Source organism: Cimex lectularius, unplaced genomic scaffold, assembly GCF_000648675.2.
Source record: "Cimex lectularius strain Harlan isolate CLEC.00 unplaced genomic scaffold, Clec_2.1 scaffold46, whole genome shotgun sequence".
Lineage (NCBI taxonomy): Eukaryota > Metazoa > Arthropoda > Insecta > Hemiptera > Cimicidae > Cimex > Cimex lectularius.
Genome location: NW_019392654.1, coordinates 158,135 through 222,489, shown reverse-complemented (window position 1 = coordinate 222,489; position 64,355 = coordinate 158,135). Strand labels below are relative to the sequence as shown.

General features: G+C 36.9%; 2 protein-coding genes across 5 annotated transcripts; one reads left to right on the top strand and one right to left on the bottom strand.

Annotated features, from left to right (window-relative positions):
- Positions 1-4,402: 4,402 nt before the first annotated feature.
- On the top strand, positions 4,403-14,784 carry LOC106672896 (oxysterol-binding protein-related protein 6-like). 4 transcript variants are annotated; one of them, XM_014404690.2, is made up of 11 exons: positions 4,403-4,805; positions 10,649-10,727; positions 10,789-10,934; positions 10,994-11,297; positions 11,405-11,565; positions 11,624-12,064; positions 12,109-12,349; positions 12,456-12,640; positions 12,708-13,208; positions 13,270-13,547; positions 13,609-14,784. In XM_014404690.2, the coding sequence occupies exons 1-11, from the start codon at positions 4,728-4,730 to the stop codon at positions 13,838-13,840; spliced, it is 2,646 nt and encodes an 881-aa protein (XP_014260176.1). In that variant the 5' UTR covers positions 4,403-4,727; the 3' UTR covers positions 13,841-14,784. The 4 variants fall into 4 exon arrangements, with proteins under 4 accessions (XP_014260176.1, XP_014260178.1, XP_014260175.1 ...); XM_014404692.2 differs by having other exon boundaries at positions 10,628-10,727; positions 12,130-12,349; XM_014404689.2 differs by having other exon boundaries at positions 10,628-10,727.
- A 1,346-nt stretch (positions 14,785-16,130) lies between these two features.
- LOC106672924 (transcription factor AP-2-alpha) lies at positions 16,131-47,746 on the bottom strand. The gene is made up of 6 exons (XM_024224599.1): positions 47,308-47,746; positions 31,692-31,919; positions 30,844-30,984; positions 28,403-28,451; positions 16,817-17,151; positions 16,131-16,484 (listed from the first exon to the last, which is right to left on the bottom strand). Exons 1-6 carry the CDS (start codon positions 47,413-47,415, stop codon positions 16,377-16,379), a joined length of 969 nt encoding a protein of 322 aa, XP_024080367.1. The 5' UTR covers positions 47,416-47,746; the 3' UTR covers positions 16,131-16,376.
- Positions 47,747-64,355: the final 16,609 nt, after the last annotated feature.

Below are 64,355 nucleotides of genomic sequence, written 5' to 3'. Positions count from 1 at the left end.
TTTTCTTAATAAATCGACCTCTCTCTCTTACATATCTATATACAAGAGAGTGTCAACAGACTCTGAGACACTAGGAAATCAAACCAGATCTAAGAAGGAGCCACCACAAAATTCTAAAAAGAATTAAAGTAAATGAGATGGCTTGACAAAATGAGAGAAAAGCTCAACTTGACAGGCCCTTCCAAGTGAACATAGACCCATAGACAATAGAGACATTTGGACGAAGGGGGCCCCACAAGAAGGCGCCCTAATATGGTGGTACACAGATGGATTGAAGTTGGAACGTTGAGTAGGCGTAGGGGTATAAGGGCTGAACTCCACCCTAGCTAAGACCCTTGAGCTAACCCAAACAATTTTCCAAGCTCGTCCATGCAATACAACACTGTGCAAAGGAGTTAATAAAGAAAAAATATAAAGGTGCAAATATACATCCTCTCAGACAGCCATAAAGGTTCCAAAATGTGTATACTTTTTTTAAACTCCTTTGGGAATGCTTATGGTATGTAAATAGGAAAGAATTTATCTCAGCGTGAGAGGGAGTATGAATGAAAGATTAATTTCAGTGGGGGTGAAATGAGCTAGCTGTTGATAGCTTCACACGCCCAACCTCAGTGGCTGAAGGGGTAAGATCGTGATCTGAACCAGGAGTGCCAACACCCAGGTTGAGGGATTCTCAAAGCTAATAATTTATTGTAAATTACAAAAACTGGATTTGTCAGTGACTGCGAGAAGTGATAGGTTCAACTTTGTACACATGTGTACATGCATGTACAAATTTGATCTTATATAAATTAGTAAATCAATTTCTGAATATATTAAAAAAATCTATCATTTGCAACAAAAATGAATGAACAAGCAAAATATGTAGTATTTTATAAAAGTTTTAAAATGAAAAAATAAAATATTTACATAAACATTTTTTAAGCATTTATGTATCTACAAAACTCTATTTAATGATGGACCATATTGGAATATTTATTATAGAAAGTAATGAAAGTGTTAAGAAAAGTTTTATTCCAACTTTACCAGGCTTAAAATTCAGAACAACTTCAAATTTTGCTCTATTTCTAAATAGAATAACAGTTCTAAAAATTCCATGACAATTCTTCAACATTTATCTCAGATTGGATTAAACAATGTTTCTTGTTTTTGCCTTATTTTGGACTTTTATCAAATTAGTCACACATTGATAAAGAACAAAGTTGTTGGTGTCACAGTTGCAGTTTAATGATCAGGGAAAAATCCTTAATTTTCCTTAGAATGTGCAAATTAGAAAAAAAAATATTTATGCTAAAGCTACAAAGGTATCACTGAAGACAATAATTTTTTTAAAAAGTGTATGGTGTGTGTAATTAAGGATGCTGTACATTTGAATTATCTGTGTTGTTATAGTTTAACTTAGTATAAAGCCTTTATTCCATAAAAGCATATTTCATTTCGTTTGTTATTTTGTGGTAATGGTAATTTATAATAGGGAGTTGCCATATATAAATCTTTTTATGATAAATGAAGTCTGTTGATATACAATCGCTTGTTGCTATGTACAAAAATAAACAATATTACACCACAAAACCTAGGCATGCTCTCTTTTGGAGTTTAGTTAAACTAATTTAAACTTATATCATTAATTGAAAATCTTTTTTAATTTCATTAAAAGGATTTTCATAGGTATCTATTAACGTAATTTGTCAGGAAGAGGAGGATATTGAATTACATGATATAGTTTGAAGGTCTCTCAAGGTTATGATTTATCTATCAACCAAATGGATGTTGCACCTATGGGTTCTCAAAAGACTGCAAAACTACAAAACCTCATTGAAGTTACCATCTTGCAGGAAAGATATTGCCTTATTGTTTATAAACTGCTTAAAAAGTGGGTTGTGATTTGTTTCCATAATTTTAATCCTAGGAATAAGTACAGGAAGGAAAATGCATGACTACAACTTCATTCTTTTCCAGAATTTTAGTTTAGACTCCTTGGCTGAAAAGTGTTAATACACTGACTCAAAAGCATTTGACAAAGTTAATCGCCCACTTCTTGTAGCCAAATTAGCTACTCATGGTTCCATGGAACTCTTTTAAGTTGGTTCTCTTTCTGCCGGAAAACAGCATGAGGGCACTTAGATATGGGCATTTCATATATGTTTGTAGGTATAATGAGTTCTTTCTATGCCTCAGGCGCATCCAAGGTTTGAACCTCAGAGGGAATTTCTACATTAAACAAAGGGGCTGGAGTAAGAAGAGTGTGTGCTTAGTCCTATGTTATTTGCTCTTTTTGTGGATAATATCATAGGTTTGCTAGAGGGAGGAATTTCTGTTGGTAATACTAAAATAAAGATACTATTATATGCCAATGACATAGTCCTTATGCTAAGAGTGTGACAAGTTGATAAATAATATAAGAATTTTTGACGAGATAAGATGATGATCGACTGCCTAAAATCGTTGCTTTACAAATTATACAACTAACCTAATTCGTCTCGAATCACCCCCAAGAACTGCGGAAACGCTACAGTGTGGACACAGTCTCGCGATACATGGCATATGCCACACCCTCATCGATCTTACCTCCGTCTGTGAAGATGAGCTGAAAAGCAGCTTTCCTCAATTTCTAAGTGCTAAGAATTTAGCTCAGTAAAGGTAGGTGGATTAGACAATTTGGCTACAACAAGACTGTCCCGGACAAATACTGCTGGAAGGACCCAGGGCGAAGTCGGCCGGGTGCTCAGTTCAGTACCGTTCCCAGTGTTTTCCCTGCTCTGCTGAAGGTTTTGCCAAAGCATATTCCCAGGGGTCGCATTCAGGCTAGCTGTAACTCGTATATATAAGGAATCCTGCAGCTGAGGGTGAGCTGCTACCTCTGAAGTTCGGGTGGCAACACTCAGCTTTGAGGCTGAGAAGTTTGGCAGCTCAGACTGACCAAAGAGCTTATTCTAAACACACCGGAAACTGCTTGAAGGCTCTGAATAGAGTGCTGTCTTTCGAGCTGAAGAATAGGCCATGCAGCCATAATACAAGGTCGAGCACAGTGAATCAAACATTTTCAAGAGGTTGTCCCTCCAAAATAATACATACACACCTATATACATTGTATTCATTCTATTTAGTAGATGGAGTACTCAATATTCCTCCATTAACCTCTATACAATAACAAACTAATCTAATTGGGGTACTTTCATAAATATTCTGCCATCGGCCCGTCATGTACACAGCTCGAGGGGAGATGGGGATGCTATTTCACCATCAGCCCACCCCCATTCACTCTAATAAAACTCCCTCATACAAAACATATATTTTGGTGGCTGGATACAATAAAAAATTCCAAATTATCCTAAAAAGCGGAACAGGGGAGCCTTAAAACTGGCTTACACATCCGAGAACCATTCTTAAATTCGGCCTCTATTATGTGGGACACATCGAGCAACCTTTCTCTCATAACTGGCACCTGCACAGGCCTTGGTCCAAAAGCAGGTGCCGGTGTCAACCAAGTGTGGCCAAACCTCTATTGAGTGAGGACGATCTCCTGCTCAGGTTCTCTAAGGGTCGCAAGAGCTTTCCGCCCTCTGACGCTGTCATCTTTCTTTTAACGTTTTTCACTGCGTTCGTAGCGTCAGAGGGCATGATCGCGATGGTCTGGAGGGTGTGACGTCCTCACGTTCGTTCCCTCCAGGCCGACGTGTCGGGAACCCAGACAACCACCGTTTTTCCGAGAGGCTCCAGCTCCGCGTATTTCTCTAGCAAGAGCACGACGAGAGGGACCACAGAGAACCTGTCTCGTATAGCTCAGAGCCCCAGACAGCGTTCAGAGAGTCGGTACTTCGGTAGTCGGCGTGCCAAATCGCATATAACTCTGCCATGTATACGCTGCAATGAGGAGGTAGCGACCGGAAGGTCCTCGCTAAACACGGCACACGCCACACCATCGCCTTTACCAGACGAAAATCGGCGTATCTATTTCTAAGTTCAAGGAACTTAGCCTTGTATTGGTATGGCGGGGGTATACGTTTTTTAAAGGTTTTTATCGGGTTCGAATGCAGGGCCGCTGGATTTTACTTTACAGTGATGAGCGCCGTGTCAACGCCTAAACCGTTGCGACTACCGACGCCCTTATTCGTACATTTAAAATAAATAAATGGTTATTATATCTCCACGTCGTATCATACGCTTATATGTTTTATTATTTTAAGAAGTTTATAAAACTAAATTTATTTCTAAAATGTGGACATGTGTGGGGCTTAAAGCCCTATTTGTACCTTTAAAATAAATAAATAAAATGAATAGCTTTGTACAAGTTGAATACAATTTTGAAAGGTAGTCGATGATCGATTAAACGTATCGCGGGCTCCGGGTATCGATTATTTTGTCGATTAGCACTGCGGAAGAAATACGGCTGATCAACCCCCCCCCGTATTTATGGGTTAGCAGAAGCGAAGACTCCCCAGATCCCGTCGATGGTAAATTAAATTCTAGACGAAATGTCAAATCATCCTGGGCCGTCGGTCGTGATCGGTTCGCTGTCCGTGCTGAGTTCCTAGTCGGATTCGGCTGGTTTTTTCCATGATTTTCTACCGTCGGCGGCCCTCTGGAAAATCCGACTGACGACCGCCTCTCTGGAACGCCAGGGGCCGATTTTCCCCTTTTCCACGTCGTCCCGTTTTCACGTTTTCCGAGGGAAGAGGGACGCCCGTGAAACTGTGGCTTCCATCCTCTACGCCCTGTTTAGGAAGATGTCGAAAGGTTCGGAGGAGGCAAAGAAGGGCCAGGCGACGGACAACAAGAAGCCCGGAGGCTATCATTCAGATTCGGTGAGTGAATTGAATTTATTTACCGATAAACATTTCAGAAAATCCGTCCGGTCTATTCATCGGGTTTTCAACTGGGAATGGAATGATGCCTGCATCTGCATTGATATCGACGTTGACAGTAACTAGGTTTGAAAAAGAAAAAAAAAAAAATCCCACCGATAATCTGTTTTATTTTTATCAGGATGGACGTTTTTCGTCCTTGAAGAACACCGCTGGAAAGGATTTTGCAAGGTTTGCACAACGTATGTAGAATGAGGTCGACTCTCTGATTCAAAAATATATCTTTTTATAGTTTTTAAAACAAAAAGGCCAACGTGTTTTATGAATGCGCTATTGCATCGATAAAAACATCGCTGTCATCAACTTTAGAAAATTTCTCAATGAGAAAAAAAAAGGTTTAGTTATTGATAATGCATGTGAATATAAAACAGATATGACTGGAAAATCGATGTGACCGTTTTGTAAATATGCGTCTTCATGTATTTCTCCATTTGACGACTTCTTGCAGATTGATGAATAAATAAAAAAAAACTTCTTGAGCGTGAGATGAACGTAAACAACCAGGCTGTTGACAGTATTTAATTGACGAAGCGAATTTCGTTCTATTAATACTTCAGCTTTCATTAGTATGTGATGTTTTTTGCAATTATTTTAAGCGTGGAATATGCTTGACCTCGAAATTCCAGGTTGGTTTTATCAGCAGTACACTTTAGACCACGACGCCCACTTGAAGTCGGACGTCAAGGCGGGCGTCCTGCGTTCCAAGGATTGCTTGACGCAAATTCAAAAATTCGCGTTTTCAGTTGTTTTGTTAAAAGGATTTTCTGCACAGTAAAGAATATTAACGAAAAGTACTATTTTTATTCTACCGTTAAAAGGCTCCTCTGAATTTACATCAATCAATCCATTAAAATATCTCCATTCAGGGATAGTCAATATACAAATTGTATGAACATAGTCAAAAATAATTCAAGATACTTTGGATTTCGGTATAGTCTAGATACAAATCAAATTCTGTTGTTATCTGCGTAGCTTTCGACTTAGGTCATCAAAACAATCTAGAAGATGTAGAAAAATTGACATAATTAGCTTTAATAGATGGTTTCAAATTTCTTTGAAGACCAACTCAGCCCTAAACATTGCCAAGTACTGTATTACTATTCAATATCTAAATAGTAGTAACACTAATCGTGTTACAGACTTTGGCAATGTTGAGTCTGAGTCTATCTTCAAAGAAATTTGAAATCATCTATTAAAAACTTAATTATGTCAATTCGTAATACCATTTTTTAAAATTGTTTTGCCCTGATGGATGATATTAAAAAAGATCGAAAGCTTGGCAGATAACAATTGAATTCGTTTTTTTTATCAAGACCTACCGAGATCGACAGTATTGGCGAGTAAAAAAGTGGTTGATCATCTAACACTTTAATCAAAAATAATTACAGAAAAATACAAAATAGATAAAGTACGCACAGAATAATAAACATAAATAATCTTTAAAAAATAAATAAACAAATATACTTCAGAAAAGTCATAGATGTGGGGTGTGTATTATACTGCTCTTTATGAGCTATTGTATCCCTCTCTGTGCTTAAAGCAACCGGTGAGTCCTAGTTAATCAAGGAGCTTGATTAGTAGGCCGGGTTTCAGTGATTGAATCTCTCTTCTACGTTTACGTTGTATGTCCCAAAACACTTCCTCCGGTGGGCAAGTGTAGCACTACAGTTTTCTAGTATGTGTGGTCGTGTTTCCTCTGGTTTTTTTGCAGAATCTGCACGTGCCCTGTTGGGTTAGCCTATCTTCTTCAGTCCATTTAGTTTGCAGTGTCCTGTTAAGGATCCTGTTAGGATGTTACTTGTTACCGCTTTCCTTCCGAGTTTGTTAGGAGGTTGTTGGACTGTTTGTGTCCAATGAGCGAGTACAATTGTTCCCTCATTTTCTTTTTATACTTCAGTGTGAGATGCTCATTGATAGTGTGCCTTCCTATGCCACAGAAGGGCTGGGATCCTATCAGCGGTATAGCAGCCTCTCTTTGTGCAAAGGCATCCGCTTTCTCGTTGCTTTCTACTCCCACGTATCTTAGGACCTAAAGGTCACGTTAAGAAAAATTAATTTTCAACTAGAAATTTCAATGAATTTCCTCTAAAATTCTTCACTTCAAATGAAACAATATTTTTCATTATATTAATTATTTACCATATTTTTATTATTCTTTAATGTCTGTGATTCTATAACTAGCTGTCGATCTCAAGATTTCAATATTTTCTCTAAAGTAGTACAGTCCAAGCTAGGAGCTCCATAATAGAGAATCTGTGTTTGAAGAAAACTTCGTTTAGTTCCAGCACTGTTGCTCAGGTATTTGCAGCACCAACAGTGCTGGAACTAAAAGAAGTTTTCTTCAAACACGGATCTCAAGATTTATAAAATTATTTCTAGCTCAGGTGATTATAAAATCTTGGCCTTTTCTGAAAGGTGAATCGTAATCATCTTAAGCTAAACTTGGACAAATGTGTTATAATTCACTTTTCTCGCAAACAAAGTAGATCAAATTTATACTTACTCTATTGACCTCTATTAACCGTGAAGTGACACAGATCAGCGTCTTAGGAGTGATCTTTAACAGCACATGTACATTTGAAACCACTATATTGATGTCACTAAAAAAGCTTCAAGAAATTTAGGCTTTCTAAAAAGATTGAACTCCGATTTTCCTAATGTTTTTGCTATAACAATTTTATACCAATCCCTTGACCCTAGTATATTGGAATTCGCTTCTATAGTCTAGGCTCCTTAGTATGACAAGGATAGGGCTTCTTATTGAGAGGGGCCAATCGTAGGCACTTCTAAATTTCTATTTCTTTTCCCGGCATCGAATATGAGGTCTCCTCTCGGTCTTTCAGTTGGTGTCTCTCACCCATTGAGGGAGGTGCTCTGCGCCAAAAACTGGGGATTAAAACCCAAAATGTCCCATGGCTATACACCTGCGACTTAAGAGCAATGTCCAAAATCTGGTAGAACAATACCACAGACATTAGGCACGCGAAGAGATTCATAGAAGGGCCATCCGCAAAACTTACAAAGGAATTACTGAAAGGAAACCGCAACCGAACCAGGGTTCTAGTTTGACTCCTGACAGGGCACTGCCACTTAAGAAAGCACATACAGAAGAGGGGGCCGCGATAGCCGAGTGGTTAAGGAGTCAGACTCTCGGCTTGTAGATCCCGCGGTCGTGGGCCCAGGTTGCCAGTGAAGAGTTACAATTCCGCTGACAATCATGTCCTTCATTCTGATGGACTATACGGAAAATACTGTTGATTTCTTGCGCCATACAGGTATGCAAAGAGAAGTAAAAGAAGTAAGAAAAGGTGTGGGTATGTGGTTAGAAGGGAGAAAATTATTTTTTGATATTTTTTTTTAGATATTCATGGGCAAATCAATATGCAAATTACTGTGCTGATGAATACAAGCTCCATTACAGTCTGAAGAAATTTCTAATTAGAAGTATGCGCGTATGCGGTTTTTCCCCCCAGGTAAACAATGTTTCTTGTACGCTGTACCGAAGTTCATTGTTTCCTATTGTTTAGACTGAACCAAACTGAACCAAATCCATCATGACCTGTTAGAATATGGGCAGGAACCGGTGTAATTTGTAAACCGTCTCGTCTTACTCTTGTTCATCAGTTTTGAAAATATTAGTTTGACTGTATCCTGATGAAACTAGAAGACTAACCAATGATTGGTTATCTAGCGATGATATGCATTTAATTTTATAGCTTGTGCTCTCTAGTAATTTAAAAGTTATATCAACTGCCATCTAACTAGACTATTCGTGATTGACCCAATTGTTTGTCATTTCATTTAGAAACTAGAACGCTCCCTTCTTATGTGCCACTTTTCAGGTGCAATTGAAAAACGGTAAAACCTACATGGGAACCACTCAGTACAAAATTAGACCTAGCCCACGACTATTTGCTGTGAAAGACCGAAAATCTTACGAACATCAATGTTTATTTGGGTGACATTGTCGGAACCGAACTCGCTCGTTTTGAGTACTCAGGTCCTCTAAATTTAAGTGTGCTGAGTGATTAATAAAATCACACCTGTTGTACTCGAAAGCATTTTAAGAGATGGATTCGCTTGACTTTGCTTCTACTCAATTCCATTTTCAGCATATTCAATTTTGGTGTGGCCCGATAGGTTAGAGTACGGCGTCTTGTTTTACCAGTCCGTTGCTTAAATTCCTACTTGATTACTGATACTTTTATATGTGAACATAAATCGTTAATGCTGTCTGATGCTATCATATGTTTGTGCACGTTACGTTTTAACTCATGCGTACAGAGTCAAGTGCAAGGATGGACCTCGACTTTGATATGTCGAGATAGGTGTCCATCCTCTGTACCCCCTCCAATGTAATAGTTAACAGCCAAAATTATTTATCCTATGAATACTCGTTCGGGTTGATCTAAATGCTTTAAATTCTTTCACCCGTTCAAGGTAGACAAAGATGATGATGATAATGATGAAGTATACTAGGAAGTCGGGGTGTTTTGTTCCCAAGCTCTGCAATCTTGTGGCTTATTGTACTTTCTTAGTTCTGCCTATCGATTCGATCCTTATTTTAAGGAGGTCATTGACTGTTGTTGCTGAAATTCCTTTCCCTGGGTTTTCTTTGTAATCCAGTTTGTATCTCTATTGAGCAGTTGCTTTTCATTCGAAGATGTTATGGGTAGCTATTTCTTCCTCATCATTTTCACATCATTCATCGTTAGTTCCTCAGTTCGGTCTGACGATTCGACCTTCTTTTAAGGAGTACTAGGACATCGTCTGTCGTTGGTGAAATTCCTTTCCTTGTGTTTTCTTTGTATCCCAAGTTGTACCTCTATTGGGTAGTTGCTTCTCATTCGAAGACGATAAGGGTAGCTGTTTCTTTCTCATCATTGTCACTCATATCAGATCTGATGCGGTCGTTATTGAATATGCCCATGCTGTGTAGGTGTTTTCTCAGATGCCAGTGACCGGTTAATAGTTCTATCACTCTTCTGAGTGGTAGACAAATAGTTGTAGCATTTTTTGTTTTGATAGGTCATTGCGAGGGCGATAACGGCTCGAACAGTTGCAGGCTAATTAATTCTAGACCGCGGGATAAAAATCTTGCTCTCACAGAACTGCCAAATAAAATTGAAACTCTGCCAAAATTCCGTTGCTTCCTTGCCCGTTTTCGCACTGCGTCTCTGAGCCTCGCCTCGCCTCTATTTACGTTAACGGAGCGATATCGGCCGGAGGCTGGTTTGCCGTACTTAGTGATGTGAAAAAGAAAATGTGACATGTCCTTTGCACCGCCGTCCTCCGAGGAGGATTCTCCCAGGGCACGCTTCCGGGCCATTTGGGCCAAATTCAGGAAGGTGATGCCGTTCGTTTGCACGAGTGCAATGTGCTTTAACAACGGACAGAACATGTACGGTTGTGACTAAACATGGCTTGCATGATTGGACTCTGTGTTGTTCGTTTATTTTTATTTCACTGTCAAGCCACTCGTTGGCAGGAGAATAATTAAAAAAAAAAAAGAAAAAAAAAGATCTCCCATCCCTCTAAAAAATATTATACCATTGATTCATTTTTGGGTTTTATGTTAAGTCATCCAATAACAAAAGCATGCTTTTCACCCTTTTAAGTCAACACAAAGAACTAATTTTGCTTAACAAACTTTTTGGATAATCCCTTAAGGCAGTATCACAATTTTTTGTTTTTCGCGGTTTTTTGGGCGGGGGGAGGGTTGAAAAGTTTTAATCGTTGAATAAATAAAATTTGAGTTTTAGTCTTGTTCTCCTATGTTGCAGGACGCTAGTGGGGAGAGCCTGAGCCTGTCGCAAGAGTCTACAACCGAAGTTGTCACAACAAGGCAAAACCTCCCCACCAGTAAGTCTTTTTTTACAACAGCCTTTGTACATAATTGTATATTTTCACTTTCTTTCTAAAGGCAATCAGAAGAGAGTGAATAGAAGGAGCTCGGAATGGGAGATAATCGAGGGTTTGAGAGATGGACAGAGGTACGAGACGAAACCTGATGTCTTCACCGGTTACCTGCACAAGAAGCGAAAATGGCCCCTTAAAGGTTGGCACAAGGTGAGAATCTGGAGCTGTCCGAACCCAACAAAAATGAAAATCATTTCTTTTATTCACAGAGGTATTTTGTCTTGGATACGGGTTTATTGAAATATGGGAAAAGCCCTAATGATGTTTCGAGGGGAAAGATACACGGGTCAGTGGACATAGCACTCTCGGTTATATCGACTAAATCGAAACGTAAACGTATTGACATCGATGCGGAAGAGTTCATTTATCATCTGAAAGCCAAGCAGTACGACATATTTGAAGACTGGGTCGAACAACTAAAAAGACATCGGCTTTATCGGCAACACTTGCTTAACTTTGGGGCTAGCGTGCCCTCAAAGGACGTCGGCCCCAATAAGCTTCCTCTCTCTCGCAGTGAGTTTAAGTTACTTTTCTGAACTAATAATTCATTGAAAATTTACATGACAAAAAACATGATTGACATCTTACAAAAAAATCTTAATGTTCATATTTTCTTAAAGAGCTCGCTTCTGATGGTGGTTCTCCCCCTCTCCGTCTGCAATGGGTCATGGATAGCGGCCCACTGCAAGTCGCAGTCACTGAGCTCAATCACACTCAGCAAGCACTCAGTCAACTTGGTCGCATACTGGAACAGCTGGAACTTTCAAGCACAGAACCTGAGGTAGGAAAAAATACCAAGTATTCGCGAACAGAATTTTTAATAAATTGCTATTTTATAGAATGCAAATGACGGTTTTTCACCAAATGTGAAAAAGGACAGGAAGAAGTTCGGCTTAAGAAAGAAGAAGTCAAACAAGGGCAGTTCTGTCGATTTGACGGTGACGACGAAAGATGTTGAAAATAACCTCACTGCTCAAATTATGAGCTCGCCTACTCCTATCCGGCCATCATCGCTCACGACTGAGCATCATATTCCTTACTCCTCAAGTGGACTTCTAGACATAAACCTCGCATCGGACTTTGTCGTCCTTGCAAAGGACGTTTACACTTCGCTCAAGTCTATAACATATACTATTCACACCGAAAAAGATCGGTTTAAAGGTTCGCCTGACGATAGGATAAAATCTGCTCTTGCCGTAGCACTCAAACAGAACAATGAACTCCGAACACGACTGGGCAGCATCAGCAGGACTTCTGACATAGCAGATCTTCCAGAACCAGTTTGTTTTTCCATATGATTATCGTGTCTAGTCGTATGATCTAGTTTACTTTAAACCATTTTCAGGAGGTATGGGACTTTCAGACAAGAATTCTGCATTCTTCACTTTCAAGGAACTCGTGCGCTTCAGAGTTCTACGATGCTGAAGAAGGTGATGCATCTGATCTTCCTGAGACTGGAGCGACATCCGACGCATCTTCCATTGCAGGTTCATCTGAAGAAGGTGGTTCTGAATCCTCTGAAGTGTCTGACATGGCTGACTCAGAATATAACATCACACAAGACAGTATGTATTTATATCAAATTTTACATTAATTATATTGTTTTCAGTCGGCCAGTCTGTTTTTCATAATAGGCTCAACAAAATCTTAATGAGAAATTTATATTCCCAGCACAAGATAGTTCAGGCTACAGGTCGAACAACACAAATCTTACTGGAAGGCGCAACAAGTTGCCGGCACCGTCTCCAGACTCACAAGGGCTTTCACTCTGGCAGCTCCTATCTAAGAACATAGGAAAGGATCTCTCTCAAGTCTCGATGCCTGTTGGGTTGAGTCATCCACTCAGTGTGCTTCAGGTACATTTGATATTATTAATACTGCTTTGTATTTTGGCAAAGAGAGTCAAAGGAGAATCTTTTTCAGAGGTTATGTGAAGATCTCGAGTACTCGGAACTTCTCGATAAAGCGGCATCCCTTTCTGACCCAGTGGAGAGAATGGTACACGTAGCTGCTTTTGCAATATCGTCATACTCGTCTTCATACCTACGCGCGTCAAAACCTTTCAACCCGCTTCTCGGTGAAACGTATGAGGCCGTAAGAGAAGATCGCGGTTTTCGTTTTATATCCGAACAGGTCAGCCACCATCCTCCAATCAGTGTGTGCCACGCCGAGTCGAAGAACTACACCTTCTGGCAGGAATTCAGGATTAAAACCAAGTTTTGGGGGAAGTCAATGGAATTCCAGCCTTCGGGCATCCTCTGCCTCGAATTAGAACGTCCCGATGGCGGAAAGAGAGATTCTTACAAGTGGAATAAAGTCACTGCTTGCGTCCACAACCTCTTTTCCGATAATCGTTGGGTCGAACAATACGGAACAATGACGATTGAAAACAAAAATCATAACTGCATAGTTGAGTTCATCAGGGTGAGAATTCTCTTCGATTGTTTAGAATGATTTTGTCTTACGTGTTTCATTTGATTTTCAGGCTAGTTATTTTTCACCCCAGCGATACGAGCTTCATGCAAAAATTATAGAAAACGCACAGAAAAAAGAAGTGCAGAAATTATTCGGAAGGTGGAACGAGGCGCTTTATGTGGGTGAGAATGTACCTAGTGCCAGGTGTGTCTGGCGTCCGGGTACAATGCCACCTGACTACAATCTCTACTACGGTTTTACAAGATTTGCGATAGAGCTCAACGAACTTCAACCCGATATGATCAACGTTCTTCCTTGCACCGATACCAGGTTTAGGCCGGATCAAAGGTGAGCACAAGTTTGACGCTCAATCGAACTGTGAAATATATCTTTGCGATTTGTATTTCAGACTACTCGAAGAAGGAAAGATAGAGGATGCCGAACGTGTGAAACTACAGCTCGAACAGTCTCAACGAGAGCGTCGAAAGAAATTGGAAAGCGAAGGGCAGGTTTATGAGCCACGTTGGTTTCGGAAGACGACAAACGAAGACAAGGAGGAAATATGGCAATATAAGGGAAATTACTGGGATCTCAGAAAGAACCCAGGCTTTGTTAATCTCAAAATTGAGCCAATCTGGTAATATTAATACATTACACAAAAACAAAAAAAGCAAAAAATATATAAACTTACAAAAAAAATCGTAAACGTTTGATAAAGCTCTTTCATTTTTTTTCTTTGCGCTCTCTATTTCAAGCTCTCACTCTCTCTCTCATTGATATTATTGTTATAATTCCCTAAACATTTATTAATCCATAAACTTTATTTATTTATAGAACATTCGGGCTTCTGCTAGTAATCTCTTGATATTAATTTTCTCACCCGCTTCCCCTTATTAAGTTGTTATCGGGTCTGGGCTTAAGAGTCCTTTTAGAGAATTTAAAGTATTTACAACCTTTAAATAAACAATGACTTAATTTTTCATACAAAACGAACACTCATAGATATGATCAATTATGCTTTAATTAAATTTTTAAACTAATTTTTTTATAGTAGTAACAACGAGTTACACATGTATAACAGAACAAGTAAAGTTGTAAATGTTGCCCATTGTCCCAAGGCACTACTGGTAAGGCATTTAAAAAAATTATGAATTTTTTATGGTACATGTATACTTCTTATGATATAGCATACTTTTTATTTAATTACACTTGCAGCTTCAAGCCATCAGAAATTAGAATATTAATTGTTAATTTTATTATTTTAAGTATAAAAAAGTGTTTACCCTTCATGCATTTTGCTGCAATGTTTTTGAAATAATGCAAACTGTGCGTCTTCCTTTGCCACTTTATGCCTGGGCCCATTGTATTTTTTTTGTAAAATAATTTTTATACATTAATTAATTTTTAAATTTTAGTTTATTAGCATTTTATGCAATTCGTCGCCGTTTTTTGCTCCATGTCCCACCTGCCAAAAAAAAATCTTCCAAAGATAAAAAAGAAAAAAAAAATCATGCAGTTGAAGGCAAATTAAAAATAAAACAATAGGGGCAACAATGAATTAACTTAAAATGCACTTAGATAAGAAGGAAAATAATGTGATTTTTATTATTTTAAAAAACATTCGAATAAAAAATAATAATAATAAACAAGAAGAAAAAAGAAAAATGTGATAAAAGAAAAGAAATTTGCTAGTGATTCGCTTATCTGTTTCAATTATTAAATGTTAATAATAGTAATAATAATAATAATATTATATTAAAAGAACAAAAAAGGAAAACTTTTCTTTCTATTATGTTTGTTGAGTTTTTATTTGTAGATAACTATAAATGGATATATATTAAAAAAAGTGCTTTGTTATCTGAAACAAAAATATATGAACTATTAAACAATTTATTTAATTAATTTTTGTTTACCTGATGATATCCTTTAATTTTTTTATATACTTACAGATTCGGCTGACTTTTTTTCATGATGGAGTTCATGAAAAGGCTGTGATTTGTAAAAAAAACAATCAATTGACCATTATAGATTTATTTTATCATTGTTTTTTAGACTTTCCAGATAGAAACTATTTACAATATTCCTCAATTATATACCATTATATCGTAAAATCAAATTTTTGCAAGTCATTTTGAGCGTTGGCACAATTTTTTGACACTTTGTTACATTTGAACAATTTACAAAAGAATTTTCTCTCTCTCTCTCTCTCTTTTGAGGAATAGAAAATAAGAGACGATAATAAATTAATATAATATACAACAATTATTTTAAAAAGGAAAGTATATACAAAAATTATAGACATTTATTTCATTATTATTACTCTTTTTATGAAGATACACGTTGAAAATAAGCTATTTACAACAACAGAGTTAATTACATCGTTCAATAATTTTAACAACTAAAAACAATGGCACAATTCTGTCTTGATGTTAATTTTTTAAAATATAAACTATGCATGTTGTAGTGCAAACACTCAACATGCATAACATGTATTCAAGCGATCATTTTATCAGTCTAGAACAAAATTATGCATAGTTATTTTACAAATTTGAAAAGGATATTTTTTTTCTTTAGGAGCACACATTTTAAGAAGTGTGTGTATTGTGAACACATGCTAATGTAAAAGAAGCATTAATGTTTATGAGAACGAGTCTTGGGCATACATGTGCTTATTAACTTTTGCATATGTACAGACGTTACGTTATTTTATTGGTATAATGTCTATATGCGATAGTATCTTGCATAAGTTGACCCTGTTTTAAATTTATTCTATATGTGTTTTAGTTTGGCATTTTTTTTCAATGAGCCCTAATATTTAAAAAATTAATGTTTTTGTTAGAATAATTATTAGTTGAATAACTGCCTTTTTAAAGTTATTATGAAAGCCTGGAATTTTATTAAAAAGTCATGAAAAGTGTTTTTCTTTTTTTTTTTTTACCTCTTGCTATGAAATAAAAATGCACCGAATCATTTACTAGAATGTTTTTTTTTTTAAATTTAGAAAAAACCCTATATTAATGGCTGTATCCAATTGGCCATCAAGGGCTCGATCGTCATAATCATGGCTATCATCGCCTTTATTAATTAAAAGTGAATTTAAGAAACCGTTCAGTTCTCCTCATACGGCCAGGAATGTTTGAGGGTGAGGTGAGGGTGAACTGACGGTTTCTCTGATTGTCATTGTTTCTTCATATCGTCTTTCTTGCCAGACTGATCGTGGGCTCCAAGCTGCGCCGACGACGGGCACACCTTATCCAGTTGTTTCAACGATTCAGAGAGAAAATTCTAAAAAACAAATCATCCCATGAGCAAAATTAATCACTGTTGATTATTGGTAGTAATTACCAAATATTTGTACTAAATATAAATCATTCATTTTAAGTTCCATTATTAAGAATGGTAATTTTGAATGAATAAAGACACAAGTAGTTCGATCGTCCCTGATCACCAAGGCCTATTCTTACTAGTTCTGTCTGTTAAATTCACCATCTTCAATGATTGCACAGAACAAGAATAGTCCGGAATAATCAAGGACTTAATTCCTTAACGAACTTACCACTTATGAATGGTTTGAGATCATAAAAACTTAACTACATTTTTACAGTTGTTAGCCTTACTTGAATAGCTGTTAAGGCAGCTACGATGGCAGGGCTCCCGAAGCCGTGACTTATGAGGCTGAAGTGGGTCAGATGCCGCTGTATGCTCGGGTCGAGGATATGCTGCGGCCTTGTGTTGCACAAGGGGCTTCTGTCCTGGTTCAGGAGCTCCATGAGCTCTTTGATCACTTGCTTTGTCGCATGTATGTTCTCCTTCCTTCTGTAGTTTTCACTCGGGTCTGTCGCATGGACCCTTGTCAGGTACTCGGCCACCTGCCTTGCAGGAAACTCCGTCTCACAGACGTATCCAAAATCTCTTGCCAAATGTATCGCTTCCCCTGTAATTGAAATAATAAATCAATGTATAAAGGATTCTTTTGACATATGTGAAGATATATTTATTACAATTAATTAAGGTTTTTAGTTGAGATAAAAAAGTCAATGGCACGAGCAAGATTCGAACCCACGATCTTCGGCTTGATACACCGCTGCTCTACCACTTGAGCTATTGTGACCTCAATCCACTTGGACACCAACTTCCTATCTCAACCCCACCTTTTGTGTTTTCCCTCCTTTTTGCCATTTTATCCGAGGTGTAGTCAAGCGGACCTAAACCTGAGCTCAGTATTTTTTTTTTTTTTTGCCAGGCTCACATTGACACATCAGGTTTTCAGCAAGACAATAATTAACTTATACTACACATGTATATTTATTGTTAGGGCCTGAATGCCCAATTTTTTTTCTTGTTACTTTATTCAGTTCCTTTTCTAACTATTACTAATGTACTAATAAAAATGTGCAACTTTGATCCAAATGTTTTAGTCTATCCAGTTATAAACCAAGTATTCAAGTATTAGTAATACACAAGTATTGAATTATAATGAAAATACTCAAACAACAATAAATTTGAGTAAAAATTGATTATTAATTTTTCTTTAAATGAAAACATGGTTTTAAGTTGAGAAGACCTCGCCGTTACATATCCAAATTCTTGGGTATGCCATGCTCTACCATCCATGATGGCCTACAGTGGTTCAGGGCCACTGGAAGTCTCGATCGAAGAGAAGGCAGTGGTCGAATGTGATGTGCAATGGCTAGAAACAGCTCTTACCATCAGTTAAAGGCTCCTTTGCTAGGTAGTCAACTTCAAATGGTATGTAATGCAAGGGTGAGCTCTAAACTATTCATCAGAAAGCTTCATGACAATGGCCTAATCTCTATAGTCCAGCATCAGGTTCTCTCTTACGGGAGAGCATCGACTATCTAAGCTACTGAGCATCTTGGACAGTTAAACAATGGGAGCTGTTTACTTCACAGATGGGTGCCGGTTTGGTTTGTGGCAATCAGATGAGGTGACCTTGTATGGAGAAAAGTGGAAAACGCTTTGCTTCGAGTACCATGCTGGCTTTTTCAAAGAGTCGGTTATGGTATGGATATCAATGTCCTTTGATAATGGATTGTATACTTTGGGAATGTATCTAAGGTAGTTCATGTGAGCCTATAGAACACTTATGGGACATGATAAAGAGACATTGCACACGCCTCCAACAAACGTTGACCAACTTCAAACCACTCTTGTTAAAGGAAGAGATTCTGTTCTGACGAAGTTCGATCTCTTATTTGCTCATGCCTAGGAGACTTAAGGCCCTCTGCAAGGGGTTTACATTAACATAATTTGCCATTGATATAACATTAAAAATATATATAGTTTGAAATAACAAAATTTGAGTGTCCAGTTTTGTCTTGTGTATTTTAGGCTTTTTTTTTAAAAAGGGAGGAGTTTAAACATGAAATTGCATTTATTTGGTCATGTTTCGGCATCTGTGTGCCATCCTAAACAAATTATAATTTCATCAACAAAAAGAATATATTATATCCCAATCAATCAGGTTGCAGAATAGGACACAGTACACAGACAGCCACTATAAAAAAACTTAGATTATACTAGAAAAAATGTTGATTGCAACAAAGTATTGTTTGTCTTATTGAACTTAGCCATGCTTTTTACAGTGTTCATCACTGACTGCTTCTATCTTCATGCAAAATATGAATTTCTCTGAAGCGATAATAGAATGGTTTCTGTCATATTTAAAAAACAGGTCACAATTCATTTAAACCATAGATGGAAATATATCGGTTTGGACTGCGATTGAAAGAGGAGTCCCTCAAGGTTCTACATTGTCTGTATTATTATTTTCCATATATGTAAACCTAATATCGAAATGGATAAAGCGCTGTAATCTCTCAATGTATGCAGATGATTTAGGTATCCACATCAAAACTGAAATTAAAAATATTAATACTAACATTTGTTAAAATTAATGATGACTTTAAATGTTTATCTAACTTGGGAATTTCACATCATATAAAAATTAACCCCTCAAAGTGCAAGGCCGTATAATTGGTCACTCTCAGCTCATCAACAGAATAAATACAAATATCTCAAGGGTTACTATTGACGGTATAGACCTTCATTTTGAAAACAATGTTGATTATCTTGGTTTCATTATAAATATTATTTAATATTATAACTAGTATTTGCCATGGTGTATAATGTTAATTTACTTTGTTTTGTATATATTTCTTTTTGTTGTTAAATAAACATTATTATTACGTAACGATGAATGAATCATTATTACTCTATCATGGGAACCCCAAATTGATAAAATACTTATCCAAAATGTACTCAAATATGTACTCTATAAAAAAGAATTATTACCCAAAAAAAACCTGATATCACCTTAAAACTAATTCATTCTGCATGACATATATTCATTCATTACAACGTAGTCGTCATAAATGATCTCAACTATACTTTACAAAATAAACTTCAAAAAGCGCAAAATACGTGCATCCGATATATCCTTAAACTAAAATATGATTCTAGAATATATGATAAATTTTTGATATTAAAAATCAAGACTTACAAATCTATTCAATAGCAACCTTTTTGTACAAAATACGACAAACTAAAAATTCTTCCTACATGTTTCATAATTTTAAATTTCAATGCACTATCCATAACATTAATACCAGAACAGCTAAAATTACTTAATTCATCTACTAAAACACAGAACAAAAATAGCAATTCATTTAAAATAAAAGCTTCAAAAATCTTTAACTCAATACCGAAACGTACAGAGTTTCGGCTACTCTTGTTACAATTTCCAGTAGATTCTACATTCAAAATGGAGCGAAAAAGTCCTAATTAACTATGATCCGAATCTCAACAGTTTTGAAGTTATTCCATTTTTTATTTTTATTTTTATTTTTAAGATTTCATGACCTTACTTCAAATAAACAATGATAACTCCAAAACTAAAAGGTTTTGGACAAATCCGCTGATACCACTGAAAACAACGTGAAATTTCCAATAAGATGTGATCAATAGTAAACTTGTAAAACGTTGGTGAAATAAGCGTTTTAGTAGCCAGAACTTTGAAAAATATTTTTTTTTTCGAAGTTGAAAAAATCCCCGTTGTGATTCTAAACTACTATTTCCAAACCTAGAGACCAGCAAATTTCACCAGCAAACATACTCCATTTAATATCTTTTTTAGTGGTGTTACTTATTTTTTTCAAAGAAAGTTAAAAACCGTGGTTGGTAAGGTGGAAAGATTAAATAATAAAAAATGAAAAAAAAAAACTTAAGGAAATTTTGAATGATTGACTATAAACGGTTCAAATCTTAAAGCTCTTTTTTTCCGGGAATTAATAATTCAATAATATAATAATCCTTTAATCAAAGTTGCATTCGTGGTCGTAAATAAGTAAACAATTGCACTATTCCAGTTTCGAATCCAAATTAAAAAAAGTTTAATAAATTCATTCAAAATTTCTTTAAGTTTTCATTTTTTTTTTGTTAATCACCTTACCAATCCTTCAACCACGGTTTTTACTTTTCCTTCATCAATTTCTTCATCTTTGAAAAAAGTAATTACACAACTAAAAAGGATATTAAATGGAGTACGCTTTCTGAAATTTGCTGGTCTCTAGGTTTGGAAATAGTAGTTTAGAATCATCACGGGAATTTTTTCAACTTCGAAAAAAAAATATTTTTCTATGTTCTGGCTACTAAAACACTTATTTCATCAACGTTTACAGGTTTAGTATTGATCACATCTTATTAGAAATTTAACGTAGTTTTCAATGGTATCAACGGATTTGTCCAAAACCTTTTAGTTTTGGATTTATCATTGTTCATATGAAGCAAGGTCGTGAAATCTTGAAAATGGAATATCTCCGAAACTGTTGAGATTCGGAACATAGCTGATTAGGACTTTTTGGTTCCATTTTGAATGAAGAATCTACTGGCAAAGATCAGTAATATGCTCTGTATAAAAATATAACTTATAAGTTCAACTTTATACATTTACTCCAATGTTGATTTTACAATAATTTTTTAATTTCTATTTTATGTCTGTTGTGACTATAAATAAATATTATAGTTGTAATTAGACGTTAAGTGTAAGAAAAAGACCTAACTTTTGTGTATATTTTAATAAATAAATCGTTAAACAATCAATCAATCCTACTAGGACATTCTAATTTATATTGTATATTATTGGGTTGTCCGGAAAATAATGCAGGATTTTAAGTTTTCATTAAAAAAAATCTATATAAAATATTCTGTTTACGTTTACAGGATTACTCATTTGTATGAATGTCAACACTTATTAATCCTCTTCCAAATGATATTGTTTGTTTACCTCTGTAGCATTCCGCTACTTGGAAATAATTCAGTCATCCTTATAATGTCAAAGCGAGAATTTCGTACGATTTTCTTTTACGAGTTTAAACTCGGCCGAAGCGGAGCCCAAACGGCTAGAAACATTAACCAAGTCTGGGGCGAGGGTTGTGTTAATGAGTGCACTGTGCAAAGGTGGTTTAAAAAATTTCGGGAGGGAGATTTCAGCCTTGAAGATGAAGAAGGTCGTGGAAGGCCTTCCTCTCTTAATGATGATGTTCTGCGATCAGTGGTGGAAGAAAACCCCAAAACAACTGTTCGAGAACTTGCAGAGCAACTCAAAGTCAGTAAAACGACCGTCGCTGACCACCTCAAGGCGATTGGAAAAGTGAAAAAACTCGAAAATTGGGTTCCACACTCATTAAACGATCGCCAAAAAATCAGCGCTTTGATGTTTGTGCATCACTTCTTTGTCGAAACAAAAATGACCCATTTCTGGCCAGAATTGTTACATGTGACGAAAAGTGGATTCTCTACGATAACACTAGACGTTCTGGACAGTGGCTCGACAAAGGAGAAGCTCCAAAGCCCCCAACTCATCAAAAAAAGGTAATGGTTACGGTATGGTGGGCTTCATTTGGTTTAATACACTACAGCTTCTTAAATCCTGGCGAAACCATCAATGCTGAATCATACTGTAACCAAATTAATACCATGCATCAGAAATTGGCAGTAATGAAGCCCTCTTTGGTCAATCGGAAAGGGCCCATTTTGTTGCATGACAACGCTCGACCACATGTGTCACGTGTAACGTCACAAAAATTATTGGAGCTTGGCTATGAAACTTTGCCTCACCCACCCTACTCTCCGGACCTCTCGCCTACTGACTACCATTTTTTTAGACACCTGGACCACTACTTACAACACATAATATTCAAAAATCAAACGGAACTGGAAAATGCATTTATTGACTTTATCAATTCTAAAAATTCTGAATTCTACTCAGACGGAATTAATAAGTTACCAACACGTTGGGAGAAATGTATTGAGAGTATGGGAAATTATTTTGATTAAAGAACATTGCTTTAAAGTAACTAGTTTCTTTTTTTTTGCTTAATACCAAAATCCTGCATTATTTTCCGGACAACCCAATATTTTCTTATGCGACTGTAAAATGTATGTAATAATGTCAATGTTTTTAAATTGTTGTTCACTATCGTTCGTACAGTTATAATATACATTAGCTTAATTTGTTACAAAATTGAAACCAGGTGGAAAAATGAACTTTGTTTCTCAGCTTTTATGCCTTGGTGCATACGAGTAACTTTGAAGCTCTAAGTCTTAGGAGAAAGATAATGCCTCTAAAACCATTAAAAAAATATTTTAAACAGAAATGCTAATTCATGAAAATGCAATTGACAAGTCATTGTTATTGATCAAATACCTAGTCCATCTGGCCTATCTGTGATTATGGTACATCGATTTTTTGAGCCCAAATTAATCGAGGTTCCCAAGGGATAAACATTTTAACGTCTGGTTGGTAAGAAGAAAATGTGCTATGAGACAATTTTTTCAAAGCATCCTGCTTCCATGTTTAGGGGTTTTTATTTTGCACTGGATTTGGAATCAGTATCCTCTAATTTTTGTATGTACATGGATTTTTGTTGTATGGATAATTTGTTGAGTTTAAAGAAATGTCCAATTGTGTCCAGATGTCCAATTCTGTACGATTATTTCACTAGTGACTATTGACAATGCTAACGTTTATTTCTACAGAGTAAAAACCATTAATAGCATATGTAAACAAGAACGATTTCTTGGCGATTGAGATGTGACGGTTAGATTTTTTATTTTTCTAATTTTTCGACTTAGGTCCACTAAATTGCTTATAAACGTCACAATTACTGACTGAAATATCTTGTGCTATCTGAAAGAACGTTACATTTACTATAAGAAAACCTATTTACATTGGAGAATGATAAAAAATTTTGCAAGAAAAAATCAGAAAAAACAAAAATGTTTGATTGGTAACTTTTAATTATGATAAACTCCTGGAGCTTTGCAAATTCCCTCTAAAGTTTCCCTTTCAATTAGCTTCCAGCGGTAAACCCACCTTTTCGGATTTCCAAAGCTCCAGGAGTATGTAGTTATTAACCGTTACCAATCCAACGTTTCAAAAATTTCAAATTTCAAAATTTTTGGTTTTTCTGAATTTTTTTTTAATATCAATTCTGCACTGTAAATAAGTTTTCTTACAGGAAATTTAACATCCTTTCAAGCGGCACAAACCAAATTTTTCTTCAGTCTTTTGGATCTAATGATCTCTGGCGCGGTAATTCTGGGATATCGGCGGTTAGGGAGGTTTAGGACCCTGTAGACATAGTTTAGGTAAATTTAATGTAAAATGAAACAAGATTTAGTATTTGTTTTGTTACAAAAAATTAAATTGAAAGTTCTAGAAGGGTGCCTTTTTAAAGGAAACCCAACGCTCTTTTAAATGTTTTTCTTTTTGATTGTACACAAATGTTCAAGACTACGAGTAGATTTATGACGAAAACCGCAGATAGTTGGAAAAAACATAAAACGTTGAATATCTGCGAAATGGTTGAGAATCTGACCACGGTTTGTATGTTGTTCCTATGGTGTCAGCCTGGAATGTCCCGGTGAAGTTAATACATTGAGCAGAGAGACACCCTGTGTAAATATAATAATAATAACAATAATGAACTTAAGAAAAATGACCAGTCTGCTTTCAAAGCTTTTATGAACATGGATCTTGGATCCGTCTGCCATAGGTCGATGGTTAAACAATCAGAAAAGAAAATCAGAAAAGAAAATCAGAAAAAACAGAATAAAGAAAGATAATAATAATAGGCTAGGAAATAAATGGAAAGAAAATAAAAATACCAACTGGTAAAATGAGAAGGAAAGAAAAGAAAAAACAGGTTATACAAAACAAGTCAAAAATTAAACACCTTTTTTAATTCATATCTTTAATTCCATGCATGCAACGAATTAAGAGCCGCGAATTTGAGCCACTCAAAAACCGTAACAGGTCGACTCTGGGGAGGGTGAAACATCCGAGATGCATTAACCGAATCTCACCCTGAGATGAGCTCTCCGCCAAGAAGTGGAATACAGTTTCAATGGAACGCGAATTGCTCAAAGAACTGATTCCCAATTCCCTTCTAATCCAAACAGCATAGTTTAAGTGCAAAACCTCACTTCTTTGCTTAAATAGCCAGCGCAACTCATTGAGACAAAGACTGTCAAAATTGTCCTCATTTAGGTCGAACAATAGGGGAAATTTGTACTTTTTTGTAAAGGGAGAGATGCGTAAATGCTTGGACACGTGATCGGCATTCTTCTTGATGTTGATTTTTAATTTGTCTATAAGAACAGAAAAATAATTGTGCCAGTCATAGAGGTTGCCTAAGGATAAGGAGGGCAAGTTGTACATTTTACATAAATATTTCCAGTGTGCAAACCATGACATATTAGACTTCATTACCGCCAAAGTTGTTTTTGAGTTCGGGAGACATCAGAACTTTCACAATATAGGAGTGTATATACCAAAACTAAATCCTTGTTGGTCTCAACCCAGTATATAGTTTGGTGTACCAGATGGCAATATGAATAACTTTCTTACAAAAAACGATCCACTTTTTCTATTGTTTCGAATCTCTGATATCCCCACATTTGACAGCCATAACACAGAATTGCACGACGTATAAAATAAAATAACACAGTGTAAAAAGAGTTGATGTAAAATTCATATATTAAAAATAAATTTCTTTTCTTTTGGAATGAAATAATCTAATACAAATGTATGATAAAGTAACCGTAAGAGGCGTAAGTTAATGTATTGTCCAAATATTTTGTGGATAGTTAGAATTGCACTATTTTATGATAAAGTAACGATATTACCGGTACGTGTTGTAATATTTAACATTTAGGTAATGATTTTAAGCGATGGATTTTGACGAAAAGCGAATACTTTTTTCCTAATCTCTATTTTGAAATGTGGAATTTTCCGTATTTCTTTCCTTCCCTCGTCCTCGAAATTCAGTTTTTAATTGCTTTGATTTGTAAGTAAAGGCGAAACGAAGGGGCTCCCGAGCGACAAGCCGGGGCTCCGAAGAAAATCCACCCCCGCTTTTATGATTGCGTCTCTTCGCCCGAGGGCTGAAATCCCGGTTTCCGAAGGGTTGTTTGCCCCTGATTGGCCGCCGCCCCCGGGTTTTATTTTCAGGGGGTGGGAACAGATGTCGTAAAACCGCCCCTCGAATCCAATCCGCGCCTCATTTCCTAATTTCCGCGCCTCCATATGACGTTATGGCTTGAAAAACGGCGACTCGCCTTCAAATCCCTGGATTTACAATCCTTTAGAAAAGATCACAGTCCAATCCATTCTCGCATAATTCGCAAATATATATTTTGAATACATGAAAACAAAACAAAAATATTCGTTATTCCAACGATATTATCGAATGGGAGAAAAAATTTTAAAAAACCCCTAGAATAATAGACGAAACACAGAAGATGCGAAATGCCGAAACAGCATTGTAGACTAAACCAGCGAGGATGGACTTGTGATAAATCTTCCCTTTCGAAAAACTTTGGAGCAGTGAATGATACTACTAAAAGGACAATAATTATTGAATGAGCTTCAATACTCGAAACGATGTATCAATTCATACGGTGACAAAAGTGTAGCTGGTACTGGCTCTGGTTACTCAAAGGATCTGGCAGGTTCACTGGATTTAGAACAAATTATAAAGTTTTCATTGAATTAATTCAAATGAGCAAACTCATGTCTACTTTGAGATACTTCATTAAAGTTTTATGTAAGTTAATTAGATGTGGGCAATCTGTTGAAAAAAAGAAGAAAAGTTTTTTGTACGGAAGTGATAGCCTAGCTTTTCTAAAAAAAATCATGACCTAGGTGTTTCGTTTCGGCTAAATTCTCTCAAGCCAGTAAATTAAAAAAATATAAATATAAATTAATCCATATTTAGTAGTCATTATTGACCTATTAATTATTTTAATTAATCATATTTTTCTAAGGTCTTGATTAATGTAAAAGCTAGTATAACGAGCGGAACGCGAACCAACGACCTTCGTCTAAGCCGGCTAGCCGAAAGTCATAGGTTCGAATCCCGCTGGTGACACTAGCTTTTTCATCTCGACCAAGGCCTTAGATAAAAAGTATAATAAATATACAAGTATTATTAAAATAAATATACATGTTTTGTAAATGACCTTCTTAATGACAATATTTTGGATTTAGACAAACATTCTTTTCTTCTTCTAATCTTCTGTTAATGCCTTAAATATATTCAAATAATCTTGATTTTTATTTTCTCTTTCTCCCCCTTTTTTCTCCCTCAATTTCTCTCTCTCTCTCTCTCTCTCTCTCTNCTTTAGGCCCTGAAGATGATCTCAATAAAAGATAGAAACGTTGGCACGATAAAGAAAATGTTTTTCTGAAACCTACATCACACCCGACCGCATCTCACGATATCTGAATAACTAAACTTAAGACAAAACTTCATTAAATTCACTAATTTCGTGGTCCGCTTGACTAATTAATACTTTACAATTAATTAAGGTTTTTAGTTGAGATGAAAAAAAGTTAAAAAGTTTTGAAAAATGTCAAAAGGAGGGAAAACTCATAAGGTGGGGTTGAGATGGGGAGTTGATGTCCGAGTGAATCGAGGTCACGATGGCTCAGGTGGTACAGCAGCCGCGTATCTAGCCGAGGGTCGTGGGTTCGAATCCCTCTCGTGCCATTAACTTTTTTTCATCTCAACTAAAAACCTTAATTAATTGTTAAGACAAAACCATATATTCGAAATTCCAATTCATACAACATTCATTCCAAAACATACTCCAACTTTTTCATAATTACCAGCATAAAGCTGTTTAATAATGTTACAAATATTATTTCCTCTGAGAGCAGTTTTCGTACTTCAAAAAAATATCTAAAACAACTGATGGAAAATAATTAAAACCATTATAAAATCATGGAATCATAAATTAATTAATATTATGTTTTATTGTTTTCCCATTCTGTAAATAACAATAATTGGGGGGCGTCGGTGACCGCAAAAGTTTAGGCGTTGACACGGCGCTCATCACTGTAAGGTAAAGGTCCCGAGTTCGAACCCAGCGGCCCTGCATTCGAACCTGACATACCTACAAATGGGCTTTTTTTCAAAAACATCGGCACCCTGAGAGTTTATATGACCTCTGCTGTTGCGAACCCTCGTAAAAAAAAAAAAAATAATAACGAAAACTAAAAAATAATTAGTTAATTAATTTAAAGTCTTGTCTAACTATCAAAAATTCTTGTTAAAGTTTTTATTGTTTATCTCTTTTTTTTTCTTTTGATTGTTATTCATTGATTTCTTACACAGATATATATTGTCTTATTGTCACATATTGTCTTATTAATTTATAAATCAAAAATTGTTGTATTGTGAAATATTTAGTAAAAAAATGTATACGACTTTTTTTTCTTGCATTCTATTTGCAAAATAAATTGTAAATACCAAAAGAGTGTGCATAAATTGTATGCTTAATGTAAAATGTACAGCTCACGTTAAGTGGAAGAAAGGTCCACGAGATCTAAATTTGCGTGGTTAAATAAAACAACAAAATAAAATCAATCTCTCTTTCTTTCTCTCGCTTTCTCTAGGTTCTAGTTTATAAAAAATATACGTTCATATATTAAAGATATTCATGCAAACGTACGCAATTTGTCTAGTGATGTCTAGGATGAATTTCTTTTGCGCCGTGAAAGTCCGGAAATGTTATGTTATCGTTTCAATTTTAAAATAAGTTTAAAAGGTAATAAAGTTCACTGATTTTATAGGATATTTTCTATTATATTCTACATTAAATTTAAAAGAACTCACTTTTAAGTAGTGGAAGGTCACCTATGAATCCGGAGTCTTCGACATTACCCTGAAAAAGACAAATTAAAACTTGTAAAACATTTCACTGTTACTGTTCATTGTTACTAAATACTCATATTAGTATATACTATAGAATTCCAACAAATTCAATTGTAATATATAAGAAGTAGAATTTCTCAACTGGACGAACTTTCCATTGTGGATCATCCCCGATCATCATTGTCTGCTTTATTTATCTTATACAGGGTGAATTGCTACTCGTGCTACAAACTTCTCCAGTAGATTCTTGACCCTAAAATGAACAAAAAAGTTCATATTGTCCATGGTCCGATTCTCAACCATTTCAGAGTAATTTCGCTTTTTATCGATTTTGAAAGATATCACGTCCTGGCGTCGGAAAATCGTGATATCTTTTAATCTAAACATTTCTCTGAAAATCTAATAGCACCGTTGAAATTCCCGTTAATTTTTCAATAAGAAGATGACGGTGGCAAAATGTTTGGGCTAATTTTTTGTGTTTTATTTCAGCCAGAACTACAAAAAGAGTGGAAAATTGTGTAAATCGGAAAGTGTATAAAGTAATCCAGAGTTTCTAATTTTAGTCTCAGAAGGCAGCAAATTTGAGGAAAACTACCTGATTTAATAACGCTTCCAACGCACTCGTCATTTTCTTATTTAGTGGTTGTGAGACCAAGATGTTGATGACAAAAAGAGAAAAAATGGTGGTTCAAGGATTGCTAATGTTTGAGAGTGACTTGCTACTCGTGCTACAAACTTCACCAGTAGATTCTTGACCCTAAAATGAACAAAAAAGTTCATATTGACCATGGTCCGATTCTCAACCATTTCAGAGTAATTTCGCTTTTTATCGATTTTGAAAGATATCACGTCCTGGCGTCGGAAAATCGTGATATCTTTTAATCTAAACATTTCTCTTAAAATCTATAAGCACCGTTGAAATCCCCGTTAATTTTTCAATAAGAAGATGAAGGTGGCAAAACGTTTGGGTCTTTCTTCCTTGACCTTCTAGCTGTTTGTAAACTTCTTAAGCATTACATACTAAATGGGCATTAAATTAAATTAAAAAATTTCAATGGAATTATGATTTTGATTCTCTCTAAAAATTAACGGGGATTTCAACGGTGCTTATAGATTTTAAGAGAAATGTTTAGATTAAAAGATATCACGATTTTCCGACGCCAGGACGTGATATCTTTCAAAATCGATAAAAAGCGAAATTACTCTGAAATGGTTGAGAATCGGACCATGGTCAATATGAACTTTTTTGTTCATTTTAGGGTGAAGAATCTACTGGAGAAGTTTGTAGCACGAGTAGCAATTCACCCTGTATAGGCGTTTCGGCATTTTAATATAGTTCAGAAAGAGCAGTTACTTCACCATCCGATAATAGTTCAGAGTCAATAAAAAACATTGAATAAAACGTAAAAGCACCTTTGAATCGATGGAAGGCAACTGTTGATCCAATATCCGAAAAGGAGGAGAACCTGTCGTTCTGAACGTCATGGTCGACTTAGTGTTAAAGGGTTGATTGCAAAAATGAATCTTAAAAAATATTTGTTGTTTATAAATGTTTATTTTAAATATGGTTAAACCTTTAGCTGCAGGCAACTTATAAGGAGTCGAAATAATACAGTTTATCCCCTTAGGACAAAAATAAACTTGACATATGCTTTTTCAATCGAACAACAACATTGTAGTCTTGCAGTTGGGAAAAATGTCACAGCGTGGGCCCATTGGAACGGGCTAATTTCTAATATAGTAAAGCCTTTTATAAGATTAAAGAATAACACGTTTGCACAAAAGGAGGAAACAACAACGGTGTTTTTATTTGTTTGCCGGGGGTCCCGGTGCCCGGAGGGTGTCAGGGGGTTAATAAGAGCGTGATTATCGCTTCGGGGGGGTTGTTTCTCGCCTTTTCCACCGACTTTGTAAGGCTAATTTTCAACTGGGGGCTCAAACTGAGACCGACTTCAGAAAAGGCACGCATGGAGAGACCGCAGACAGTTGTCAACGGCAAGGGGATCAAAAGGATTCCACGGCTCGGCAGAGGCAGGGGAACTTTTAAAATACGTTTGTGTTTAAAAAGACGCGAATACCCGGCAGATTTCATCGTTTGCCTTGAGAAAAAACACATTCAAAATGCTTTAATTAAACACAGTTCCGGAGAGGGTATGCAGCTACATACATAAGCACACTAAAAAAAAAAAAAAAGAGTTCATAATAAAAAAATGAATAGTTCCGACAGTTTTAATAATTATTTACTTTGTGAAATTACCTAAAATTCAAGTACATAAACATTTATAATATATTTTTAATGAATGATAATGGTTCTCTTAATACATTGGATTCTTCCAATCATGAACCTTAAGATGGTTCCTCAATCTCTCACTCGTTGTCTTTATGTTGTTTAATGTTTTTACCTGAGAATCATCTACGGCGCTGGACAGTGCGTTGTGGAGGTTCATGGAATCCTCAAGCCCGGAATGGATCCCATCTCTGCGGAGGCCGTAGTCGTTCCTCCGGCCCTGGTTGTCGTACGGAAAAGCGGAGTGCATAGAACTCTGAAAACGAAGAAAACCCTGAAGAATTTACAAGTGGAAAAGTGGATTCGATTGATATAGAGTCTGTCTTCCATTATCCTTGTAAAAATTGACATAGTGCAGCTATTCTTTAACAGACTGCCAATATTTGGGCCGTTTCCTTGTCCGACTTATTTAGGGAAGAAGATAAAAAAAAGGGGGAACCCTACTTTAAACAATAATTTAGCAACAATCCGGGCAGGGGCCGAGGGGGGGATTCCTCGGATTCTTACAGACGCGAAATCCGGGGACGGGGTGCTCCCCCAGGCCCGGAATTCGCGCGGGCTCAAAGATCCACCCCCGCCGGGAGCAGATGCTGAGTTAATATCGCCTTCGGTAAAACAGCGGAGCTCTTCTGGTATCTCCGCATCGTCAGCCTATCGCCATATATCCGAGTATTAATGGTCCAAACCTCCAATTAAGATCATACACTACGGGATAAAAACGGTAAAATTCGAAGCCACCTTTGTCAAAGTATGGCACTTGGTTTGTTCAGCTTGCTCCATAAAGAAAAAAAAATTGATTCATATTTAAATTATAGAAGATAACAAGAGCCAATTATGTGCCCTGCTTGGCCATGTTACCACTAAAATCTGTTCGAGGAAGATATCTATTTTTCCCACTTTTATTATTAGCTATTTTGTTCAATTTCCGTCTTTTTCCACTGACGGAAAGTAAAATACACTTACGACATGTCCGTCGGCGTCTCGTCTCTGACCCACTCCAAGCTGATAATGGTGCTGATGGATCGAGTTGATGGTGTACGGGTCCGCCTGGGTCGTCATATAGTCCACTCCAGGTGGTGAGGTGGCGGATGGAAACGGCGGGGGGAAGTAAGGCGGCTGGAACTCGGGGGCGGACATCCTCCCACCCCCGGAGCCGCCCCCGGGCGAGAAACCCGGCCCCGTGAGGCGATCCTGAAACAAAAAAGAACACTTTTTCAATAATTATTCCTGGTGCCGAAGAAGTTTATCCTACAAAGAAAAACTGTCATAACTTGCAATTCTTCAAAATTATCTTGTTACTGTTAACTTTTTATAAGTCTTATTGGGTCATCATCGTTATATAGTCTCATTTCATCATCATCAGTGATATGATGTTAACAATAGAGGCCAACAGCAGAATATGGGGAAATTATCGTATGATAGTGCCCACAGAGAATGGTTGGACAAAGAAGATGATATATGTTGACACGAAATAAAATTATTATTTGCAACTCAGCAAACACGCAAACCCACCACTGAAGAACTACCCTCTGATATAACGGACACAGCAAGGGTGGGCAGATCAAAACGACCAAACCACAAGCTGAACTGTTAATTTGAAAATTGCTTATTAAGGATATAATCAGGACACATATCGTGCTGTAGTATGGAGGCCAACCTATTCAGAAAGACTTTAAAGTTTTCAACTTTTTTGTTTTGTGTTTTGATCCGGACTTCGAGCCAACAGTTCATCATCAGACTGAAGGAGCTCTATGACATGGATCGCAAGACTCTTGAGAATGATGAGCTGTCGGCTGGAAGACCGGATCATTGAAAACAACTTACTGTGAGTAGGAACTATCTTTTTAAAAAGATTGAACAACGCACTCACTCCACCATTTATCATTTCTAGACTTCTAAGCACCAGAGAAAATTAAGCTAAGCCTTAGGAAAATGTTGCGCAATGAAGATAAATTTAAACAATATAGCCACAAGAAAAAAATGGGTATAACCTATTCTGAATCGAAGATTAACTCTAAATTAAAACGGATGGTACATCGATATATAGAAAAGAAAAAAAAAAGAAAAGAGAAATAACGAGCAGGAGTATTCGTTTTAATCATTCAAGCTGAGATCTTTGCAGATGAATTTTATACACAGGAAATAACCAAAGGTGGAAATTCTGCCAGATAGCCTGCCGGCATTATCTCTTCAGCTAAAAACCGGCCTGACAGTAAATTTTCTCCAATGCTTGAGTTAAAGTCCCAAGGATAACATCGGAAACGCGCAGAAGTGCAGCAGTAATCGGGCCAGAAATACACCCAAAGAATGCTGGAAGTGGAAATGAACGTTAGAACTCACATAGGCAAAGTCGAGGAAGATGCTTAACGGTCAAGAAGCCACGGCATTAAAAACACTCTTATTTGACTTTGTACCTTTATTCCGTTTACGGTAGAGTTCTATTGTGTGGCCAAACAATTGTCATAACGGGTAGAATTTTTAATCTTCATCAATAAAATGTTAACAACACTACACTACCTTCTTTTCTTCGAGTTTGATCGTGCTACGGTCGAAACATTCAATAGTTTCAAATTAGAGCAAGTCTCTCACATATCAAGCCAAGCCAGTTTACGAATTACGCTACTTCATCTTTATATTCTAATAACATAAGGACAAGACTTTTCGTAAAAATATTATCACATTTGATCGGTTCAAACTGGCTGGAATAGAACGAAAAGAAACCCAAGAAGCCCAGTACGAAATTCTTAAACATGTTTTCAAGAGATTAACCATTGGACGTCCAGCCCAAGAATTAATTTATTTTTATTTAGAAATCAACAAACTGACAATTAAGTTTAAAGTATATGGAAAAACACCATTCTTACAATAATAAAAAAAAACCTTTTCAGATAACAGCACTGTGTTTTCTAATTTCATAAAATCAGCTTAAAAATGTAGAATTTGTTGTAATCTGTTAATTACAAGGAAGAAAAGAGATAAAGTCACGAATTTTTTATTATTCCATAAGTTGCTTTCTATCAAATTATTATAGAAATCGCATTTTCACAGGAAATCTGAAAATTAATGTTATATTACTTATATAATTTTTTCTGGCATCATTATTAAGTATGAGAAAAGAAAGTAGTTTTACAGAAGTTTGTACAGACATGCGATTTTTAAATTAAGGTCATATTTTCAAATCATGAAAACGAATTGCCGGATTTTAATTTAAGTAATTAAGTTAATCAATTAGTTCAAAACTTTAAAAAAAAGGAAGGTTCAAACGATAGACGTGTTGGAAAATATTGGTAAAATTTGCAATTTATAAAAATTCAAATCAAACATCAATTGATGTAATTTTTATGTTTAACAACACACCGAAAATTTTTCTGATTGAAATGTTTAATATACAGACTGCATGTTTCATTTTAGTGATTAATTTCTGAGTTTAACACTCGTACGCACGCACGCATATAATTTAAAGCTTTGGAATTATTCATAAGAATCACATTTCGCCTTCTGACACTAAATATCGGGTTGTCCGGAAAATAATGCAGGATTTTAAGTTTTCATTAAAAAAAATCTATATAAAATATTCTGTTTACGTTTACAGGATTACTCATTTGTATGAATGTCAACACTTATTAATCCTCTTCCAAATGATATTGTTTGTTTACCTCTGTAGCATTCCGCTACTTGGAAATAATTCAGTCATCCTTATAATGTCAAAGCGAGAATTTCGTACGATTTTCTTTTACGAGTTTAAACTCGGCCGAAGCGGAGCCCAAACGGCTAGAAACATTAACCAAGTCTGGGGCGAGGGTTGTGTTAATGAGTGCACTGTGCAAAGGTGGTTTAAAAAATTTCGGGAGGGAGATTTCAGCCTTGAAGATGAAGAAGGTCGTGGAAGGCCTTCCTCTCTTAATGATGATGTTCTGCGATCAGTGGTGGAAGAAAACCCCAAAACAACTGTTCGAGAACTTGCAGAGCAACTCAAAGTCAGTAAAACGACCGTCGCTGACCACCTCAAGGCGATTGGAAAAGTGAAAAAACTCGAAAATTGGGTTCCACACCCATTAAACGATCGCCAAAAAATCAGCGCTTTGATGTTTGCGCATCACTTCTTTGTCGAAACAAAAATGACCCATTTCTGGCCAGAATTGTTACATGTGACGAAAAGTGGATTCTCTACGATAACACTAGACGTTCTGGACAGTGGCTCGACAAAGGAGAAGCTCCAATACATTTTCCAAAGCCCCCAACTCATCAAAAAAAGGTAATGGTTACGGTATGGTGGGCTTCATTTGGTTTAATACACTGCAGCTTCTTAAATCCTGGCGAAACCATCAATGCTGAATCATACTGTAACCAAATTAATACCATGCATCAGAAATTGGCAGTAATGAAGCCCTCTTTGGTCAATCGGAAAGGGCCCATTTTGTTGCATGACAACGCTCGACCACATGTGTCACGTGTAACGTCACAAAAATTATTGGAGCTTGGCTATGAAACTTTGCCTCACCCACCCTACTCTCCGGACCTCTCGCCTACTGACTACCATTTTTTTAGACACCTGGACCACTACTTACAACACATAATATTCAAAAATCAAACGGAACTGGAAAATGCATTTATTGACTTTATCAATTCTAAAAATTCTGAATTCTACTCAGACGGAATTAATAAGTTACCAACACGTTGGGAGAAATGTATTGAGAGTATGGGAAATTATTTTGATTAAAGAACATTGCTTTAAAGTAACTAGTTTCTTTTTTTTTGTTTAATACCAAAATCCTGCATTATTTTCCGGACAACCCAATAACAATATTTCCGACATAATCACTTGTAAATCTTAAATTCAATATCGGCAATAAAAAGAGCTTAAAAAAACTTATTTGGTGTGTTCATGATGCATAGCAATTGAAACTATTTCAAATGTAAAAACAGAGACCAGTTTATATTTAACCATTAATAATGTTAAACTTAAAATATCCAATGTGTTCATTGATGAACTAAAAAGTGCTTTTATATTAAAAATTTTGGTGGTAGAAATGGTGTTAAACCAGATTCAGTGAGATTGTTCAGTAAAAAAAAAATATTTGCTGATTTACTAAGTCGGCCACGATTATTCTGGTTCTCGTTTTTTTTTTTTTTTTGTCAGGCATTGGAAAATTTGTTCATTCACAAAACAAACCATCCGATGAAGAATGGAATACGTTTGACTGAAACTCAAAATAAATTTTAATTTAAGGTAATAATTTTAGGTAAGCGAAAATAGGAGGACCAGGAATAAAGACTGTTTATTAAATAAAAGATTTGAATAAAATCTAGTGATGAAAAAATTTAGTTTTTCACTTAAAATTAGTGGCTAACGTATATTGTAAAAAGACACGACTGAAAACTGTCGTAGCTTCATTTCCTCATTCGGTCCGTCTATCCTCGCTGGTTTTATCTGTCAAGTACAAATTAATGCGTTATACATAAACAAGTCTGGCAGGCGAAAACAGGCGGACCAAGACCAAGCTACAAGTCAATCACTTTGCAGACCTCAAAACCTTTTTTCACAATTCGCTGGAGAAACGTAAAATAAAACTACAAAAATTTACCTAAAAATTTGTTAGTATTTTGTTTAGTAAAAAAACATATTTGCTGGATTAATAGGTAGGCCACAATCACCCTGGTCTATTCTCGTAGTTTTCTTGCCAGGCAGATTGACTTTTCAGTGGCAAATTTGTGCGTTTACAACACAAACCATCGATAAAGAATGGAAAATCTTTGTTTGAAAGTCAAAACAAGCAAGGATAGGCGGGCCAGGAATAAAGACTGTTTATTAAATAAAAGATTTGAGTGAAATCTACTGATGAAAAAATTTAGTTTCTATCTTAACTTTTTGGTTAACGTATATTGTAAAATGACACGAATGAAAACACACCATAGATGAAGAATAATCTTTGACTGAAAGTCAAAACAAGCAAGAATAGACGGACCAATAATAAAAATTGTTTATTGAATGAAAGGTTTGAATAAGATCGCGTGATGAAAAAATTTAAAATGTTTGGCTAACATATAAAATGACAAGATTGAAAAATGTTGTAGCTTGATTTTTCTCCTCCGGTCCGCCTATCCTCGCGGTTTTAGCTACAAACGAATGCGATATGCATAAACAAACCCGGTGAGCAAAATCAACGAATGTGGGCCAAGATCAACCAACAAGTCCTTCGCAGACCTCAACAACATTTTTTCAAAATGGACTAATATTTGGAAAAGTAAAAATACAAAATATTTGTCTTAAATATTATTTTTCAATTTGATCCTTCTTTTCTTTAATGAACGCCAATCTGTCTTAAACAAAGTAAATATGGAAGTTTAGCAAAAATCAAATTTTAATTAATCTATAGATCAAATAAAACAAATATTTTTTAAAATATATTATTGACTACTATTTGAAAGCAAGCATCAATTAAAAATATTGCAAGTTAATTAAAAGAACAAATAGAAATTTACGTAATTCACAGGGTGGATAAGCGTACATTTCGTGGAAATTTCACGAATAGTATTAAATTTTCCGATACCAACTGGAAAAATGTCTACAAAAAATTACCTCCATTAAATATTGACAGAGAGCCAGTTTAAGTCCTCTGGTGGTCAGACGGTGACATCAAATCGGTTCGAAAAGATGTGGACCGAGAAGGCAAAGGTCCAAGACACTTTTTGAACTTGTCCACGAGTGTTTTTTTTCTTGTCCCTTTTTTCCCTTTTCACCGGGAGGATCCTCCGGTCTCTCTAATACCTCGAGGGTAAACTGATCCGAGCCTAGAGCGATTCCCCGCCCGTCGACATCCCCTCCTATCTCAAAGAAACCCCTTCCACGTTTCCCAACCCCTGGCCAACCCTGTTGAAAATTAATTATTTAATTTTTTATTTCAGCGAAGACGTTTAATATAAGAAAAACAAAAACTATTTAAAAACTAACTTGGATGTCTACATAAAAAAATGTCATACGTTTTGAAAACCTTACACTTATCTTTCACTTGTTGCTGCAAGAATTGGACAAAATTTCCTTAATATTAAGGGTAAAGACTAATTAGAACTCCACACTAACGTAACAATCCCCCAATATGAAACTATTACTACAATTACTAAATCCAATTGCCCAACCTTTCAGTTTAATTAACACAAAAATATAAATTTTCCTCTAAGCCTAGCAGTAATAAAACTAAACTGTAATACTGCTTATTTCAAGTAAATATTCCTTTTATGTAATGTCTTTGTTGAGATGAAAAAGTCAGTGATTCGAACTCACGGCTTGATGCTGCTGCTCTAACAAGTTGAGCTATCGTGGCTTCGATCCACTCGGACACCAACACCCCATCTCAACATACGACCTTTCGAATTTATTTTCTTTTTGCCATTTTTCGATAAACATAAATAGTAAAATACTACTATTGATATATTTCAAAATCGCCTCTTAAATGGTCAACTGAACATTAAATCTTGTGATGCGGCATCATTCATGAACAATAGGAACTTGGCATGGTTGACCTTGAAGAAGCGCAGATATGAACCGCAGGTTCAAACTTTGTAAAAAAGCAGTTCGTCACTGATATCGGGTCCGTCTATTCTCGCTGATTAACATTTCATTCATACGCGTTTCGGCTATGTGCTATCATCTGTGAGGAAACAAGTCCATATGGTCATCCTCTCGCAACAAGCGCCACTAACTTACAATAAATTCCATATCAGATGCAAGAGGTGGGCCATCTCGATAGCAGATCTATTGTGCTCTTTTAATTTTATAATCCAGTGGCCAGCTTCAGGTTGTTAATCAACATCCACAGCGTCGTCAGCTGTTCCTAAGTGTCCTTGCTTGCAGTTTTTCCTCTCATAGTTGCAAGAATCGACTCCTACTCAGACCCTCACAAAAATATAAAACGTGTCTGTACTCCTATCCGGTGCATGTGCCTTCTTAGGTGGTAGTGACATGTCAGGAATTCATCCAGGAATGCGGATGGCCTTGCTATTTAAATCCTCGCGTGTTTCATGCCTGGATTATTGTTTCTCCAGTTTTGGACATATTAAGGATCCATTTTTGGATGGATCAGGGCTCTGAGCTTAGATTATTCATATTGGCTTCTTTTGTGGCCTACTTGTCCACTTTCAACTCTATGTCCCAATACCCAGAGACCCATGCCAGGGTGGAAACTTCCTTATATAAAGTACACAATTGAAAAAAAAATATAAAGATAATTGTTACTGTTAAACATAGTGATCGTCTTTGGCATAACATTTTTGATCTGTGTACGATTTGTATAGGTATATACAAGTTTTAATTAAATAAAACAGATGATCCATTATAATCCTATAACGGCATTGACTATAGAATAAGGGTAGGTCCCCATCAGTCTACTTGAAGAAAATTTTGTCTATTTAACCCTAGAGTTGATGATGGATTTTGGTCAGCGAGTCGGTGAAGGAAGGAGTTCCTCACTGAAGTTGGCGCAATGCCGAAAGGAGTTTGAATAACTGAAAAACCCGCGAATGGACATAGACCTGGTACGTAACCCTGTGCCGGTTCATCATGAATTTGACCGTAGTGACAATCACTCGCGATAAATTTTCTAAACGGTTTCCCATCGAAATTGTCGAAGGTTTTCGTTGGAAAACGCGAGAAACAACTTCACGGAAAAGTCCACTTTCGCTCCCGTTTCCCACAGAACGAGATCCCGGTTTCACAACTACCCCGTGTTTACTTGGACGACACGTCCGGCGTTTATTTTTGGAGGAGACTTTTACTTTCCAGGGGGTTGCGTTCACCTGTTTGTCGGGGGATGGCCGGTGGAAAACAAACTTTCACCTGTCGTCCTTCGGCGGGAAAAACTGCCAACTAATTATGATTCACATGCCATTTAATAAGTAGTTTCAAAATGTTGGACTGAATAGAAATAGTTTGAGAAAAAATACTGCAAATACTGGAAAAAGTCTTCATTTGAGGTATTAAGCATTTTTCCCTTTTGAGAGAGAGTGAAAAAAATTCTAAAATTATTTTAAGAATTTACTATCGCCAAATCAAATTTGGAAAATAAAATTGGAACGCGCGCGCGCATGTGTGTATTGCCTCTGCGTCCAGCTGTGTGTGTCAATTGGAACAAAATTACATCAATTTCTCTTCAAAGGCTTAGCCTGTCTTTAATATTTTCCCTTTATTCTTCTTTTACAACTTTTATTTAATAAAAGTTACAAAAATGAATAAAAATGATGACGGTGGATCATATTATAATATATATTTGTAAATAAACAGGCTCTGTGGATGATATTAGATATGTCGAAAGCTCTAATTTGTTCAGTGTGTTTTTCGTTGTCTTCATCATCTCGAAATTTATTACTAATATCCTTTTTTATCGACAAATATTTCCTAAAAATATAACTTATAATTTTATGTATAATAATTTAGCTTAGTTCATTAAAGTGTATTAATTAAATTACTTATATATAAAAGTTTATAAGAAAATTATTTAAACCAACTTAGGACTTAGATTCTCCTAAGTACTTGCTTCCATATTTCCGAATCTATTCATCTCACAATCAGACTATTCGTACTTTCCTTTCCCTTTTTAAATTTATCGTTCTAACGTTTTTTATTTTTCCTTTCTTGGTTTTGCATGTTTTCCACTTAGTGCACCTTTCATTTGGATGAGCGTATCATCTACACCTATAATTAGTTCCGCATCATATATATCCATTGTTTGTTGTTGTAATTTTTATCATACTAAATTATATTTTATTTAATCGTATTTAATATTATTTATTCTGTAATATAGAATTTACTGTTCAAACCAGGATATCCTTCCTAGTGGTTGAGAAGTGGTTACAGAATACCCTCCTTATCACTTCTGGTCAATATCATTTGTCCGATTTCTAGTTTAAATCTATGGTTCTCGGTCTTTCATCACTTTCTATGTCCCGTTAAATTCATTCAGAAGACGGAATTTTTTCATAAAACCAATCTGTTTCTCTCCCTTGTGTACGTTCTTGCTCTTAAGATCGTGATTTATCTGATTTACATCCCACCTTTCACGATCCGAGTCATTCGGCCGACAGTAGAATTATTTCGTAATTTGTACAACGTGCAATACATAATAAGTATTAAAAGAAAAACCAGACCGCATCTCACGACCTCCAAATAATCATTGAAAGAAAAGTTTAATTTTGGAGAATTTTAATGAAGTAAAGGAAACAAAAATAATAATCGTTTTATGTAATTAGAATCCAAATTTCTTGTCTCGACGGTGGCCACATCAAACATTTATTTACCTTTGTTAGGCTAACCGGCTTGGGACCATCATAATTCAGCATTAGGGCTACCTAGCTACTACCAAGCTTACACTTTGCTAAATTTCTGCAAACATTTTTACAAACAAGAAATGACAAAAATTAGCTTCGTTTCATGTCCTTTATTATTGAAAAATAATGTGTGTGTTTCTATTTTTGTTTTTCATTTTTTTAAATTTAATTAGAATTTTTGTTAAATTTTATTATTTTGTCGGTCTTAGTATGTCTGCAATTTTCTGATAATTTCAGGGTACAGGCAAAACTAAATTTTTGTCTTAATTACTGATAATAGCTAATTAATAAATTCAAATAAAACAAGTTTTCAGACAATAAATACATAGTTACTTGATGTTCCTCACAACCATTCACTCTATAAACATACATATAACAACTAACTTACTTTGGGGTATTTTATACTCCACTACAAACCCATCTAGACATACACAAACACTCCAGCTAATATTGCATACACCCACGGCATAACCACCGAGTGAAAAACCGCATTTAGACACTTCAAGTATCCAATTGTGATAAGCAAATATAACAGTGATTTATGTTAATTGATAATTCAAATTCCAGCATCCCTGGAGACCTCAAGAGCACTGTCGATAGGTGGCCCTCGGAGGATCTCACTTGTAGAAGAAGGGTGTTCCTAACCCGTTACCGCCATGCGAGGTTGACACGTAGATACTTACTTTTGAGACAAAACCAGCGTATGTATCCGGCATGCAGTGTAGTTGTTCGATGTCTCTCACTTAATTGAAAATTTGCAATTCTTTGGCTCTACATACAGGGATAGGTATGTAAAACTCGAGCCAATTCCAAAAGTAGTAATTTGATTATTAATGATTAATGGGAAGAGTAAGTGTTTTAACCTGCACAATTTGGATATGTTGGGTTTAATTTTTGATAGGTGGAAACGGATGTCGGGTTCAGCATCTAGACAGCTTCGACTTTTAGTTTCGGTGGCTGTACTTGGTCAGAAAATCCGGATTCGCATAAGTTGTGACAAATGGAAGAACGCGTTTTTTTGCTTTTTCAACGAGCGGTTGAAATTTTTTGTTTTCTAGACGGAGTCAAAAATGTGGGTAAGTATTGGGTTGTCCGGAAAATAATGCAGGATTTTAAGTTTTCATTTAAAAAAATCTATATAAAATATTCTGTTTACGTTTACAGGATTACTCATTTGTATGAATGTCAACACTTATTAATCCTCTTCCAAATGATATTGTTTGTTTACCTCTGTAGCATTCCGCTACTTGGAAATAATTCAGTCATCCTTATAATGTCAAAGCGAGAATTTCGTACGATTTTCTTTTACGAGTTTAAACTCGGCCGAAGCGGAGCCCAAACGGCTAGAAACATTAACCAAGTCTGGGGCGAGGGTTGTGTTAATGAGTGCACTGTGCAAAGGTGGTTTAAAAAATTTCGGGAGGGAGATTTCAGCCTTGAAGATGAAGAAGGTCGTGGAAGGCCTTCCTCTCTTAATGATGATGTTCTGCGATCAGTGGTGGAAGAAAACCCCAAAACAACTGTTCGAGAACTTGCAGAGCAACTCAAAGTCAGTAAAACGACCGTCGCTGACCACCTCAAGACGATTGGAAAAGTGAAAAAACTCGAAAATTGGGTTCCACACTCATTAAACGATCGCCAAAAAAATCAGCGCTTTGATGTTTGTGCATCACTTCTTTGTCGAAACAAAAATGACCCATTTCTGGCCAGAATTGTTACATGTGACGAAAAGTGGATTCTCTACGATAACACTAGACGTTCTGGACAGTGGCTCGACAAAGGAGAAGCTCCAATACATTTTCCAAAGCCCCCAACTCATCAAAAAAAGGTAATGGTTACGGTATGGTGGGCTTCATTTGGTTTAATACACTACAGCTTCTTAAATCCTGGCGAAACCATCAATGCTGAATCATACTGTAACCAAATTAATACCATGCATCAGAAATTGGCAGTAATGAAGCCCTCTTTGGTCAATCGGAAAGGGCCCATTTTGTTGCATGACAACGCTCGACCACATGTGTCACGTGTAACGTCACAAAAATTATTGGAGCTTGGCTATGAAACTTTGCCATTCCACCCTACTCTCCGGACCTCTCGCCTACTGACTACCATTTTTTTAGACACCTGGACCACTACTTACAACACATAATATTCAAAAATCAAACGGAACTGGAAAATGCATTTATTGACTTTATCAATTCTAAAAATTCTGAATTCTACTCAGACGGAATTAATAAGTTACCAACACGTTGGGAGAAATGTATTGAGAGTATGGGAAATTATTTTGATTAAAGAACATTGCTTTAAAGTAACTAGTTTCTTTTTTTTTGTTTAATACCAAAATCCTGCATTATTTTCCGGACAACCCAATATCAGACTCGACATTAGATTTCAAGGTAGAGTCTGATGTAATGGCTATCAGACATTCGTATTCAGATGAATAGACTGGGCGGCTTTGTAGAAAACGGTTTGACCAACATGGTCTTCCAGCAGCTGTTTGGAAGTAGTGCTCAAAGGACATCTCCCAACATCGAAGGTGTTCACATATTTCATCAATCAACGTGCCGTTCCAAGATCCAATTGATTTTCATTAAAAAAATCATTTAACACAGTAAAAGACTCCACGTTTTCCTTCTCAACAGATTCAACCCAAAACTGGATTTTTCTTTTGAAGGCTTGAACTTTGTCATTAGCATCGAAAGTTATGACGCAAAGACTTTTCACGCAAAGACTTTTCACGCAAAGACTTTTCACGCAAAGAAAGACTTATCTCATTCATTTTGTTGAAAATTTTCTTATAAATACGGCAGGATTCATTGCCATTTCTCATCACCAAAAACGTTGGCCAATTTGACATTGAGGTCCATCAACAGAGATAAGACTTCAGAATGTATTCCTGTAATCGGGAAAGTGCTTTCGGACAAAACATCCACTGGACTTCTGTATGGTTAAGCTGTGAACGATGAAGGCTTCCCATATCGACACATAGTATTGTGAAAAGTCTTGTCTTCAATGGCCTCGACTTAATATAATTAATAATTTGAGCAGACTTCCAAAGCTTTCTTAAAAGAGCATTTGTTTCATAGCTAAAGCATGTCTGAGGAGAATGTGCTGCATGGACTGTTGCAGCAAAATAAAAACTTTTGTTTTCAGTACTCATGGTTATTAGTTTTGTTTAAATTATTCACTCTATGTTTATTTTTGTAATTATGTATTAATTTTTCTCCAAGTTCATGGCGGACTTCCTAGTTCGAGTTGGCGGACCAATGGGCCCACGGACAACAGTTTGGGAAGCGCCGTTTTTTAGTAGATACAGGGTGTCTTTTTAAATGGCCCGGTTTTTTTTGAACCAATGACGCTATAAAAAATAGGTTTTTAATATTTTTTAGTCTAGATTCAAATTTTTACCTTTTTTTGGAGAAAAATTATACAGGGTACCTCAGGTTCAACTTTAAAATTTCAAATACAACCCTATTCATCCTGACATGTCACTTTTTTTACGCTGAAAACAATGGTGGAATCGGTTTTTAAATTGGTCAAAAAATGGAAAAAAGAAACCGGCAGCGTAATTCCGACGAGGAGCTGAATATTTTTCAGTATGTTCGTGAAAATCCTAATTCCTCTCCCTGAAATGTTGGAAGGGTTTTAGGTCTTTCAAAAAATAAAATTAGAGATGCACTCCGGACTTACAATTTTAAGCTGTATCTCTCTCCTCCGGGGACTTCGGGACTCTGATTCTGACAGGCGTCTAACGTTTCTTGCACAAATGTCGATTTGGGAGGCTGAAGAAAACATTCTTTCATTCATCCTATGGACTGATGAATTCAAGTTCACCTCTAATGACATGCAAAACCGTTGGAATTTTCGAAAATAATTTACATGGTGCTCAGCTCCTCAATTTTTTGAGGGACGTTTTACCAACACTATTAGATGGTGTTCCTCTGCAACAACGACAAAGAATGATTCTCCAGCTTGATGGATGCCCCGCACACAATTCTTTGCAAGTGGGACATTATTTGAATCGTTACTTTCGGGATAGGTGGATAGGGCCTCATGGCCCGATCTCTTGCCTCCTCGATCACTCGATTTAACTCCACTTGACTATTTTCTGTAAAGACATTTAAAAAACACGGCTTAAGTCAATCAGAACCCAGCAACCTCAGTTGAAGAACTGCGGCAAAATATAGAATACACTTGTCGGTCCATGTACCCTGACTCTATCGCTCTGAGCATCGGTGAAGAACAGAGCAAATCTTTTTCATCATTTCTATGCAAGGTAAACAGTTCTAACATGAAATGTGATTAATAAACAGCAAACCAAATGTCTGTTTTTTTCTAACTTTTTGCTTTTCATTTTTTGACCAAAAATCCTTCAAAATGATTTGTTAAGATCGGGTCGTTTTTGAAATTTTGAAGTTTTACTGAGCCTGAGGTACCCTGTATAATTTTTCTACAAAAAAGGTAAAAATTTGAAACTAGATTAAAAAATATTAAACGATTTTTTTTATAGTGTCATTGGTTTAAGAGAAATTCAGCCCGGTCGTCTAAATAGGCCAATGATAGATTTGTGTCCCTAGCATTGATAGTGAATGTATTTCTTATCGTGAACGTATAGTGTGAGAGGGCCGATGGAGGAACGTTAAGTACTCTTAAGTTCCCACTCTAACTGAGTAAACGGTAATGAACTTTAAATTGGAAAGAATGTATGTAAGAGTGAGAGTGTGAGTGAGTTTGGGTCTAGAAAGTGTTTACGTTGGGGGCTGAAACGACCTGAGCCCAACCGAGCTTTCTTAATATTGAACGTTTCTCAATGGCAGTTGAGCTTAATATTATTTCTAAAAATATGAATTAAGCAAGTAGAATTTCATGAAAGTAGAACAAGATCACAATTATACGATAATGAAAGTATGGAAATGGGTCATGTAACCATAAGTCCAAGATCTGGATTTTTTCTTGTATCAGCACCAATGTTGCAAAAGGGTCTTTTTAAGGAGAACCGTTGTAACAGAGAGATTAATGTTGAATTTTGAACACTTTATACCCTTCGGAAGAAGAAAAAATAGGCGGTCAGCCCATTCAAGCACGTGCCTCCCGTTCTTATTAGCGGTCTATCTCTCCTCCCTTTATTTGATTTCTATCCTTTTTTCACCTCCTCTCATTCGCCTCACCAAAGACTGAAATTACGTCACCGGCACACCTACTCCTCACCGGATTCCCTTTTGTACTAACGCGGCCAAAAACATGACCTCGGCCAGCTACCGGCCCCTTATCGGTCATCAGATCCTGAGGCGTATCTTCGCGATACAGAGACTTTTCCACAAGCGAAGGTGCGAACTAAAAAACATTCCCAATATCACATTACAAAATCGATAATCACACAGCACAGCTTTATTTTTAATAAAAATGAGGTAATTTTAGACAGGATAAGTTTACACTTGCTAAATACTTATTGCTCTCGGATGCGATGCCGTTTCGACGGATCTCGAACGCTCACGGTATTTACGAAGAACACCAAGAGTTCAGAAATGATGCTTCTTAAGAGCTTACAGTACATGAGATCATTAAGAAAGCTAACAGAGTAGTAAAGTAAAAGAGATCAATTATCATTTGACTATCGTAACTGAGAACCTTTTCGAATGTGAGATCTACTTTATGGACAGAGCTCGAGTGACTGATGATATTCTGGTAATACTCAACATATCTTGTCAGTGCACATATGATAACCAATACGATTATCTCAAATGACATAAAAACAGGGACAGCTGGTTTGAAATTTGTGGTCCCAATTGGGCAGATTACAAACTTTGTCTCTCGGTATGCCAACAACTGTACAACAACTTTATATAAGGGTTGTAATAGTATAGAAAAATTAGAAATTTTAGGGGATTTTTTTTATGTTCGAATCAGTGGATGACATGTAGGGACTGGAATTTTAGAAATTATCATTTTTCATTTAACTGGCGAAGAGAGAGAAATTACAACTTTCTTTTTAATTGGCAGAAGTTATTACTTTTCCGGGGTGGGGGTCATAAATGATCAAATTCTATAATTTTTATAGTCAAATTTGTAACAGATTATTTTGGATTCTGGGTGTATTTCAAAATGGCACATTCTCGATTTATTTTTGGTATTTGGAAAAAAAACCGACAAACAGTTTAATTTTTCAGGAGAGCATCAAATCGCGAATAGCAGAGTTTTTCGCGGCAAAGGTTCGTCGGGCTTATCGTTTGTCCACCGACTATTTCCAGGACGGGCTCACCTCGTTTTCCTCCGTGTCCGAGGGGGGCCTCGTCTCCTCCTCCTTCTCCTCATGGTCCTCGGCGTCGTCGTCGAAGGGTTCCTCGGCTTTCCCGTCATCCCGTGACATGTGTCCTGCCCCGAGGGGGATCCCGGGCGGAAACTGGAATGCCTCGAGGCCGTCGTGGAGGGCAGGAGAAGAGTGGGACAAACTGGTTTGGTGACCCCCGCCTTCGGCCTCAAAACGCCTCGGGTCATCCCGGATTCGAGAAAGAGCATGTAAACTGCGGACGTACCCCCGGAAAACAGTGGGGAAACTGGAGCAATGTGAAAATTGGATACACCAGCCTCTTTACCAATAATATCCTTAACAGTCCCGTCCTTTGATTCCTTCTTAATCTTACTTCTCACAAAAGCCCGGCTCATTTATGAAAACAGTTTTTTTATTTTGTCAAAATCAATGGCAGCTGTTTGGCTATTTATCTATGTCTAAACTGAACACTGTACTGCCTGAAATATCTGTCATTCTGGAATTGAATGGCGAAACGAGTTTGCCTCCATTTCTAACTGACCAAACTAATATATTCAAAATGAAACAAGAAGTTGGCAGCTTATCATTAGTACCCATTAAAGAGTTACAAATATCCCCCCCTCATCGGCCCACACTTACTCATTTACACAAACCGATATATATATATACACACATACATTGTGCAGCTAGACCAAAATTATGCATAATATTTACACTAGAAAAACACCCCCGGCTCCCTTAAAAATCGAAATAGGAGACCCCTACAACCCACTCTCATGCCCAAGGACTGTTATGTCGAGTGCAATGCTTACTCGCTCCCTGTAAGGAGCCAAGGTGCTCGTCGACCAAGTGTGTCATACATTCTTTATTTAATTTATCTTTATGATTATTATATTTATTATTATTATACAAATAACAGATATTTGTTCAAAATTAGCATTCAGAGTAATAAAATTTCAAAGATGGATCAAGTTACAGTTAAACAATAATAATTTATTTTATTTAGATTTACTTTCACTTAAGATAACTTCACTGTTATAAAATAAGAGCATGAAGGTAATAAATCACTATGTAACAATGTTTTGCAGAAAATCTTGCTTATTTATGACTGTTGGGAGAATTGAGCCGTGCTTGTCTTTATTATATTTGGAAATATATAGATGCTTTTGTGGTACAATTAATTAATTATTTATTATTGTCCACTTCTGAATTGTAGTACATTCCAAGCGCAGTTACACAACAAGATCTTTAAATGGTAAGGGACAGATACAAATTGGTGCTTGCACGATGAGGATGAGTCAATGTGTAGTAATGGTAACCTAGGGCGATTCTGAAATAACCCAGGCCGAAAATTAGGTTAGGTATATGAGGTCAGTAAATTCGAAAATTACAGACTGCACATTCCTTTAAAGCAGAATCCGAAGGATTGTGAATGCATCGCCAGAGGGCAGCCTACGGGCCGGCGGTTGAGAATTATCGCAATTTCCTTCCGTAAAGGGTGAAATTAAAAACTCATAAAACGGATTTAATCAATAGAACGTCTTGGAAAGCGGCAGGACGCTTTGATTAGGGGGCGGGTCAGTTGGGGTAGTCCGCACGTGACTTAATGATAGTTCAAGACCGGCTTTTCATTCAGTACTTAGACGTCATGCTATGTGACATTCCAGAGGAAACTGAACCGATGGGCCGGAGAATGCTTATGCTGTACTTAGTCACTTTAATTCAAGACAACATAAAATATTTCTCTGAATTTAGTTTTCTTAATTTCAGCGGCATTAATCATAGGGAAGTCCATCTATTCAGGGTTTCAAAACTGTGCTGTTTGCATCACCCCCCACTATTACTTTGTACGGAGATGAGAGATTAAACCTGTCTGCGTTTATTAGTAGCTAAGAATATTAGGTGATTTTGTAAGAAAATGTTATCCTTATCGATCACTTTGTTCTGGGTATTCTTGCTGTATTGGTCTGTAATTTTTCGGCATTTCGCCATCTTCCAAGCATACCACCAAAGGCAACGACAAGAGAGAAAACAATACTGCAAACCCACTCCCTACGACCTTATACAACAGGCCTAACAGAATCACACTGACAAACTAACAATGACGAAATTGCAGGTTCATCACCGCGCAAATCACAGAAGGAAATTTCACGATTTTGTATGTCTTGTGGATTTATGTTGGCACGCCGAGAAAAATCAGAAGTACATATGAATTGGCCGGACTAATGGTAGAAAAGGTGATACTTGCCTCCTATGCCAAGAAGAAATTTGGAATAATATTGAACCGCCATTATAGGAAGACAAAAAGAAACAATGCATAAAGAAAGAAGCTCAAAGTGACGTGTGAGGTTTCTCTTTAGTTCATAAACCTTGTAGCTTTGGCATTTCTGGAAATTTTCACTAATGATTTTCTGAAGATGGCGGAAACCTGAAATGCGGCTGACAGACCAAAACAACAACGAGTATATCCAAATGATCGGAAACGACCAAGCTTCACTTAGGAAAAAGCTCAAATTCTCAATGAAAGGTTCGCTTTTACAAGGAACAGGCTTGATTGACATATTTATCAACAATGAAATAGTCAAAGTTGTACGAACAGGATTGTAGGTGCAGTCTCTAATAATTCCAATGTTACAATTGTAGATAACACACATTGTATTTTTCCTACCTTAAAATTTTAAAGCTGCAGGAAGGTTATTTATTTCATGCTTGGTTTCTGGCGAATTTCATATTATGTGGAATGCTTCAACACTTTGGCAGGCTTTATAGGATTCTTCGGCTAGCTTCACAGCCATGATGTCTACCTGCAGAGAGAATGATTTTCCTAATTTCTGCCGTTGATTCAGAGGGAAAACTATCTTTCTGTTTAGCATAATTGTAGTGAGTTACACTGTGAGGTACTCTTTTCCAAAAATACTTTACGATCATTTATTAGTGATGGTTGTAAATATTACTGCCTTTTTGGCAAAGTTGTCAGTTTCTTTCGATAACCCCATGACCTGGCACTCACATTAGCTAAACCTTAGTAGTGCTTAGGTTTGAACCGAAGGTACCCAACGTTCTTGAAACTGTCTGTCGGTCTTAGGACGTTTAAGCACTTTTCTGACAATTTCAGGTGAAACTAAATTTTTGTCTTGAATATTGAAAATAGCTAATTCATGCAAGACATATCCTTTCAGACAGTACATACAGTTAAAATTTAATTGGCGAGTCATAGGGGTAGTTGACATTAAACCGGCCAGTTCCCGCCACCATTCACTCTATAAACATAAATGTAACAACTAAGTTACTTTGGTGGGTCTGTGGGGTACTTTATATTCCTCCACAAACCAACCCACACACACTCAAAACATTCGAGCTAATAAATACAGTCACTCAATTAAATACCTACTCCTTCAGATATCCAATCGCAATAATGAAATACAACAGTTACATATGATAATTGATAGATAATTGGATCGGAGGATCTGACTAGTAGAAGGGTCATCCTAACCCGATTAACGTAATGCCATGCGAGACGACGGGCACTTACTTTCGGGCCAAAGCTCGCGTAGTGTCCGGCATGTAGTGAAAAGTTTTTTGATGTGTCCAAAAAAAAAAAAAAAAAATGGAATGTGAGAAGTGATAGGCTCAACTCTGTCCACGCGTGTGCAGATTAGAACTTAAACAAATCCTGCCAAGGGTGGGTTATGTGGGTTAAAGTTTAGAAGAAAAAATAAGAATACCAAAAATGTCTCCCTCGGCTTCGGGAGAAACCGCGTGAGGAACGAAAGGACAGTGTGCATTTATTTTCAATGCCGGTAATTTCTTGTAACGTGAACGGCATAGAATTCAAAATACAAAATAGAGTCGCGAGGAAGAAATTAGGTGGAAAATATGCACGGGGAAAATTCTGAAAACGGCCATTTTTGTAAGAGGGGTGTTAAAGGGTTTCAAAAATAGTAATGACACACGTTACCGCTATTGATTTGACACGTCGAAAATGATATTTAGGGGAGAGTTTTTCCTTGGGTATTTTGTCCCGGTTATCTAAAGAGGGCTCTTAAGGGCGCCGGGATTTCCTTTTTTCCTTTTTCGCCCCTTTCTGCCGTCCATTTCCGCAGACGAGATAAGTCCATGCCCTGGGTTATGCGAGGTATCAATCAATCGCGTCGTCGAACGATCGTCAAAAGTGTCAAAATATGGATTTATCGAGGCTTCAGGCTTTGAAAAAAAAGTTTCAATTTCTCTTCAAAGAAAAACGCTTCCTATCGATTTTCTCTATCAATAAGAGAAATCAGCTTTAAATCCAATAGAGCCCATGCTAAGGCTTAGGGAATTTTAAATTGTTTTAATAATTTTTCACCATTATATTTCGGAAAGGCAAATCAACGGGTTTAACTTTTTACAGAGTAGTTCTTTTACAGGATTATTGGTATAAAAGATTTTTTAAATGGATTTTTTCAATACGTCACTGCAATTTATGCACGCCCACGAGTTTTAACGACCTGCAGTGGCCGTTCAGTTTCTATTATAAAAAAAATATTGAAAAAATCCGACTTCCGATTGAAAACAACAAGTCCATTTACAACTGTCATGATATATGTAAATTTTAAACATAGAAAATTCTCCCAATACCTTTAAATTGATATATGACTGAAGAATGTGGACTAAACTATGTGGATTTGTCTCAATTTCTTTTTATTGAAGCCAAATAAAGGAAAAGGAAAATTTACACAAGCGCCCAGAATATATCAGACATGAGTGGGGATTTGGAACTAGAGGTCCACATTTTCATAGACTATGTGAAACAAGCCGCCGTGCACTCGGTACCCAAAACAGAAGGAACCCCGTTCCTCGAAGGGGGTGCCGTGGTGGACCGAAGAATGTAAAGCGGCGAACAAGGAGAAGAAAAGAGAGCTAAAGAAGTTGAAAAGATATCTCACCTCAGCCAACGAGGAAGATTTTATATTAAAAAGCGTAAAGGGACGAAAGCTGTTGACTCAATGCGTCAATGCGTTCTCAATGGAAGAATATGTATCGGGCCAAATAATGCAAACCGATACAGTTTGGTTCCCGATTACTCATCATCAACAAGACAAGAGGATCTTTAACGTCCGCACCTAGCCTATTCGGCCTTATCGGACATTTTGATTCTCAAGATGAGAGCTGCATACGACGGAAAAGTGTTACCGCCGCAGCATTGTTGTAGTGGTGTCCCGGCCCCTAAGGGTCAGTAGCCACGCTCTCCGCTTGTCCACTCCGAATGGTCGGGCCCGCATTGTGCGTCGGGTCGTACGCCGCACGCGAGGGGCTAACGAGCCGAAATACATNAATGACAGAGGGCCGGATTCTGGAACATTTCTGTCACCCCGTGGTACAGATGGCCATACAACCCTCCTCCGTCTTTGCAAACCGATACAGATATGGGAAATAGAGGAATTCATCGCGGGGAAGACAAAAAACCTCATCAATATCAGCACTAACAATGGACTTGTAAAACCAAAGGCCAATGAGCTCATCCAATACTACGAGGGTGTCGAAAAGTGCAGCATGGAACAGCTTGCACTGGACTTTACGAACTAAAACGAGGAAAATACAACCGAAGAATACAACGAAGAAGAAACCTTAGACGGCCTAAAAGATAAAGCTCCTGATATCGACAGCATGCCTTTATGCGATCCACTTCCCAGGGTGTTTACATTAAGTTATACAATAACAGTTCGGGCGCCGGAAAATACCCGAAGCAATGGCCATCGCAGAATCGATCGCCAAAAAAAGCCAAAGAATCCAGCCAACCGTCAAGCTACATACCGATATAGTTCGCGTAGCCTGGGTAAAGTCCTCGAGTCTACTGTACATAAAAGTTAGCACGGATTTTGAAAATTGGGGACTCTACTGCCGCCATCAGGCGGGATTCCGGGAAAGGCATGGTTGACTAAGTGGTTCTTCGAGGACAAGGTGCAGACCACGTTCCTATATAGGCTGTTTCTTTTACCTCGAGAGGGCCTACGACACGACACGGAGGAATGGGATCTTCTGAAGGCGTCACGAGTTGGGTCTGAGAGTTAAACTTAAACTTAAGTAAACTTCCACAGCAACCAGAAGTTAGGGTTAGGCAAGAAGTACGTTATCCTACTAGTACGATCTCCTAGGATCTATCTAAAGGAGAGAGATAGAAAATGGGATCCCGCAAGGATCGGTACTGTCGGTCAATCTCATTAATGGTATAGTCGACGGCATTGAGCCCCCGATGATGATCTCGCTCTACGTCGACGATGCCGCTATCTACGCACACGGTATATATTTAGAAGAAGTTGGAACAAAAATGCAGACCCCAATCATAAAATTGCCAATGCCGAGAGGATAGGTTTTTCCTTCTCAGCGGGAAAGACGAGGACAGTCCACTTCTATAGACTGAGGAGGAACATGACCCCCCTCAGTTGCTGATGGGGGCCGAAGCCCTCGTATAGGCGGACCGCTCAAGTTTCCTCGGCATGACTTATTAAGCTAAGATGAAGCTAACCCGATATGAAAATGTTGCTTAAACACTTGTAAATTATTAATATAGGAGATACTTATAAAGTCCTGATGAAGAGGGTTAGTAACCCTAGCAGTTCGTAATGTAGTTAGATGCAGTTAATAATGATCAACCTACAAAGGTGTACAAAGCAACTGAGTGTTTTTTTTTACAATTGAACATGTCCTTGATTTTAATATAAAATTATAACTTTGAAGGATGATAATTATATCGGCGATATTAAAGTTAATGTAATAATTAGAAGATGAAGAGTATTCACTGTTTTAGATTGTTTCAAATTAAAATTTCATATTTTTATATAAACACATTTAGATCCACACATGGATTAAAAACAAGCAAAAATTGGCTTTATTAATAAACAAGAGTGCGATTTAAAGATACACGCCTCACACTCCAAGACGTGCGAAATTTATGACGGGGGATTGTGATGACTGTGATGTTCGCCGGCTCATAAATGTATAATTTATTTGTTGAGAAACAGTGCATTCTTTACTTTTCACCGACCTCAGGTTATTATGGTGGTTAGTGTTATATTGTATTCATGCTTTGGATGAAAGTTGGGCCTGCGAGGTTCCGCTATGTTTTATGTAAGGTGATTTAACCACTAGTGTGATTAGTACTAGTAGTAGTAGTGAAATAACTACTAGAAGCTACGTTTTCCATAATTTATTTCGCTGCAGTCAATTGCAAAATGACCGATCATGCAGTATGTTCATGTAGTTACCTCTGTACAAGAAATATCTAAAAAGATGCCCAGTTAAACTTGCTCGTAGATATATTTTTACCTAGGATTTAAATTGATCTTGCAATAGGCAAACAATTCTCCCGGGTTAAAACAATACGGTATCCTAAAATATGTAGTACACATCTTAAATGTTTCTTGCAAAAGATGTAACATTCAAAACGGATCAGAACAACTATTAAGTTGACAGCAAAGAAAGTGACAACAATCCCGACAAACGATTTCGCACCAAAGAATTGATGAAAATTATAAAACGACAACGCCGTTGTCATGAAACTTAAATTTTGAAGGAAAAATGAAATTGAAATATATTGATGCCCGCAGGCATCGTGCCTGTGACTGGTGAAACGTTTCAGCCCAGACATGGATGGCATTGTCTGTACGGATAGGCAATAGCTACAAAGATGTTAGTGTGATATCAAGAAAAGTAGTAGAGCTATTGGTTGTTGTAGAAATAGGTTTTCATGTCACTTTTTCAATCTCACTGATGTTTCGCTACCTTTGGTGGTAGGTTTGTCTCTTAACAACACGCACCCATCTCTGAGGATGATGAAATCATGGCCTGAGAGTTGTTGATGATGAATATGGATACTGGGAATTCGGGTGTTTTGTTCTCCATGCACTGCACCCTTCTGGCTTATTGTACATTCCTAGTTCCTTAGATCAGTATCGATCTGATATCCTTCCCGTGGCACTGGAACTCCGACTCCTTCTACTCGATCCTTCTCCTAAGGAATACTGGGTCATTGACTGTCGTTACTACAATCATTTCTCTGGGTTTTCTTTTCATCACTGGTTATGTATCCATTGAATTGTTGCTTCACATTCGAAGTTGATATAGGTGGCTGTTTCTTCTTTCTCACCGCATAATCTACAAGTGGGATCATCATTAAATATACCCATGTTATTTAGATGTTTTCTCAAATGCCAGTGACCGGTAGTCTTATCAGCCCTCTGTAACTATAGCAGTGACCTTGCCAGTATTAATCAGGGTTGATTTAACATATGCTAACTGTGTATAGAACCTCTAGGGATTATCCATTTCGCCATTTATCCTTTATGGACCCATTCTGTGTTGGAGGATTCTGTGTTTTTGTTATCTCTAGAATACATTCAGGGCCTATATGCTGTAGGCATTGCTAAATTCTCCTTTAACCAGTGTGTCTGTCTTTTTGCTACAAAACATTCCTTGTGTCCAAGATATCATCAGGTTGTTGTGTTTCATCAGGTTTTGGAGGATTAAGATGCACTATATGACTAATTTTGATATGATTTTTTTTTACAAGCGTTGCTTTAATAGCTATTTGGCAATCTGTTCTTGTAAAAATCTTTTTGCCGTTGTAATCTCTTTTAAATATTTCTAAGGCACAATTGTTGCATGTATTTCACTTGAAATATCGAGGTTATGAGTTTGACTGATCACATTTGGGGCTTGTAGAGAAAACGCCTGATCCAATTCCTTCATTTGTTTTCGAGCCATCTGTACACCATATCATTGCATCTGATTTCCTCCGGAATTATTATTTTCCTTTGTACTCTGTTGAGACTTTATAGGAGTTGTAAAGAGTGTTTCCGGGATCATGTAGTCGGTCCACGTTTCTAAAATGGGTGTATGATTGTATTAATTATTATTGTTTACCGTTCCCATCCAATTTGATTGTTTATTCTTCTTGGGGCCTCTCTTCCATTTTCCTTGTAGAAATATTTAAAATGGAGATATAAGGTAGGTTTAGCAGTGTTTCTAATTGACGGAGATGTTCCCCTGTGATACATAGGTTTTCCAGTTTTTGAATGCTGTCTTATGTTCGCCAGATCAAGGTCAAAAACAGCGAGAAAGACGAACCAGGATTATATATAATGATTATTTGTAGATCGTGAGATGCGGTCTGGTGTACCATCTCTAAATAATCATTAATTAACCGTTACACATTAGATATAATCATGTTACATGTTCATCATATCAATTAAAACAAATTTCTCATTTGTTACATATCAACACACAATCCCTTGACAGGCCATAACAGCGAGAGTGTAGGCGGACCACGATGATCGGAAACGACCAAACTATAAGTTGATCATCTCACTGGCCTTAGTGAATAATCTCTCAACCTATGACGGTTCGCATTCTATGTGTTGGAATGGGGATAAATTAGTGCCAATCTGCAATAGACCTATTAATCTAGCTTATGGGTCTCACCTTTACTTCAGTTTTACTATAATAAATCGAATCTCAATTTGGATATATGCCTCAAATCGAAACCTGCATAAATATGTTGCTATTTTCTCTTGAAATTAGATTTCTTGAGATCCTACTGAATGTGAATGTAAATTGTAAATGCATACTGGATAATCTTAATCATCATTTGAATGTAACCACAACACTAGGAATGCCAAAAAAAGTTTCGTTGATACCTAAAGCTGGGGATCGATCAAAAGTGGTGAGCATGTCACTATCTAGCGGCAGTTGGTTCAGGCAAAAGGTCACACTGGTTTCCCGACTTACAGGCAGGACGCAGGCAAGCCGACGAAGCACCACGCTTAAGTTCAAAAAGTTTCTACAGCTAAGTCAAAACTTTGTCGGTCGTGAAGAAAATTTTGAAGTATTCCCGATTTAATCCCTTGTCGTAAAAATCTGATTGAAAATGAAAAAGATATCTAATGGGGGGGGGGGGGCAGCGAGTGGATGAACTCATGTTGAACTGGCCGACATACGATTTCTCTGGGTCCGTGTATTCCCGATGGTTTTTATGTTTTATTCATCATGTCACTTTTCAGGAATGAATTCCTCAAAATTCGATTGTTCTGTTTAATAACTATTTACCTACTAATTATTATCTAGTTAGTAAAGAAATATTGACTTTTGCTTCTTGGTTCGACTAATGTGTTAAATAATAAGAATAAATGTGACAAACAAAAATTATAAGCATTTCTCGTAGTACAGAAGTGTTGGTAGGCAGTTTGCAACATATTTATACCTTGAAGAGCTATGCTTTATAACTTATAACAATAGTTTCTAATTACTAACAAATAACTACTAATTACTACTAGACCCATGTGAATTTGTTGACCCCATATTCAGAAAAATTCAAAACAATCAAGAAACATGAATAATGAGGTGAGTATACAAGTATGCTGTGTATACATAGTTCAAAAAATCCCCCCTCCAAAAAAAGCACGCTTCACTCATAAATTTCCACTACAAGATTTAAATTAATTGAAAATACAAAGAATCGACCGCTTTCCGTCAATGGTCATTCGTGAGGTCCGAGGTGATGCTCTTCGTCGCCCGCTCCTTGTAAGAATTCCTGCTATGTTAATTCTTCATTTGCATTAAATTACTCCCCGGGCGGTTTTTGTACCGGCCCACTTCGGCCCGGGGGCTTTCGTGTCTCCCGAGCATTTTAAAAAAACCTTTTCTGTTATTATAACGAGCTTGGAAAGTGAAAAATCCTCGGGTACCATGTGGGGAAAACACGATTTTCATCTTGGGTGGGGTCGATTGAAAAATTCGAAGGCAAGGAGAAAAACGGCCGACCATTTGGAAAATAAATGAATGACAACGTTCAAGAACAAAAAACCTTTAGTATTGTTGTTAATAAATCGAAGGCGTGTTCTTCAAATCTTCAGTAATAACGGTAAATTATCTATAATTTGGATTTATTTTAGTAACATCGGAAAGACAGTCGGCCAAAATCTTGGTTTTTTTGGCATACTCCATGTTTTGCACTAAGGTTTGCAGGAGAGGAAGAAGGGAAGTCAAAGTCTTGAAACTTTGTTCCCTGGGCGGAAACGGTTCTTTCAACGTCGAAACGCCGTATTTGGATTTTTTTGAGTTTTCAATTAGAACTTTTCCCTCGGGAAAGCTCGAGGGAGGGGGCGCGTGCCCCTTTCCTGGCTTCGGACCTGAGGAATAACTCACTTCTCGTAATTACAGTCGTTCCGAGAGAGTCGTGCTCACGTATCTGCCCCGAGGGGGAAATCTTTGTTCGGAGAGAAGAAATAAATAAAAAGGCTTTCGAAGAGGGAGGGATTTGGGCGGAGCGAGCACGAGCCCCCACCAGATTAAAAAAACAGGGCGTAAATATAAATAAAATAAAAAACAATATATAAAGTAGGATATCGGCCTCTCGGGAGAACAGGATGTGATCGATCGGACCGACGTCCGAATAACGGCCTCGCATCATGTTGCCAACAAAGCAAAAAAAAAAAAATCCTTAAAACAACAGTTAATAAACAATAAAGAGTAAACAACAGAAGTATTAAATAGTCATAAAACAAGTTCAATTAATCAAAGTTATGTTTACATTCCAAAACAAAATTAACACATGGTCAATGCACCACAGTCGGATTGGATTGAATTTATACATTTGGCAACTCCACCTTTTGTTGTATACTAAAATTACCGGCAGACATCGGAAATCATCTAACCCGGGTGTTGGCAGTCTGGGATCAGAACTCGGTCCTAACAGTCCAGGCACTGGGTTGGGCACCAGGGTCTATCAGCCCTCAACCACAGCGTCTCACAATTCACACTCACTCCACCTTAATACTTTCTTACTCAATATTCCACCATATAGCTTATAACACTACATATTCACGCTAATAAGTACATTCTTTCTTGTTTACATACCATTCATTCAAGTAGGGTAGTGGAGTACTCGAAATTGCTTCCTCATCCTTCACACATATATGTACAACTAATCTAATTGAGAGTAAATGAAATACTGACTATTCCATCGTAGGGCCTATAATACTATATATATTCACGCTAATAAGTACATTCCGTTTTATTTTGCACTCTATGCACTCAGTTATGGTGGTGAAGTACTTTAAATTCCTCATGCTCTTTACGCATACAGTATAACTAATTTCATAATTTAGTGAATAGTATGTAAATAAGACAGAATGTACTTATTAGCGAATATTGAGTATTTCATCTACCCTTAATTAGATTAGTTATAAATATAATATGTGCAAAGGATGATGAAGGAATATCGAGAGCTCCACTACCCTACTTGAATTGAGGTGCGTAATTTAATTCTTGGAGAGGTATTGTACCCTGTTTTGTGTTTAAAGCACACCGGTGAGTCCTAGTTCATCAAGGAACTTGATTAATAGGCCCGGTTTCAGTAGTTGAATTTCCTCAACGGTTACGTTGTACAGCCCAAAGCACTTCTTTCTGTGGGCAAGTGTAGCACGACAGTTTGTTAATAGGTGTGTTGGTGTCTCCTCTGCCTCTTTGCAGAATCTGCATGTGCCGTCCTGGATTATTCCGATCTTCTTTAAATGTCCATTTAGTTTGCAGTGTTCTTTTAAGAATCCTGTTAGGATTATGTTTTTTCCTGTTCCTTTAATGCATTCTGTTACTTATTTCCTTCCAAAGTTTGTTAGAAGGTTCTTGGATTGTTTGTGTCCAATGAGTGAGTTCCTTTGTTCCCTCATTTTCTTTTATGCTTATGTCAGGTGCTCATTGATAGTGTGCATTCCTATGCCACAGAAGGGCGCAGATCTTATCAACAGTATAGCAGCCCCTCTTCTTGCAAGGGCATACACTCTTATTGCCTTCCAAATCCTGCACGCGCATTTCCTTTGGTTCTTTGCAAAATCTGCACGTGCCGTGTTGCGTTATACCATTCTTATTCTGATGCTCATTCAGTTCGCAGTGTCAAGAATCCAGTCAGGATTCGAAGTTATTTCCTGCTTCCTTTGATGCATTATGTTGTTTCTTTCCTTCAAAAATTGCCTAAAAGTTTCTTCTTCAAAAATGACTTTGTCTATTTCATTGGTAGTGTGAATCCCTTTGCCACAGAAGGACTTAAGGCCTGTTATCGGTATGGCGGCTCCTCCATTCCTACCTAGTAAGCTCTCTCAATGCCCTCTACTCCCCATATGTCCTGGGACCCAGCAGAGTGACTTTATTTAGCATACAAAGCGAAATTGATCAATCACTGTTCTATCATCATGTACAAACTTCATTAATTGGATTAACAATAATTGTAAAATGATATTTAACTTAACGTACTTAAAATGATACGTAACAATGGGTCAAATTGATTATTAATTATTCATTAAGTAAAAAAAAGATGACTAATTAAAGGTTCAAAAACAACATTTGTTAGATATTTTAATTCAACTTGTTTCACGAATTTGCAATTCAATGAAGCAAACAGCTGTAATCCAAATGAGAAAGTTGATAAATTGTTTTTATTTGTATTGCAATTCACGATAGAAAAAAAAAGAAGGGAGAAAGAAAGCTTTGAAGTCGGTCATAAATTCAACCCTCATTTTCTGACTGCTCCTGAAGATCTCAACAAATTTACACGCCTCCATGTTTAAAATTGAAATTAATTCAAAAATATTAAACCACTAACAAACACTATGAACATTCATAAAAGAAGAATATGATCAGGTTATAGGTGTCAGAGAAAGAAAACATACAAGAGACAGGACAATCATACGGAACTATTACGTATTTACAAATACGTCCATAAAATAGCCGTTATTAATTAATCAAATATACGTAGAAATTATGATCATATTCTGGCTTCACGTAAAATTGTAATATTATGATCAGTTATGGCCAAACATAGAAGCATACTTTGTTCAGTATTTTCCAAGGACAAAATTTAAAAAATACTAAATATTCTACTTTTTCATTTCTTTCTGAAGCAGTTTTTTAAATAGATTTTTTGCAATCACAACAGGACAGGAGGGGACGTCAGTAGCCGCAACGGTAGGCGTTGACACGGCGCTCATCACTGTAAGGTACAGGTCCCGGGTTCGAATCCAGCGGCCCAGCATTCGAACCCGACATACTTACAAATGCGATTTTTTTCAAAAACACCGGCACCCTGAGGGTTTATATGACCTCTGCTGTTGTGAACCCTCGTAAAAAAAAGAAAACAGGACAGGATAGGTCTAACAGTCGCCCGCTACCGTTATTGAAAAGGATTTACCTAATAAATTTAAGATTGGTAAGTAGAGATGTGATATATATATATTACACAGGGCGGGCGACCAGGACCCGAGGGGTTAAAAGCCTGAGTAGGCCCGTACCCCATCCCTAGAAGGTCCGGGACCTGGTCGGCTCACGAGTCCTGTATAAACCTATTGGACCTATTCACAAACCCCAGGATTGTGGACCATTTTATCCTGGGGAGTGTTTTGGTTATGTCCTCTCCTTCGAAAGTATTAAATCTTTCCCTAGCATACCTATCGCATTCTGCGAGGTAGTGTCGGGCCGTTTCTTCTTTTGTTTCGCAGAAGCGGCAGAAGGGGTCTGGTAGAGTACCCATTATGAAGAGGTGTCTTCTCAAGGGGCAATGGCCCGTTAGGATACCTATCAGCCTCCTTATTCCCCTCCTAGAGTTAGAGAATAGCCATTTCGATTCTTTAGGTTTGATTTCCTTCAGAAACTCCTTCGATTGTCTGCATCCTGGACACATATTCCATTCCTTAAGATGTGATATAGGATTTTTAATTAATTTTTAGACAAACTATTAAAAACTTGGTGAAAGTATTTTGGCCAAAGTGGTCTTCCATTTGATAGATATAACTTGCCTGTACTAGTTTTGTTTTGGTCAGACGTGCCTGTGAACTGATTCCAGCTTGATAAGAAGCGAGGCATGGCGGACCTGGACTTCTAGTCGCCTTCTAATCCTCCAAGCTGTACCTTTGAGTCCACCGTTTTAATCCATCTCTAATAGCATCTATTCAGAGCGTTATAATACTTCAAAAATTTAAAATTTAACTCATAACAATCAAAAATTACAAGCCGAGCCTCCCGATCGTCGTAATAGGGCAGTCTCTGTAAATCCGGGGGCACGGGTCCGTCCGGCAACTACCGGCCCATTGACTACCGATTCTCTCGGTCACGTTCCAGAATCCAATTAGTAAATTCAAAAAAGGAAAAAACACTAGGCACGTATGCTCAAGTCGGTAGCCGGGGATGGGCTGCCGGATTGTAATTTCAAAGGGCTTTAATTAACAACTCAAAACGATCTGGAGGAGGAAGCCTTAAATGCTTGCTTACCTGAGCTATAATCGTTTTTACCGAAGGAATAATTTCTCTTTTAATACATAAACAGTTTTAGTATGTTATGTAATATGACGGTTTTTGACTGTACATCGATGGACGAGTCGTAATTGTGCTTTGTATTCATTTCTGATCCTTCTCAAATATTTTTAGTAACCCTCAAAATGTTTTCCCAACTTAGCCAATTTAAAGGAATTGAATCTCTTTTTTTCATTTGCATAAGAACCCTATGAAGTCAAAATAAAAAATCCTATCCTGAAATCCAATATTGAACCTTTAATCAGCCTTCCTAATCAGCCAGGTCAACGTTGATCACAAAACCTTTATATGTAAAAATGTATTATTGTTGTCTTTTTTTGTATCCTCCATTGTCCGATTCTCATCCCGTCCGTAGGTATTCAATATTTTATTTTTTTCCAAAATCTACTCGTAGGTCTTGAACTATTCACTTTTGGAATAAAAAAGCACAAAACGAAAAATATGTAATAAAACATAAAAAGAAACAATAACCATAGTGAACAAAAAAAAAAATTGGAAAAGTACACTAAACACTGACAAAAGAAACAACAATACAGAAGTTGTAAAACCCAAAACTGACTTCATAAAAATCACAAAAAAAGACAACGTAAAAGTGAAAGAAAACACATAAAACATACACACACATATAGGGTACAAATAAAATAATTAAAAACTTTTTTTTACATATTGTCGGACAAAATAAAACATAACTACAAATTAATGTGCTGATGGACTAACCATAAATACAAGGACCATTACAGGCAGGAAAAACTTCCGAGAAGTGTGCGCGTATTCTCTTCAAAAACTTGGGGTCAAAACTTACGAAAAATTAGTGGACTGTCGAAATTGTTTAATACTTTTTATTTTTTCCCAAAGCGAACGAATCACGTACGAATGTACGAATAGGTGGACATAGAAATCACAACACTGGGTTTTTCGTGGTCTAAGCCATGATGGTAAAAAAATGTTTCATGTACGTTGTACCGCTCGGTTTATGGTAAATAATTGGAGAGTTATTATTAAACTAATTCTGGTACTTTTTATCTTCTGACAGTAATACAAATTTACTATTGTGGAATCCCGCCCAATGGAATATCGAATGCTCTGGGGTGACTGTGTGACGTCCGGAGTGTAAAAGTATTTTTTAGCGTGAAAAGATGGGGTTGTTTAAGCCCGCCCCGAGGAATATCGAGTATTTCAGGGGAGTGAATGTGACCAGAGTTCTATGTTTGGGTGTCTATAATAAATCCTAAAATGCTAGCCTCTCATTTTCGTTCATTTTCAAATGAGAGGCTAGCATTTTAGGATATCGACTTAGTTTTCATATAAAAGCAGGTGTCAGTAACAGATTGAGACGCTCAAATAGCTGCAGCCTGAAATATATTCTTGAAAAAGCAAAAAAAGAAGCAAAAACATGCAGAGGGACGGCGATGACCTCAATTGTTTGTGCCACTAAACTTCCCACATTATTATTATTACTATTGTGGAGAGACTTTTTATAAAAGTTTTGGTATATCCTGAACATGTGCCATAGTTGAGTCTGTCTGTGTCTGTGTAGTCTGTGTCTTTAACTCTTCCGAATGCAATGTAATACACTAGAATTTTATTACGTTTATAACAGGCCCATCAGAACGTGTAAAATTTAACATTTAGATTAGACGGTCCAAGTTCCAGATCTAAATTTTAAATTATGTGGTGTGCTTGAACCATACTTTTTTTTAAAC

What these genes read in the sequence shown, in the direction of transcription:
- LOC106672924 (XM_024224599.1), bottom strand. Translation starts at nt 47,415, where the DNA reads ATGTCACGGGATGACGGGAAAGCCGAGGAACCCTTCGACGACGACGCC. An exon ending in GAGACGCCGACGGACATGTC is followed by an intron (nt 30,985 to 31,691) that starts GTAAGTGTATTT and finishes CTTCGTTTTCAG; the next exon opens with AGTTCTATGCACTCCGCTTT. An exon ending in TGACCTTCCACTACTTAAAA is followed by an intron (nt 17,152 to 28,402) that starts GTGAGTTCTTTT and finishes TTATACATTGAT; the next exon opens with TTATTATTTCAATTACAGGG.
- LOC106672896 (XM_014404689.2), top strand. Translation starts at nt 4,728, where the DNA reads ATGTCGAAAGGTTCGGAGGAGGCAAAGAAGGGCCAGGCGACGGACAAC. An exon ending in GAGGCTATCATTCAGATTCG is followed by an intron (nt 4,806 to 10,627) that starts GTGAGTGAATTG and finishes TTTGAGTTTTAG; the next exon opens with TCTTGTTCTCCTATGTTGCA. An exon ending in TAGCAGATCTTCCAGAACCA is followed by an intron (nt 12,065 to 12,108) that starts GTTTGTTTTTCC and finishes CGTATGATCTAG; the next exon opens with TTTACTTTAAACCATTTTCA.